The sequence below is a fragment of the Triticum urartu genome, chromosome 2A, assembly GCF_056163025.1.
Source record: "Triticum urartu cultivar PI428250 chromosome 2A, HENAU_Tu73, whole genome shotgun sequence".
In the NCBI taxonomy this organism is placed as follows: Eukaryota; Viridiplantae; Streptophyta; class Magnoliopsida; order Poales; family Poaceae; genus Triticum; species Triticum urartu.
In genome coordinates, this window is record NC_141874.1 from 46,773,838 (window position 1) to 46,845,556 (window position 71,719).

Below are 71,719 nucleotides of genomic sequence, written 5' to 3' on the forward strand. Positions count from 1 at the left end.
ACTTACACTCTCCCCTCCCCTGCGTCCGCGCCGCTGGCCACTCCGGCCGCGGCGGCCACCGCACGCGCTTTTGCCCGCCGGGCTCTAGCGCTCGCCTTTATGGATCCTCCCCCAGCCCTCGGTTCCCCGGCGCCGACCGAGCTCCTTGACTGAGACGCCTCCTCCGTGGAGGGCGACTGGGGCGGATCTGGATCTGGCTCCGCGCGCTCGCCAGATTCCCCGGCGCGACTTCAAGGTGAGGCCTGTCTCCTCGCAGATCCTCCCGCTCCTGTGTCCGACGATCCGCCCGCTGCGTCCCTAGCTGCTCGCCTCAAATCTATTGTGGTTGCGGCGTCTGATGAAGCTATGTATCTAGGGTAGGGTCATGGATCTGTCCAGCATACCCTCCCCAAAGACATATCTACAAAGAATCAGAAGCAGTCGAAGAGAAAATATCATCCACTCGACCACAGTGGCGGTGCCAGGATCAAAACCTTGTGATGTCAGGTTTTGTACTAGCGAATTTTTGTAGACAAATTAAATAGGAACACAAAGGATTGTAATTCCTTTTTAAAGATAGTTAGTATTTCAAATTTATTATCAGTGTTTCTTTCAATGCATTATTTTTGAGCTGTTTTAATATTTTAATTATAAATGTATTTTTGAAAAAAGTATACATTTGCAAGTACTATCGTCATAGCTTATTATCTTTGACCATGTTCATGTTTTTTTGCTGATACATAGATTTGAGATATATGAAATGGCGTTTGAATTAAAAAAAGACACAATAAAACTGAATGTGAAAAAATGTTCGAACAAGACAACTAGAGTAGATGGGCAAGCGTAGAACATCTGACCTTCGGAGACAATGCTCATGGAATAGATTAAACGAATACAGATGTAACTAGAGGCTCAACATCTTGAGAAAGAAAATACATGATTTATATAAGAGCTGATGATTTTTAGATTTAACTCTTGGCGATTGCGGAGTCGAAAAGAAGCAAGAGACTGGTACAAATGGAGAATAGACTTCGGTACTATTGCATGTCCTCAAGTATCCCACATAAGTGTGTATTTCCTCAAAATTTCATATATTTAGACCAATATCTAATGCTATTTCTATAGTTATTAGGACTTCCATTGCAAATTTGCTTTTTTTTCCAGCCAAAAGTTACCCAACACAGATGACGAGTTGGCCTGTTTAGGCATTTTTAGAAATTGTTTATTCAGCAGCTCGGCTTCGCCACTGCTCGACCATGAAGATGTGCCTACTCGACTGCCTTGAAGACACTCGACCACCTTGAAGACACTCGACCACCTTGAAGATGAGAAGCCCTCCACTCTGTAACGGTCGTGACTTAAACCATAGCTTTATGAACATTTATAACACTTTATTGTAGGCGTTACCAGTAACGCCCCACCTTTACAAACATTGAACCCTATGTAACGGAGGGGAGCTCGGGTCCTGGCGCACTCTATATAAGCCACCCCCTCCTCTGGAACAAGGGTTCGCACTTTTGTAAACTCACACACATATATAATCCAGTCGACCGCCTCAGGACACCGAGACGTAGAGCTGTTACTTCCTCCGAGAAGGGCCTGAACTCGTAAAACTCGTGTGTACAACTACTTCATAGCTAGGATCTTGCCTCCTCATACCTACCCTCCATTCTACTGTCAGTCTTAGATCCACGACAGTTGGCGCCCACCTTGGAGCAGGTGTCTTAGCGACTTGTTGGAGAAGTTGCAATTTTTCCGATCCCCTTCATCATGGTTCCAGGCGGAGGTTTGGTTGAGGGCCGCGAGATCCGTCTCGGCGCGCTCGTGTTTGTCGCCGACGACTCCGCTTGGCTTCAGGAGGCTCCACTCGACGCCGACGCGCTCCCCGCCCGTGGGGCGACGCACTTTCGCGCGTGCGTCTGCGGCGTCCTCCTGCGGCAACCATCGACCCAGTACCAGTCGACTCCATCAGCTTTCCCCCTCCCTGCGGCTCGCCGGAGCAAACGCTCCGGTCGGTCGAGGCTTCAGCGGTGGGTGAGGCATGCAGTGGCCCGCCAGTCGGCCACCCCTCAAGTCGCGGCGATCGAGCCCGACGAAACTCTCTACGGCCTGTTCGATCTGTCGACTGGTTCCGTAGAGACCGCATCCGAGTGCGACAGCAGCAACCCAGCGGCTGAAGTTCTGATGGTCAATGGCCCACGCAACCCTCCTGGCTTCAACCGTAAAGACGGAGGTGACGGGGACGGCGATCCATAGCGCGTTCACGAGGAGTACCGCCCCAAACCCCTCTCCTCGCAGCAGAGGGAGGAACTTCGTCACCGGAACATGGATGCATTGCATACTCCTATAGTTGGAGAAACCCCTGAGGCCCAGGCCTTGGAGCAGGCACGCTTGGCCAACCTGGCTGAGCGCACTCGACTGGAGAACCTCCAGCGTGCACTCGACGATCGCGCTCGACGGCGCGCTCCCGAATCCAGTCGACGCTAGCTTTTTCCTCCTCTGACTCAGGTATACCGAACCCCGATCCAGAATCTAGCTGCTGCTGCCCGGATAGCGGACTCGATCCAACCCTCCCAGTCAGAAGCTGGTCGAGGTTTGGTGCAGATCCGAGCCTTGCTCCGGGCGGCGAGAGAGCAGAATACAGTTGTATCTCAGTCGCGGGATAGGATCCACAGCAGATCCGTGATGGCAGACACAGTTCAGTCGGCCCATAGCCCAAGATCGCCTCCGAGGCGTGAGGGACATGGGGATCGACGATATCAGTACAGAAACCGAGAGCAGTATGATCGCCGAGTCGATCGTGATGATCGCCGTCGAGTGCCCACGCCTCCCCCGAGGAGCGGGTCGTACGTGCCTCGGCGGCATGAAGACAGACGCCCTCATAGTGTTGGGCGAGGTATTCCAATTGACCCCAGGCAGCCAGGCTTTGCTGCGAGATCTATTCTCGTGCCGGGCTTGGTCGACAGAAACAGAGCTCACCGAGAGGGCCATGATGGAGGTCCACAAACCAGCAACAGGGTGCATGTCTCTAGTCTAGAGTGCTTCAGCAGAGCTATCAGAGCTGCGGTGATTCCCTCCAACTTCAGGTTGGCGTCTGGAGTTAGTAAGTTCATCGGAGAGTCCAAGCCTGATACTTGGCTTGAAGACTACCGAGTGGCTGTCCAGATCAGTGGCGGCAATGATGAAGTAGCCATGAAACACCTTCCTCTGATGTTGGAGGGCTCAGCTAGAGCATGGCTGAATCAGTTAGCGCATGGCAGCATCTATACTTGGGAAGATCTCGCCCGAGTGTTTGTCAGAACATTCGAGGGCACTTGCAAATGATCGGCATGTTTGACAGAGTTACAGTGTTGCGTTCAGAAGCCGAATGAAACTTTGAGGGATTATATCCAGAGATGGATCACCTTACACCACACGGTAGAAGATGTGTCATATCATCAAGCAATATGTGCCTTTAAGGAAGGCGTCAGGTATAGGGAGTTGAATATGAAATTCGGCCGGACGGGAAATATGACTCTGACTCGGATGATGGAAATTGCCACCAAGTATGCCAATGGTGAAGAAGAAGAGCGACTCCGGAGCGGCAAGCACAAAGCAGTCGCCCACGAAGTCGGAGGAGGAAACTCTAGTCGAAAACAGAAGCGCAAGGCCGAGCCAGCTGCTCCGGGTGAAGCCTTGGTTGTGGTTCAAGGAAAGTTCAAGGGGAAGCCCAAAGAGCCATGGAACCCCAAGAAAGTAAAAGATCAAGATGGGAATGACATGTTGGATTTGCCGTGCCATATCCACACCAAAAAAGATGAAGAAGGCAACTTCATTTACCCGAAGCACACCACTCGGCAGTGTCGTCTCCTAATCCAGCAGTTCCGAGAGAAACAGCCCAAGGAGAAGGAGAAAGAAACAAACAAGGCCAAGGATGAGGGTGAGGATGATGATGGTTATCCCCACATGAATTCCACTCTGATGATTTTTGCTGATGTTGAGAGCAAAAGTCCATTGAAAGTTATCAACAGGGAAGTGAACATGGTCGCTCCGGCGACACCCAGTCACTTGAAGTGGTCATAGACTGCCATTACATTCGACCAGTCTGATCATCCATCACACATCGCCACCCCTGGGAGGCAAGCACTGGTGGTCGACCCGGTGGTCGAAGGCACTCGACTGACAAAGGTCCTGATGGACGGTGGTAGTGGTCTGAACATTCTGTACGCAGAAACGTTGAAAGGAATGGGCATTCCGATGTCCAGACTCAGTGAAAGCCATATGAGTTTCCATGGGGTCATTCCAGGCAAGAAGGCTGCATCCCTCGGTCAGATTGCACTCGACATGGTTTTCGGTGATTCCAAAAATTACCGCAAAGAAAAGTTGACATTTGAAGTTGTGGATTTCCAGAGTGCTTATCATGCAATTCTGGGCAGGCCAGCTTATGCACGATTTATGGCTCAACCATGTTACGTGTACCTCAAACTGAAGATGCCTGGTCCCAGAGGAGTGATCACTATCTCTGGTAATCGGAAGAAGGCAGAAGAATGCTTTTAGAAGGGCTCAAAGATCGTCGATGCCCAGATGGCAGTGGTAGATATTGCAAGAATACCAGAAAAATGCAGATCCGAGTGACTTGTTGCGAGCCAAGAAGCCAGCCACCGATTCAGCATTCCAGTCGTCTGGTGAAACGAAGTCGATTCACATTCACGCGATAGACCCCAATGCTGCTCCGACTCACATTTCAACCTCACTCGACTCCAAATAGGAAGAAGCGCTCATCCAGTTCCTCCGTGAGAACTGGGACATCTTTGCATGGAAGCATTCTGACATGCCGGGTGTTCCCAGGGCACTGGCTGAGCATCGTTTGAGAGTCGACCCGAAGGTGAAACCAGTTAAAGAGCATCTTCGACGGTCTGCCGTCTAGAAAAGAAAGGCAATCGGTGAAGAGGTGGCTCGGCTTTTGGCAGCTGAGTTTATCCGAGAGATTTATCACTCCGAGTGGTTAGCCAATGTTGTCATGGTCCCAAAGAAAGACGACCCACTTCGTATGTGTATTGATTTCAAGCATATGAATTGGGCCTGCCCGAAAGATCACTTCCCTCTCCCTCGCATCGATCAGATAGTCGATTCAACTGCAGGGTGTGAGCGTTTGTCCTTTTTGGACGCCTATTCTGGGTACCACCAGATCCGTCTGTACGGACCCGACGAAATAAAGACAGCTTTTATCACCCCGTTTGGGTGCTTCTGTTATGTCACAATGCCATTCGGTTTGAAGAACGCCGGAGCCACATTCATGAGGATGATTCATAAGTGCCTGCTCACTCAGATCAATCGGAATGTGGAAGCATACATGGATGACATTGTAGTCAAGTCACGTAAAGGTTCCGACCTACTGACTGACCTTGCTGAAACCTTTGCCAACCTCAGAAGGTATGATATCAAGCTCAATCCATCAAAGTGCACGTTTGGAGTTCCAGGCGGAAAGTTACTCGGTTTTCTTGTTTCCGAACGAGGAATCGATACTAACCCAGAGAAAGTAGGCGCTATACTCTGAATGAAGCGCCCTGTGCGTGTGCATGATGTTCAGAAGCTTACTGGTTGCTTGGCCGCCCGAAGTCGATTCATTTCTCGCCTCGGTGAAAAGGTGCTGCCTCTTTACCGACTGATGAAGAAATCAGACAAGTTCAAATGGACCCCAGAAGCTGATGCAGCGTTTGCAGAGCTAAAAACCCTCCTTTCCACCCAGCCGGTGCTTGCTGCTCCAATCAGCAGAGAGCCTCTACTGCTTTATATAGCAGCCACTGGACAAGTCGTCGGTACAGTACTTACGGTCGAGCGGGAAAAAGAAGGAAAAGCTTATAAGGTTCAACGCCCAGTTTATTATATTTCTGAAGTCCTGACCCCGTCAAAGCAGAGATATCCTCATCATCAAAAGCTCATCTATGGGATTTACATGACCACAAAGAAGGTTGCACACTATTTCTCGGACCACTCTGTTATAGTCGTCAGCGACGCTCCATTGTCAGAGATTCTGCACAACAGAGATGCAACTGGTCGAGTGGCCAAATGGGGGATTGAACTCCTTCCCTTGGATATCAAGTTTGAGGCAAAGAAAGCCATCAAGTCCCAAGCAATAGCAGATTTCCTCGCCGAGTGGATCGAACAGCAACTGCCGACTCAAGTTCACTCTGAGCACTGGACCATGTTCTTTGACGGATCCAAGATGCTGAACGGTTCTGGTGCTGGAGTAGTTCTGGTATCCCCCGAGGAGACAAGCTCAGATATGTCCTCCGGATTCACTTTAATTCCTCCAACAATGAAGCAGAATATGAAGCACTCTTGTATGGGTTGCGCATGGCCATTTCACTCGGCGTCCGTCGCCTCATGGTCTATGGCGACTCAGATTTGGTAGTTAATCAAGTGATGAAGGAGTGGGACGTCAGAAGCCCAGCCATGACTGGTTACTGCAACGCGGTGAGAAAGCTTGAGAAGAAGTTTGAGGGGTTAGAACTCCACCACATACCCCGACTGAAAAATCAAGCAGCCGACGATTTGGCAAAGATAGGTTCCAAGAGAGAAGCCATTCCCAGCAATGTATTTTTGAAGCATATCCACTCGCCGATAGTTCAGGAAGATCCTTTTACTGAAGAGCCCCCGCAACCTAAGAGCGCCATAGATCCGACTGAAGTCGAGGTCCCAGCCGTGGTCGACCTGATCATGGAGGTTCTGGCCATTACTCCCGACTGGACGGTGCCCTACATTGCGTACATCCTCAGGAAAGAACTCCCGGATGATGAAGAAGAGGCTCGACAGATCGTCCGTCGATCCAAGGCTTTTACTGTGATAAGAGGGCAGTTGTTCAGGGAAAGTGTGACTGGAGTCGGTCAGAAATGCATAACACCAGAAGAAGGTCGAATGATCCTCAATGACATCCACTCGGGGACCTGTGGTTAGCATGCGTCCTCTCGGGCCATCGTGGCTAAAGCATACCGAGCTGGATTCTATTGGCCACGAACAAATGAAATGGCGAAAGATATAGTCGACAGATGTGAAGGCTGCCAGTTTTACTCCGACATGTCTCACAAGCCGGCGTCAGCCCTGAAGACCATCCCCCTTATCTGGCCCTTTGCTGTTTGGGGTCTAGATATGGTTGGACCACTGAGAACTGGCAGGAGCGGCTTCACTCATGTGCTCGTTGCAGTCGACAAGTTTACCAAATGGATCGAAGCTAAACCTATCAAGAACCTTGATGCAAGCACCGCTATCAGTTTTGTCAGAGAATATAATTGACATTCAGATATGGAGTCCCACACAGCATCATCACGGACAACGGGTCGAACTTCGATTCTGATGAGTTCAGAGCTTTCTGCGCCTCTCAGGGCACTCGAGTCGACTATGCTTCGGTCGCTCACCCGTAGTCGAACGGACAAGCAGAAAGATCCAATGTCCTAATTCTCAAAGGACTGAAACCCCGACTGATGCGTGATCTCAAACACGCAGCAGGCGCTTGGGTTGATGAACTTCTGTCAGTTTTGTGGGGCTTGAGGACAACCCCTAATCAGTCGACCGGACGAACCCCTTTTTTCTTGGTTTACGGGGCCGAAGTTGTTCTGCCAAGTGACCTGCTCCACAACGCACCCCGAGTCGAGCTCTTCTCTGAAGAGGAAGCAGAACAGGCCCGACAAGATTCAGTCGATCTCTTGGAAGAGGAAAGAGAGATGGCCTTGATCCGGTCGACCATCTATCAGCAAGACTTGCGTTGATTCCACGCCAGAAATGTGAGGGGTCGAGCCTTTCAAGAAGGAGACCTAGTTCTTCGAGTGGATCAACAGAAACCATACAAGCTTGCCCCGACTTGGGAGGGCCCCTTCATCATCACCAAAGTTCTCCACAACGGAGCATACCATCTTTACAGTATTGAGCATCAGAAAGACGAGCCACGGGCTTGGAACGCGGAGCTGCTCCGCCCCTTTTATACTTAAGCACTCGTTCGAATAAAATGTAATAAGAAACACCTTTGTAAAAATTTTATTAAAGATAAGAGCTTATGGTCCTATCATTCGATTGTTGTGTTCTTATTTACTTCTGAAATCCCCCAGTGGGTGGCTTAGTCGCGAATCCGTTTCGCCTAAGTTTGAAAGAAAATCCTACCGAGTGGAGAGCAACCCTCCCACTCGGGGGCTTAGATGCAGTCCAACACTCGCCTAAGTTCTCCCACTAGGAGACTTAGCTGCAGTCCAGTACTCGCCTAAGTTTGAAAAAATCCTACCGAGTGGAGAGCAACCCTCCCACTCGGGGGCTTAGCTGCAGTCCAGCACTCGCCTAAGTTCTCCCACTAGGAGACTTAGCTGCAGTCCAGTACTCGCCTAAGTTTGAAAAACTCCTACCGAGTGGAGAGCAACCCTCCCACTCGGGGGCTTAGCTGCAGTCCAGCACTCGCCTAAGTTCTCCCACTAGGAGACTTAGCTGCAGTCCAGTACTCGCCTAAGTTTGAAGAAATCCTACCGAGTGGAGAGCAACCCTCCCACTCGGGGGCTTAGCTGCAGTCCAGCACTCGCCTAGGTTCTCCCACTAGGAGACTTAGCTGCAGTCCAGTACTCGCCTAAGTTTGAAAAAATCCTACCGAGTGGAGAGTAACCCTCCCACTCGGGGGCTTAGCTGCAGTCCAGCACTCGCCTAAGTTCTCCCACTAGGAGACTTAGCTGCAGGCCAGTACTCGCCTAAGCTTGAAAAAATCCTACCGAGTGGAGAGCAACCCTCCCACTCGGGGGCTTAGCTGTAGTCGAGCACTCGCCTAGGTTCTCCCACTAGGATTGCCTAAGTTTGAAACATATCCCTATCCGCAAGGATGACGAGGTGCATGTCGACTGCAACCTTCTCCTTCGGAGTTGTGGCACAAATACAATATCCACTCCATCCCCATCCGCAAGGATGGCGAGGTGCAGGTCGACTGCAACCTTCTCCTTCGAAGCTGCGGCACAAGTACAACGTCCGCTCCATCCCTATCCGCAAGGACGACGAGGTGCAGGTCGACTGCAACCTTCTCCTTCGGAGCTGCGGCACAAGCACAACGTCCGCTCCATCCCTATCCGCAAGGACGACGAGGTGCAGGTCGACTGCAACCTTCTCCTTCGGAGCTACGGCACAAATACAATGTCCGCTCCGTCCCCATCCGCAAGGATGATGAGGTGCAGGTCGACTGCAACCTTCTCCTTCGGAGCTACGACGCAAATACAACGTCTGCTCCATCCCTATCCGCAAGGATGACGAGGTGCAGGTCGACTGCAACCTTCTCTCAATGTCCGGTCCATCCCTATCCGCAAGGACGACGAGGTGCATGTCGACTGCAACCTTCTCCTTCGGAGCTACGGCACAAATACATCGTTCGCTCCATCCCCATCCGCAAGGATGACGAGGTGCAGGTCGACTGCAACCTTCTCCTTCGGAGCTACGACACAAATACAACGTCCGCTCCATCCCCATCCGCAAGGATGATGAGGTACAGGTCAACTGCAACCTTCTCCTTTGGAGCTACGACGCGAATACAACGTCCTCTCCATCCCTATCCACGAGGACGACGAAGCGCGGGTTGACTGGAGCTGCCCCCTCAGAGCTGCGTCTCCAGCACAAAGACTATTCCAAGCAGTGAGCAAAGTCCATTCGAAGACAAACATCCTCTACATCATCATTCGGAATCCTACCGTGAAAATTCACTCGACAAAAACCAAGAATGGACCAAGGCGACTGAGAAAGGAGTCGATGTCCTCACCTCAACTCATTGTTCCGGAATGAGATATACTCGTAGCACAAAGAATGGGTCGGAAGTGTTCCCAACTCTTTCCCCACTCAAACCCTGATCCATTCGGGGGCTAATGATGAAGCTATGTACCTAGGGTAGGGTCATGGATCTGTCCAGCATACCCGCCCCAAAGACATCTCTACAAAGAATCAGAATCAGTCGAAGAGAAAACATCATCCACTCGACCATGAAGATGTGCCTACTCGACTGCCTTGAAGACACTCGACCACCTTGAAGATGAGAAGCCCTCCACTCTGTAACGGTCGTGAATTAAACCATAGCTTTATGGGCATTTATAACACTTTATTGTAGGCGTTACCAGTAACGCCCCACCTTTACGAACATTGAACCCTATGTAACGGAGGGGAGCTGGGGTCCTGGCGCACTCTATATAATCCACCCCCCCTCCTCTGGGACAAGGGTTCGCACTTTTGTAAACTCACACACACATATAATCCAGTCGACCACCTCAGGGCACCGAGACGTAGGGCTGTTACTTCCTCCGAGAAGGGCCTGAACTCGTAAAACTCGTGTGTACAACTACTCCATAGCTAGGATCTTGCCTCCTCAACCTACCCTCCATTCTACTATCAGTCTTAGATCCACGTCAGCGTCCCCCCTCCCCGGGGCTGTCATTGATGGCGGGCTACCCCACGTTCCCTCCCCTCCCCCGTCGGTCACTGGGCTGCGCTCCATCATCGTCGCCCCAACCGCAGCCCAGCCGGATATCCCACCCGTCATGAATGAGGGATGGATGGTGGCGAGATCCTGGAAGCAAAAGCAGCGACTGCGGAAAGCCGCCCTCGATCCGGCGGGCAATAGTGATGTCCGTCGCCGCTCCATTATTCAAGCTGCCGCCCGGCAGGCCTTCTTAAGGTGCTTCAAGGGCCTGTGTCTTCGTTGCCTCAGCCCTTTACACCGCCGCAAAGATTGCCATGGGACAACACATTGCCTCACCTGCAGACTCCCCGACCACCAATCCCGTCAGTGCCCCCAAAACAATCTGAAGCCGGTGATGCCTAGCGCGGCTGCTCACTCCGGCCCGGCCCCGCCGCCAGGCAGGGCGCCCGTCCATGACCGGCTCGTCTTCCCCCCGTCGACCGAGGCCCCAGTGCTACCTCCCCCTCCACTGTTGTCCCTGCCACAACAGCTCATGGCGGCCACTTTCGTCCCTGCTTCCCCGCCGCGCCATTAGCGCCACAGTCACCGTGTGGTCGTCCGCACGCGGGCCATGGAGCACCAGCGCTTCATTCTCAAGAACCACGCTGTGCTGCTCACGGCCACAGACAACTTCCACGCCATCAACCCGATGATGGTGGGTTGCACCCTCGAAGCGCAGCTGCGCATCAGTCCGCATCTGCTGCGGATCACGCGCCACCACCCAGAAGATTTCCTCATCCACTTCGAGGACCCGGCCCACCGCGATGCCGCGCTGTGCTACAACAACATCAATGTCGAGGGCGTCTCCTTCCTTGCCAAGCTTGGATGCTGCATGCCCGTGTCGTCATCGAGCACCTCCCCCTCGACATGTGGACCCTGGAGGGGGCCAAAGAGGTTCTAGGCAAGTTCTGCATCATCGACCGGCTCGACAGCCACACCTTCGAGCGCCGGGACACGTGCACGTTCGCCTGCTGGGTGTGGGTGCGGAACCTCATGGACATCCCCACCCGCCACTGCATGTCAAGCTTCGAGGAGGGGGCTGGCCGCATGATGGAGATGCTGGGCTACTCGCCGCCGCTCAGGGCCAACCGCGCCGTCCCGCCGCCTCCTGAGGGGGAGCGCAGTTCCCTGCTCTTCCACATCGACCGCGTCGAGGATTGGACACCTCACGAGCCGCGGTCTCCTGAGTCGTACCAGAGCGGCCTGCCATCCTCAGGTTCCGATGACGACGATCGCCGCCCCATGCCGGAGATCGCCACGCTCGACTGGAAGTTCAACGTCGTGGACAACCGCGAGCACCACCCGTCGCCTGCGCCGGCACCAGACCCTGCCTCGGCTCCGCGTCACCAGCAATGGGGTAGGTTGGAGCCACGTGTGGCCTCCACAGGCTGCCGTGGCATGCCGACTCCAACCCGCCATGGTGACCACGACGGGGAGGGTGGCTCGGGCCGTTGCTCTTGGAAGGATGCCTTGCTGGGTTTCGGGTGCTCCAGCAGGGATGCCCCGACTGCCCGCTCGCCCAGCGCCGAATGTCACCGCAGCCGCACACCGGGGCCGCGTCACAGGCGGCGCCACGTCGATGCTCAAGCCAAGATGCCGGAGCCGCTCCTCGCCCCGCCGCGCCCCCTGCTGCCCCCGGCGCCTGCACCAGTTGCGGTGCCCCCCCAGCCAGCTCCTCCAGTGCCGATTCCTTCCCCCCCCCCCCCGCCAGCCCCTCCAGCGCCGTTTGCCACACCGCCTGCACCCGTCGATGAGCCTGAAGACCCGGTGGCCCGCTTCTTTTCCAACAGGCGCGACGCCATCACCCCTCCCCGCTGGACTGACAGTATGGTTTTCGAGGTGAACGCCACAATTGAAGCCGCTCTGGCATAGCCGCTGTCCTTCTCCCCCAAGCCTACGGTAAAGCTCGCAAAGCAGATGATAGATGATCAGCGGTTTCCTTCCATCCTCAGCCGCACTCGCACCCCTCTGCGCAGCCGTCCAAGCCCCACCCCGAAGACGACCAAGATCGCCACTCCGATGATAGTCGAGCCAGTGAACCTTCCCCTGGTCACTGCTCAAATGGATGGCCTCGAGATTGGGCAATGCAGCACCCAGGAAGATCAAGCTAAGCAGGCGGTCGCCCGTGCCCTCTTCTCCAACGTCCCACAACCCATCATAGCCCCTCCAGCTGTGCCACCACTGGATGCAGGGAAGCCAAAGAAGCAGATGCTCCCCTCCAGAAGAAGTGCTCGCCAGGCAGGAGCAAAGAATGACGTCCCGGTGGCAAACCGCGCTTCCCTGAGGATCGTCCAAGGCCTTGGCATCTTTGCACCGGGCGACAAGATGACGGCATCCGCGGCGAAGAAGCTCGTGCAGCGTTTCAAGGAGCCACTCTCCCAGGAGGACATCCGTGGCCTCGAGCTCCTCACCCGCCTCGACGATGCAGCTCTATGTGTAGCAGCAGGACTTGGTGGCCCGGCCACAGTCGCCGAATGAGTGCTCCATGTTAGCAAAACCTCATGTAAACCAGCAGAGGCCGGTGATGCGCCGGTTAGAGTTAGGACTGTTTTTCTTTTTCCACTCGGCAGGGTTAGTGGTAGTCGCAGCAATCTGGCAACGCGGAGCAAGGGCTATTGGTGGCGCTCGCGTTCGCCGCTGCCTGCTAGTTGAGCTGGTGTGTCTGTCCCTTCAGCGACAGGATGGTGGTACGAGCTGTAGATCGACGACGGCAGTAGAGCGCTACTGGTGGTGGCCGCCGTTGATGTTGCTTGCTAGTTTGGCATGTGTACCCTGTTGTTTTACTTCTCTAGTGATGTTTCTCTGCTGGCAATCTAGTATCCCCCATGAGTAGCACAACCTGCACTATCATATCCTGGAACGTTAGAGGTCTGAATTTTCCTGCTAAACGTCACGCTATCCATGAAAGCTTAGCTGCTTGGAAACCATCCATTGTCTGTCTCCAAGAGACGAAAATTAGTAACTGGACTGATACCCTATCTAAGGAAATTGGAGGTGTGACTCTAGACCAAGTATGTCACCTGCCGGCCAACGGTTCTAGAGGAGGCATCAGCATTTTCTGGAATAGCACTTTGGTGCATCTTAGCAACTGCATCGCCTCCCAGTTCTCCCTGACGGCTACTTTCAATTCCCTGACGGAGGATAAGGAATTCTGCCTCACGTCTGTCTACGGCCCAACCGATGACAACCTCAAAGAGGCCTTCCTTGATGAGCTATGCTCTGCTGCGCCTGTCTTCAGCCGCCCCTGGCTCGCCATTGGAGACTTTAACCTCATCTATGAAGCTAGGGATAAAAACAACCTAAATCTAAACCGACGTCTCATGGGAAAGTTCAGAGCTGCGCTCAACAGAGCTGAGTTGTTTGAGATTAGAAGGAAGAACAGAAGTTATACCTGGAGTAATGACCAGCAGACTCCCACCCTTGTTGCCCTTGATCGTGTGTTCTGCAACACGGCGTGGGATGCCCTTTTCCCTCAACACCTGCTGCACGCTGCCTCTACATCTGTTTCTGACCATTGTCCCCTGGTCCTGGCAAATGCATGCGCCCCTCCTGACAGAGCGAGGTTTCGCTTCGAGAATTTTTGGTCAAAATTTCCGGGGTTCCATGAGGCTGTCTCTGATGCTTGGACGAGGCCCGTGCTGGCAAGTTGCAAGATCCGCTCCCTGCACGTCAAGCTGAAGCGCACGGCCAGCGCCTTGAGGACGTGGAGCAAAGGGCTGTTTAGCGATGCAAAACTCCAATTTCACATGGCACAAGAGATTATCCTGCACCTTGACACCGCTCAGGAAAACAGGACCCTATCTGATGCAAAATGGGAGCTGCGTAAGAAGCTGAAGCTGCGTTTGTTGGGCTTAGCTGCAATAGAATGGGCGAGAAAGAAACAGAGCTCCCGCATCAATTGGCTTAGGGCGAGGGACGCCAGCACTGCTTTCTTCCACGCCAAGATCAACGCAAGATGGAGAAAAACTTCATCCTATCTCTTAAGAAAGGGAACTGCAGAGTAACGGACCATAAGGAAAAGGAGAAGGTGATCAACGATCGCTTCTAGGGCATCATGGGTCAGAAGCTCGCACGCGCCTGTACAATCAACTGGGACGCGATAAATTTGCCGCAGATTGACAATGAGGGAATGGATCTCCCTTTCTCCAAGGAGGAGGTCTGGGAAGCAATCAAGCAAACACCGACGGATCGCGCCCCGGGTCCGGATGGGTTCTCGGGGATGTTCTACCAAAGCTGCTGGGCTACTATCAAGCAGGACCTCCTTGATGCTCTAAATCAGTTCTACCATATGAACTATTCAAACTTAGGAACCCTGAACTCTGCAAACGTAGTGCTCCTGGCCAAGCTTGCCGAGGCCGCCGAAATTGGGCAGTTCAGACCAATCAATTTGGTGCACTCTTTTGCAAAGCTCATTGCAAAGATCATGTCCATTAGACTTGCACCTAGAATAGCAAACATCACATCTCCTGCACAAAGTGCCTTCTTAAAGAGTAGGTGTATCCATGACAGCTACCTCTTTGTTAGAAACGCCGCCCGCAGTTTCCATAGAAAAAAGAAGCAGATGCTGCTGTTTAAACTGGACATAGCCAAGGCGTTTGACTCGATCTCGTGGGAATACCTACTGGAGCTGCTGCAAAATCTAGGTTTCCCGCTCAAGTGGTGCAACTGGATCTCCGCTCTATTAGCCTCGTCGACCTCTGTCGTCCTCCTCAATGGATCCCCATGCCCAATAATTCAACACTTTCGGGGCCTGCGGCAGGGGGACCCCATGTCCCCGTTTTTGTTCATCTTGGCGATCGACACACTCCACCGTGTTCTCGAGGCTGCGCAAACCTCTGGTTTTCTTACACGCCTTCCTGGTAGATGTGCTAAATTGAGACTAAGCCTGTATGCTGACGATGCCATTCTCTTCTCCAACCCCACACGCGAGGATGTTGCCTGCCTTCTGGAGATCATGCACCTTTCTGGACAGGCCACCCGGACTGCAGATGAACCCTGAGAAGTCAACTGTTGCCCCCATCCAATGCCAAGAAATCGACCTCGACCATGTCCTGGAGGCCTTCGCTGGAGCAAGAGTTGCCTTCCCGATCACATACCTTGGTCTTCCAATCACCTTAGGTAGGCTCAAAAAGGTGCAACTGCAATTTTTCTACGACAGAATTAGGGCAAAGTTGGCTAGCTGGAAGGGCAGACTGATGAACGTAGCCGGCAGGCGCGCGCTCGTGCGCTCGGTGCTCACAGCTATGCCTATCTTTGTGCTCACCGCAATCCAGGTAAACGCAAGCTTCCTCAAGGACATAGATAAAATTTGCAGAAAGTTCCTATGGGCACAAGAAGAAAACCTTACGGGTGGCAAGAGCAAGGTCAGTTGGCGCCAAGTCTGCTCTCCAGTGGAGCTGGGCGGTCTTGGGATCCATGACCTCCAGAAATTTGCTAGAGCGCTTCGTCTTCGTTGGCTTTGGTTGTCCTGGGCCGAACCTTGGGTTGGCTCGGTCATACCATGAGATGAGCGGGACCGAGCCCTTTTTGCTGCTGCCACAAATGTCAGGATCGGCGACGGCAAAACTGCTCTGTTCTGGGACTCAACATGGATAGGGCCACTCCCTCTGCGAGAAATTGCCCCAGCGTTGTACAAGCGATCTAGAGCAAAGGACCGATCCGTTAGGGAGGCGCTGCACGGACACAGATGGATCCAAGACATAAGAAAACCACCGTTCACCGACGTTTTCCTTCAGCAATTCCGCTGCCTCTGGCGATTAGTCCGACATGCAGAGGCAAGCCTCATCACCGGCGCTGTGGACTCGCTCACCTGGAAAACAACTACATCTGGAATCTACTCCGCTACGGCTGCTTACAAGCTGCAATTTGCTGGCAGGGTGGCCTCTCCTTTCAAAGACATGTTCTGGCGGGCATGGGCTCCCCCCCCCCCCCCCCCGCTGCAACTTTTTCATTTGGTTGCTCATGTTAGATAGGCTATGGTGTGCTGATCGTCTACAGCGTCGAGGCTGGCCAAACAACTATTTTTTCCTCTGTGTCTGCGGAACTTGGAGACCTCGCTGCACATCCTCTGGGAATGCCCACATGCCAAGATGATCTGGCAAAAGGCTGCGGACTAGTCTGGATGCAGATCACTCGACCCTACTGGATTGCAAAACCCTGAAAGCTCAAAGGAGATGTGGATTTCTATCATCAACAAGACGACGACTGCACAAAAGAAAGGCATCAAATCAATGATGATCCTGGTGTCATGGAGGATATGGCTGGAGCGAAACAACAGAATCTTCAACAACAAAATCTCAATGGTGGAAACCACAATGAGGGAGATTCGAGGAGATTTGGAATTGTGGAGACTGGGGGTGCATCCTGCCTGCTGTCGCCCTTCGGGGACCCAGGCTGAGAGATTTTCGCCTGTGCTGTCCTCTTTTCTTCTCCTTTTAATTTTCTCTTCCTTTTCATCCTTATGACCGTCTTGGTCTATGTACATATTGCTCCCTACCTATCATAATGAAAAAGCCCAGCATTGCTGGTCTCCCTTCAAAAAACATTCTGAACCGGGAAAAATCTCCATTGCGAACCTTCTTGCCGCAGAAGCCGATGTGGCACGAAGAGATCTTGTGCGCACCGTGGAGGGTCACGAGCGACTCCGCGGGCACGACACCCCTGTACTCGAACTCCCTCAGCTCCGAAGCGTCGACGATCACACTGACCAAGGTGTGGCAGCACCGTATAGCGAGCCTACGGAGGTCTCTGCCGCGCTCCGGGACGATCTAGTCTGGTTTTTTTTGTGAGGGCTCCACAAATGTTTTTTGATGCTAAAACTTTGCATGAACGTTAAATGTCTGATCAGACTTCATCCCTCAAAGTTTCAGATTTTTTTGACTTTTTTTTCATATCGTTTTGAATTTACTGTTCATGAGGGTGCCCCTGCACCCGGGAGCTGAAAGTCTGGTCTCTTCGCTAAGGGAAAGGTGTGACAGCTCCCGGGTGCAGGGACACCCTCATGAACAGTAACTTCAAAACAATATGAAAAAAATCGAAAAAATCTGAAATTTTGGGGGATCAAATATGATCAAACATTTGATGTTCTTGCAAATTTTCAGCCAGAAATAACACTCGAGGAGCCCTCATCGAAAAAAACAAAATTACTGCTCAAAAGTACACATAACTTTGAACACTGATTTTGTTTTTTTTTGTGAGGGCTCCACAAATGTTTTTTGATGCTAAAACTTTGCATGAACGTTAAATGTCTGATCAGACTTCATCCCTCAAAGTTTCAGATTTTTTTGACTTTTTTTATATTGTTTTGAATTTACTGTTCATGAGGGTGCCCCTACACCTGGGAGCTGAAAGTCCAGTCTCGCTAAGCTAAACCATCAGCCACCGAATTTGCTTGCGAGAAACAATGTGTATAGATAAATTTGATGGGAAACGCTAGCCCTCACCTGGCTTATAACTCTCCTAAAACGATACTACCTACCTGAAATTTCCTCAGCCCTTTTCTTTTTTGGGCGACGCCACAGGAGTAGATGCGCCACACGAATCGTGACTTTGCGACGCGTGACAATCCGTGGGGCAAGTCTCCAACAGTTCTTACTTTGTGTTTTCTACACGGCACATCCTTGAAGGCCCCGCTTTGGGGCATATATCGTGAGAGATCGATCAGTGGGTCTTCGTCTGGCTTCTGCTCTAGGGCCATTTGTTTTCGAAAAAAAAACTAAAATAAACCTTGAATTTGTAATAAGAGTCTAAATTAAACCTTGACCTTCAATTCACTAAAATTGGCACCCTGTACTTTCAAATCCCGGTTGTTTTATGCTAAATGCTCGTTTGGCGCACCAGGAAAAGGATGACCCTGAGCGGGATCATACACTACTCTCACTGACTATAGGAGCCCATGTGTCATATTCATCCCCCTCTTACTCTCGTTGTCTCTTTCCTCCACGAGATCCAGCCCTGTTGTGGTCGCTGACTGCTCCTCTTCTTCATGTTCCTTTTTGGGGAGTACACAAACAAATGTTCCTACGACAGATTTAGCTCGAGAAGGAGCACATCGGTGACACCCATGGGGTAGGGAAATACATAGAGGAGCATCTTGGGAGCGACCACTACACGGGAAGGGTTGAATCTGGTAGAGCAGAGGGAGTAGGAGATGAGGCTCAGGGCAGGGGTTGTTCGATCTTCAGGAGTGAGATGGAAAACGGGGTCGGGGCCTTGGATTTGTGCGTCTGGTATGTAAATAGTAGGGGTAGAGTTGTGGGAGACGCCGTCGAGCCTTTGGTGGCGGCTGCACGTCCAAAAAAAAATTCTTGTGCTCCGCCTCTGGTCTAGCGGCTCGCTAGTGGATATGGTCAAGGTTGCGTGGTGTGTTTCTCAAAAAAAAAAAAGGTTGCGTGGTATGGTCAAGGTTGGCCGGTTCTCACCGGTGATGGCCTTGGGGAGTTTGCTTTTCTTTGCAAGGTTGGTGCTTCTTTTTTTCTCTTATCATTGTTCTAGTCTATGGGTATGGCATGCTTGTATGAGTGGGTTATGTACTGTCAATGATAGTATGAATACAAGCATGTTTTTTTCTCAAAAAAGAGAGGAAAAGGAGTATAATATGTGGGGCTATGCAGTTAGTGAGAGTAGTGTGTGATGATCCCGCTCGGGGTCATCTTTTTCCGGTGCGCCAAATGGACCTTTAGCACAAATCAGCTGGGATGGACAGGGATTTGCAAGTATAAGGTGCCAATTTCAAAGATTTGAATGTCAGGGTTTAATTTAGACAGTGATTATGAATTCAAAGTTTATTTTAGACTTTTCTCTTTGTTTTTCTTGTTATTTTATCCTACTTCTTTTGAGGGGAAATCGTTGTCACTTTATTCAAAATTCATAACTCCGTCAGTAGCGGTCTCCGAGTTGACACACTCGGGAGATACATGGAGCCAAGTTTTACATAGAGATCTAATACAACCTTCCCTAGCTAAGACATGTGCGACTTTATTTGCCAAACATCGCACCCAAGCAACCCTAAACTCCTGAAAAGATTTTAGTAAATCTTTGTCCTCCTCAACTAGTTGCGCATAGTTGAGAAATCCTTTTGCACATTTTTGATCTTACTCACCGCCCCCTGAGAATCTCTTCCAAGGATCACCTTCTGGACTTGTAGTTCTTGAGCCAGGATTAGAGCGCTCCGACACGCCAACAGCTCGGCCACCTCTGCATAGTGGGTGGGGGGGGGGGGGATGTTTATAAATAAAACACCATGAGAACCACGCAGCATAACCTTACAAGAAAACCGTCTCTGCTGACTTGTTCACCACCCATTCTTTGTTTTCGTTCTTCAATCTCATCTGCAACTCACGTGGTCCCCTTGGAAAGACAACATATAGTCGCTCAAGAACGATTGCATTAGAAAGCAGCAGCTTGGCCATACACCTCTGTGCCTCGTGGCCCTGGTAGTGCACCAGGTTGATCTCCCTCAATCAATCACGCAAGCACGGGATCAAAACATCCGGAACCGTAAGTTCATCCCTGATCTCATAAGGGTGCATGAACAGCGACAAAATCTGAATGATTGGAACCCGCTCCAGTATCCTAGTCACCGCCTCGACGCTGGTTGGATGAACGAAAAGGTGCCATGGCAAACGGGTGTTTGGACACCCTGTTATCTAGTGCGTCCAGTTTTTTAAAGATTCATGCTGGGACTAGACAACAGCAGGTCATTTACGTCTGCATGTTAATTAAACAGTTGTTTTACAGACCAGAACAGTGTCCGTCAGTAGGTCGACGTGACAGCACCGTGATAGGCTAGATGGCTAGAAGCCCTAGATGCAGCTGTGTCAGAGGAATCTGAAATCAACAGTGCATATGCGGCTTACTTTTTGGGTTTTGCAAATCACAGGAGAGTTGCAGGCGGTGGTGCAGATCTCAAAAAGTACTGAAACTGACGTGAACGGCTTCGATAATGGGGTGTCGGGACACCCGGGACTTGAAAATCCAATCTCTTGGATGAAGGCATCCTGTCAGCTCAAGGTTCGTGAGGCTCGGAAACAAGGTGAATCCCATGTCTGAACCGAGATGTGTAGACACTATATGTAAATGCCTCGTGCCCGTGAACTGCTCGAGGAACATTCTGATCAACCTGGGCGAATCTCCGCCGTAAACCCTATTGCCGCAGAAGCCGAGGATGTGGCATGAGGAGATGTTGTGGGCGCCCTGCAGGCTTAGGAATGCCTCCGCCGGCACGGCACCCCTGTATTCGAACTCCCTCAGCTCCGACGCGTCGACGGTCACCTTTACGAGATTGTGGCAGCACCGTAGGGAGAGTCTACGGAGGTGCTTGTCGAGGACGGTGATGGTGTAACTACCGCCAAGATAGGGCGTTGTGTACCCGCACCTCTCCGGCGTGAGGTCGACGAGGCGCGGGCAGCAGGAGATGAGCCGCTGGATGCTTGCGCCGCAGTCCCGGCCGTTGATGCTGCTCAGGAGCAACGTCTCGAGGAGAGGCAGGCGGGTGACCTCCGGCGGATCCAGAGCGCAGCCGCCGAGGCAGAGCGTCCGTAGGGCGACGCAGGAGAGAAGAGCCTTGCCGGCAGCATGAACGGATCCGCATCGTAGGGGCTGTGCGCGGTGCAGCCGTGGTCCGCCCTGTCGCGGGCGCCAACCTGATGCTCGCCGATGACGGTGATCTGGAGGCGGAGGTCGAGGTGGAGCTCCGGCGGGGTCCGGCGCAGCAGGTGGGTGAGCCACTGGCTCACCATGGCCTTGTCCCAGTTGTCGTAGCAGCCGAACTGGACGCGGAAGGCACGCGGCGCCGCGTTGCGATCGCCGGCGCAGAGAAGCGCCGCGTTGATGTTGTCGAGGAGCGGCCCGTTCTTGCTCCGGCGCTCCACGGAGTCCACGAAGAAGGTGTAGTCGTCCTCGCTTGGGCCATAGCGGGCGACGTGCTCCACGAAGGAGATGGCGTGGACGTGGGCGAACTTGTGGCGCCAGCTCCTGGCGAGCGCGGCTGCGCGGGCGGCCTCCTTGGTGGGGTTTGTTGGTAGCATATATATCTCGCGGGTCTTGTGGGTTTGTAGATCGATCTCGTGAGAATCTACGTACAAGTATGGTTCCTTTTGTTAAAAAAAGTGCGGTTCCTTATGATCCTAGGTCGGTTCCGATTAATTTGGTATATGGCCGACCACTCGCATCTTCAATAGCTACCCATAATTTTTCTTCTTCCACGTAATCAGTCTACGGACATGGATATAGAAGGATGCCATCCAACGATAACATATATATGTCCGTCAATAAATTCAAATTCAATGTAACGCTGATACACACAACGCGACGGATCATATCCGCGCCGAATCACAATCCTGATCATAACCAAAAAAAGGCAAAAAAATTTAGAGAAGGAGGAGGACCCCCAACCTCTGCATCTGGATGATGCATGTAGCCACTTTATTAATTATTCACATAAGACATTACAAAGTGATACAACAGTAAGACTAAAGCCATCGTCTAGGCAACATCTGTCGCTACTCCTATCCAGTTGATAAAGGGATGCTGATAGTTTAGGTCTAATACCAAACAGACCTCGCAGCCAAATCTACTCCCTCCGTTCCATAATATAAGAACGTTTTTGGTACTATACTAGTGTCAAAAACGTTTTTATATTATGGGACGGAGGGAGTAACATTTAAGACCTGAGGTCTCAACCAGGACGCTAGCCGGGTATGAGGCACCCACCAGTCCGGCGCACTTCTCAACCAGGACGCCTGCCGGGTATGAGGCCGCCGCGGCCACCTGCCACCAATCCATCTTCAGTGTTGTACTGCTGCATCCACCTTGCCCGGCCTCTCTGCCATCGACACCACCATGACGCCAGACAACGTCACCCTCCTGCGCGAGTCCCTCAACACACATCGGACGCCGAGTCTCCACTGCGCCACGCCGCCGAGATACGCCACCATTAATGTGTAGGATGAAGCACTGCTCCACCAAATAATCCGTTCACTGGTCCCTCAAGTCCGTGCACACCTCCAAGAGTGACGCCACAAGAGGAAAACGACACAATAATGCCGCCGTCATCCGATCTACTGATTTAGGGTTTTCCCCGAAGGTAGCAAATAGTGGCCTGGAACGTCTCAACGGCGATGCCTTCAACAAGGAAACGACACCGAATAGTGCCGTCATCGCCGGCCTCGGCAGCAGCCGTGAGCAGGTCTTCACCCAGATCTATTTCAATGGCCTCCATCAAGTTTCTTGTGCACGGATCGTCCAACACCGCGGCCGCCGCATCGCCCATCGTGAGTCCACAGCCGCCGACACATCCTCCGCCGTCCCGGGGCCGCCGCCTCGGGATCCAGCCCTCGCTGGCCGCCGAGTCCTGCCCCCGCGTGCGATGCGCATCGAACCGGGACGCCGCCGGCCGCGACCAGGCCCCGACCAGATCTGGGAAGAGGAATCAACCTCCACCGCAGCATCTAGCCACGCACCAGAGCATCCAAGCACCGCCAGCCCCCGGCCAGCGCCTGCCACGGAGCCCCGCACCCCTAGGTCGCCGCGCCCGCAAGTCCAGATCGAAGCTCCCGCGGCCCTCCTCCGGCCGCTAGATGCTCCCAAGACGAGAGGGAAGAAGAGACCTAGGGGAAACGCCCCACCACTGCCATCACTGAAACCCGCCCGAGCTTTGCCGGCGGCGCGACGAGGGAGGAGAAGGGGAGGGCGGTGGGTGTCGCTGGGAGTCGCCCCCCGTGTCGGCAGAGGAGGGCGACGTGGGGGTCAGAACCAGACCACCAAAAAGAGGCAAATATGCTTAGTAAATCCCTTTCGATCTATGTTTTTCACGTTTGTTCTGTTTTATGGGAGTAAATTATCATAATGTTTTGTTGTGTATCATTTTTTTTTTGCATTTGATTCAAAATTGGATTCGCTGTGTGTTTTCTCAACCTGCAAATATATATACACACTTAAATAATGACAGATATAGTTTCTGACCGCTCCATCGAAAACAGCTTAACTTCAACTAAATCGATCTGCAAATATATATATATATACAGTTTCATAATGACAGATATAGTGTCTGACCTCGATGATATTCATTGCTTACAGGAGGCATCATGTGTTGCATCAGTACAATGATCTTCGTCCATTTGCTACGTACACACCAAATAAATTAACACAAATGTCAAGCCACATTGCATAAACCAACGTTTATTCAGGTACACACAAACTGGCGTGCATCTCTTGCACCTTTTTATTATCTGGTTCATCTACAGTACAACTCAGTACTACTACCTCTCAACAATCAAGTCACAGGTGATCTGCATCTGCTTTACATTATTTTTTGAAGCTCTGGCTGCTATTTCTTCTCATGTAAAATTTCTTGACCGCGGAGGATGTTGACTTTGCACTAGCTTCAGCCGGATCGCCATTTTCTCGCTCGCGCATTGCCGGGTCAGTCGCCGGATTCGTGCTTCCCCTCCTCAGTGACGAAAGGGTCCTTGCAAGGTCGCTCTCCTTGTCCACTTCTTGGGTTGCCATACCATGCTTCTCCATCTCATTATCCTCAGGGGCGTCTTCCTTTGACATGTTCTCTCCAGTTTCAGTATCCAATTCCTTTTTCGGCTCCTTGTCTGAAGCAATTTCGATATGTGTTGTCTCCTTGTCTGAACTCTTTGCGCAATCTGAAGTTGTTTCATTCGTCTGCTTTGGTATTTTCCGCGGCCTGCCCCTTGGACGCTTGGTAGTCTCTGAACTAGTTGGTTCTTTGCCTTGATTGTTAGTCTCTGAACTAATTGGTTCTTTGCCTTGCTTGGTAGTCTTTGAACTAATTGGTTCTTTACCTTGTTTGGTAGTCTCTGAACTAATTGGTTCTTTGCCTTGCTTCGTAGTCTTTGAACTAATTGGTTCTTTGCCTTGCTTGGTAGTCTCTGAACTAATTGGTTCTTTGCCTTGCTTGGTAGTCTCTGAACTAATTGGTTCTTTGCCTTTAGCTTGTACGGCATTGACCCTCTTTTCTTTTGTGTCAGACCGAGGATTCATGCTAGCGGAGGTGCCACCATGAGCTGCAACATGGTAAGGTAAAATCATTAGGCGCAATAAAGAGGAAACACACAACGCGTCATATTGAGCTATAATCAAAGTAATGTATAAAGTGCATATTGGTTCGAAAGTTTGCTTGTATCGACCGCTGTCAGGTTTGACATATATACTTTGGTTGTCCAAATTTAAGATTCAGTAACTGTACAACAAAGGTTCATAAATTAGGTAACTATTATACAGACTGAGGCCAAACAGAACATGAAGCAGAGGAACTGCTGTAGAACATTCTCCAGATACTATATCAAAAGATTGTAAACATTGTAGCCTGTGTACTTCCAATGTCTTCTCTACAACAATTTAAACCAAAACATCTCTCACAAGATTCTAATATTAAACAACAGAATTTGATATGCAGAGTTTAACTTTCATTCCTGGGACATGGACATGATGTGCAGATTTTGACCAACGTGCAGATCTTTTTCAATTTCATTCAAATGTTTCCAGCATTTATAGTAGCAAGTAGAACGCCAAATGGGAGAGAGTACAAAATGTCAATACCCTTGCCGGGAGCTACCAAATAACCACCAGGATTTTCAGTTCAAGCGGACCAGTTTCGTGTGTAGGTGTTGGGCGGGGCCTCTACTCAGACAGCGACCAGCACCTCCTGATCTAGGTCAGTGACATGGACTGGGCCCTATGGGTTGAAGTGGAGATGGGTCAGGCCCAATACCGGTTCAAGACTTCCCCTCAAGATGGGTGGTAGATATCTATCAACCACTCTTGCTCTGCTAAAATAAATAAATAAAAATCAACCCCTCTTGCCATATGCCAAGATATAATCCTCTGCTACTAGTAGCTTTGTCAAGCAAACTGCAACCTGCTGCCCAGAACTGACATGAGTAAGGCTGATGATCCCATCATCAAGTTTCTCTTTAGTGAAGAAGCAATAAATTTTCACATGGTTTGTCCTATCACGTTAAACTGGGTTATTGCCAACGCTTTATAGCTAACTGGTTGTCACACAACACTCTCAAGGGTCACTTCCTCAGAAGTTTCAACTCGCTCGATAGGTTCTTCACCCATAGCATCTCACTAAACCCTTGAGATAAAGCTCTATACTAAGCTTCCGTTGTTGATCTAACACAACTGTCTGTTTCCTGCTTCTCCATGACACCAAATTTCCTCCCAAAAACACATAATAGCCGTTGATCTTCTATCATCTTCACAACTGACCCAATTAGAGTCACTATAGCCAGGCCCCATACCTTTTTAACACCTCCCAAGCACAAATTCAACTCCCTGACACATCTCATGTACTCTATGAATATATTACCTGGGCATGTTCCTTGACTCCTGAAATCTCCATTGTGCATGGCATGCAAGAGTACTATAAAAATATATCTACTCTAATAACATTATGAAATATAAAATTACCAGTACAATATTCTTGTTGTATTCTGCATATTAGTATTAATAGATAAGGAGTTTGAGCGTTTGACTGAACTACCAGAGATAAAGTCCAGTTATACTACAATCCTCGCTTGCTGATTTCATCCCCCATAGCATATCAACAACATATTAATGTCAGAAATAAGCAGGGGCATATAGTAGGCTAGTGTCATAAAAAGTTAATTAACATTCAATACAACAAAGATCAGACCAAACATTTCATATGCAGTAACTTGAGGACTACTCAATAAGAAAATAAGTATGTAACCAGTAACAAAAAGTAGTAATCAAACTATCAAAATAGAGTTCAACAAAAAGTAGTATAACTGTGCCTTATATAGCTATCAAAATATCACCTGACCAGTAACAGTAGGAACTATACTCTGAGAACACCATGTAACCAGTAACTGCAGGAACTTACAGCGATTCGACGTCTGGTCATCAGGTAATTTCTTTTCGAAGACCAACGATTGCACAGATTTTTGTTTTTTCTTCCCTGGTACTTTCAATCGCTTCAGCATTTTTCGAGGCTGGTAGTTAAGAAAACATCTGTCAAGTATAACTCAAAGAAGATCTGAACACTTCTAAATTACGATGAAGGTGCATGTACATCCAATAGCAATGACACAGGATCATTTTAGTAGAAACAAGCCTCAGTATGGTCAATATAATTTTTGGACCTTGTATAGTCAATATTATTAATTACAGGTATATAAAAATAGACGTGTCAGTCAAAGCAGTAAAACCTTCCTATCATGGATGACATATATTAGCTGCGAACTTTCCCCCGTTTTTAGGGGTTTCCTGCATAATGCTAAATATAATGGCTCATAGGCCTAGTAATGGATAAAAATTCTATTCATAACAATTACCAGATCTGCACACCCATCGAAAGAGTAAATGTCTGTGACACTTCTTCTTGGAAGATAGGCATGTCTACTTATTTCTCCCGTCTGAAGGTAGCTTATTACAGATTTCAGTGTTCGGAATAGAAGATGACTGACAGGATCAGTATAGTACTGCACAATCAAATAATCAATGATTAAATAACAAAATGAAATCAATTCCATCAATGAATTTTAAAGGAATAGGAAGATGGTCTGTTGTAATGTACCGGGTCTTTTCTAATTCCATCGTTGCACTTTCTAAATACCAATTCTTTCACCCATCCTTTCGGTAGCCCGTCTGGATTGAATTCCACCTGTGCAAGTATCTGCAAATAGGTCCAAAGCTTAGTTCTGAAAATAGTTACAACTTTTTATAGATATTGTGTTGTTCAAATAGGAGAACAGTTCCAGCAATAGTCATACATTATCTTCAGAGATGGTGTCACACAGCCCCTTCACATCACATTCAGAAATCTTCCCTTCATTCACATAGCGCAATACATCTTCTTTTGAGAAGAATCGCATTCCAGTAGGCAGATGAACGTAAAACTACAAAAGACATCCAGTCATGGTAAAAATGATGGCTACTCTCTTGAGGCACTGCTACAAAATATGACTACCAAATTAACATTGTTTATTTATTACGTTCACCCACTCTCTAGCTCTACCCAATGGAATTAAAATATTTTATCTCTATACAGGCAATGTATTCTATTAAACAAGAAAAAAAAATACATAGAGCCATTCTAGAAGCAAGCACGGAACAGTAGTAACTTAGAAATAATACATTGTTCTTTTCAGATACACCTGAACAAGTCTGTCATACTTTTTTGATCTCTTATGTGTGTAGCTGCACTAACCTCCCAGCACATATGGACAAATCTGAGTTGCCAGTTTTTTCGAGAAAACGACAAGCCAAAAACTAGCATATGCCAAATGTATGTGTAAGCAAGTTGAAATCAACCTTGTACATTTTGTCCTGCATCGTCCCAGCTCTGACCTCAACCACCCAACCGTCCGGAAGCCATGAATGCATTTTCTGTATGCAACATTCAAGGAATCACATCTCAAACGTAATCAACACATGATGACATTGAAAAATCTCACTCACATGAAGCTCGTTGTCCTCAGCGCATGCCTCCGACTCCAATATGCGCTCGTCCATCTCTGAGAACAAATAATCTAGTGCCTCCATCTCCGTCGAGAATGTGTACTCTGACACTGGCGAAGTGTAATACTGCAATAAAACAACGAGAAAGCGACAAACATTTATTTGTGACCTCTATTGTCTTCTGCTTCTTGTTCTCTTTCTCTTTAGGCGCATGTATGTCTGCGAGGAGCTGCTTTTTGCACTCAGTTGCTTCGTTTTTGCTCTTGGCATGTACTTGGCTAATTCATAAGGAATTTCTTTTTCTTTTTTAATAACTCTGTTTAGTCCAGTGTACCATTTTAAAGAAAATTTTCAACTGCATTTTGGTAGGGGAGTCCCCTCTAGTTTACACAAGATAGGTACCGCATCTCAGCCCAACATCAACATGGTCACAATAATAGACTCGGCATAGAAGCATGATAATAGATTCGGAATCACACAAATAAAGTTCGGCATACAAACAGAGTAGGGGAGTACCCGGTAGATCGAGCCGCCATCACCATGGCGAACATTTATGATCCAACCATCGGGGAGCCAGAACGGTGCCTCCTTCAAGGCCTCTGCATTTTCATCAAATTCAACCTCCTCTGGTCCCTCTGCCTCCACAATCTCCTTCCCCTGTTTCTTCAGCTCGTCTTCCTCCATTCGATTCTTCGCTTCATCGTCATCCAAGGCCGCCACTGGTGGCTCCGGGTCTTCCTTCTCTCTGTGGGAGAAGCAGCAAATAGTGGCATGGATGCTAAATTAGACAGAGTTGCTGACAAATGAGTACCACAAAACATGAAACACAGTTTAACAGAACAAATATAATTTTGTTGATATAATAATTAACAAACCATATGAAAGCAATCTTGTCAAATAGACTAAGCAATCTACTCCAATTAGCTAGGAATCGCAAGCCCATATAGACCATGGCACCAACGTCATGAATTTCAGCACATGACGAACTCACAGTTCATGCAGGACAGAGTAAGCAGGGGCGAACCTGGCGCGAACGGACCGGCGGGAGGGAGAAGCCCCGCGCCTTCTCCGCGAAGGAGGGGAGGAGGAGGGGCCGCCGGCGTCGGGCGGAGGGGCGACGGGGGCCGGGGCGGGCGGCGCCTCGTCGTCCGGCCGCTGGCGGCGCGCACGTGCCCGCGCGGAGCGGCGAGGGCCCGAGCCGGAGGCCGCGGCGCCGGAGGGGGTGGCCATTGGCGGCAGGGCTCGCTCGCCGTCGCCGGCCACCGGCCCGCGGCGCGAGGGACGGCGAGGTGGGAGGGATCGGCTGGTGGCCGGCAGCGCGCTGGGGAGAGCAGAGTGTTCCGCAAGTGGAGGCTGGGGGCAGGGAGCAGGTGTCTAGGTGGGCGTGGCGTGTGGGCCCCTCGATGACTGATCGGGCCCGCCACCTGGCCTTGCCGTTACCGCGGCAGGAAACGTGACGTGACAGATGGACGGGGTCTGCGCGCAAGGGGTGGCACGTGAGGCGCATGCGGCCGGCCACGGAAAGCAAGCGGTTTTTGCAAGGGTACACTTTATGGCCCTAGAGGGACTGTTTTATAAAATTTCTTTTTGGGCGGTTTCCTGTAAATTTTCTTGGTGTGTCGTCTCTTGGATTGCTTCAAAGAGAAGCCCTGTGCAATGTAACTTCTTGTGTTATGTGAGTATAAATGAGACCTTTCTTTTAAAAAAGAGAACCCCGATGAGTACCCAATGTGAGATCGAAGAGGATCCACACCATCTCGAAATGGGTCCCCCCAAGCTCCATCAAAGACGTATAACGCCTAGCTGAGAGGATGGATGCCCTGATTTCCCGCTCCGCCAAGAAATTACTTCATTTCTTTAAGACCCTCTAGAGCGTCAACAAATCTAAATAAATAGACGGATGAGACCCGATATGCCTTGAACACGCTCAAAAAATGCTTGTTGAGCCCCACGCTTCTCATTAGCCCAAAGCCCGATGAAACTTGTGATATGGGGTGAACTATAAGGGTGTGGCCTGATCATGAATTGGAGGTAAGCTCGAGGATGAACACGAAGAAATGGGGGAAACACAAGGGAATCAAGAACCACAAGGAGAACAAAAGAGGAAATCCACAAGCCAACATACATATATCGTAAACAAAGGTCAACACAAGAGGTCTCATGGGTCCAACACTTTGATGGGGAATAGATGACAAAAGTAGGATAGTTTGATCTCCAAATCCTAAGAGATTGTGGTTTTGTATTCCAAAAGGAGTCTTCACCAGTAGGTGGCCTTTCAGGGAGTTTGATGAGTGCATTTTGTGTGACATTTTGCTTATCATTTTTTTAATATTATTCATAGGATTTTCAACACTTTACCGCCTTTTTTGCTTGATTTTGCGATGATACTCAAAGAAGCGAGTGGTTTTGAGTACCAAATGCAAAACAAATATTTTGATGTGGAAATATGTTGATTGGACGTCATCACAACCTTTTGAGGGTTAAAAGGGAATCCTAGTATTTACATGAGTTGAACGCCGATAAGATATACGATCTTTGCTATATGATTATGTTAATGTTTTTCATGATACCGTGCGAACGTCGACTGCACAATATTTAGCCCATTGGGACTTGAAGGATATTGTTATCTTTGTGATGCAGGCTTAGAGATACAACAACGATATCTCTCCTTAGAGGATAAATGGTAAGTGAATAAAAGTAACATGTGTGTTTTATTTTACGTCCACATAGGGCTGCCCTTAATCACTGTTTGTTGTACTCCATAGATAGGTATTGGAGGGACGGTGATATACGAAGTTGTTGCAGTATGCACGTATCTTATTATTGGCTCCACCCGCACAATTCACATATAACATGGATTATATATAGGAATTGTTTTGACATGATTAAATATAATAAATACTATTGGTGAATTCAAACAACCTGAGAACGCCTTTAGCCTGCTGCAGTTTTCATCTTTTCCATTACTCTCTTCTTCTTAGTCGTTATTCTTGCGCACTTCAATTCTTGCTTTCTTTTTTTTCTGCAAAAAAACTTTCAATATATTTATCTTCAATCATGGCAGTACAACATACACCATAAATAAATAAATTAAATCTAGATTCTAGACCACCTAGCAACGACTATAAGCACTAAAGCGAGCCGAAGGCGCACCGCCGTCATCGCCCCTCCCTAACGGGAGTCGGGCAGAACTTTTGTAGTAGACAGTCGGGAAATCAGCTTGCTAAGGCCCCACAGGACCAGCACATACCAGAACAACAACTGCCGCCTTGAAGAGTAGTGTAGATCGAAAGAATCCAACCTAAAGAGACACGCACATAGACGAAGTATGACTAGAACACCGACAATACTAGACTCACCACTGGGACGGGAACTAGGCGGGGATAACCTTATTTCATTTTCAGGAAGCCGCCGTCGTTTTTTCTTCCTGAGCAAGACACAAACCCTAAGATAACTCAAACCAATATTTAAAAACGGAGCCCTCTTGCCGGCAAGGGCCAAGATCCACCGCGGCGCCATGACTCTAAGGCCACCGGAGATGAGACGGATCGGCGGCGGCGCGGACGGGAGGTAGAGGAACCCTAGTATTTTTTGGGGCATGAGGCGGCTGCGTGAGGGCTTTCTTTAATTCTTGCTTTCACACACACACACACACACACACACATGCACATGCACACGTGCACACGCACACGCACACGCACATGCACACGCACACATATGATTGGAATATTTTCACCTTGGCATCGCTTTTGCTTGAGATCTAAAATAACTTACAGGTGGATTACGATAGACCTCTATAAGGGGCAAAAGACTCTTTCCTCATCTCTACATGGGTTCTACACTGTTACTTCAAAACAAGTACAACTATACCCTATGCACTCTTTAAGACATAAAGCTATTTTTCTGGCATGGGGAGTAAGCATCTTTGGTTTTTGTTTCAAGTTTTGGTTTATTATATACTCTGTACTAAAATTTTGCAGGTTCTACGTAACCACTAAGCTTGAAATATGTATCAACTCACTGCATTGAAGCTCTCGGGACCACCTATACAGGAAATTTTCACATCCTTAAGCCTGAGACCAATGGAGTAACTTATGAAATTAATCTGAGTCTAGTGCCTATGTTGCAGGCAATTTACAAATGGTGGTATAAAAGATCTGTATCAACATATATGTAGCCATTTGATAAGATATGCGAGACATTTAAATTAAAATGGCTTTACTTATGATGAGATGAAACTCGAGCTTTTTTGGTCAGACATTTTGGCCACCAAAGCAAAAAAAACTTGGCTATTAACTCATACCAGATACCACATGTACTTTTCACACTTGGAAAAAATATCTACTGTATTTTGGACCCACTTTTATCCAGAAAAGAGATCTTATGGAGCGGGGCGCATTATCTGTTATTTGAAACAAAAGCCATCTGATAGTATTATTAAAGTCTATCGAAGGTAGTATACTCTACTTGATAATTGTCCTCATCATAATTTTACCACCATGGTTGGTATTCCTTTTTTTTATGGAGGTTTAGATGATAAGTGTAAGGTAGATGTAGACTTTGCATCTAGAGGAGGTTTTATGCAGTATGCTATTGCATAGGCTTGGGGATTACAAGATAGAATCCATGTTAATCATGAGACCTAGGAATTAGATAAAGGAGGTGATGGAGCGGCAAAACTTGATTATAAGTGTATTAAATCCTTCTCGAAAGCAGAAAAGATGAAGAACTGAGCGGATATTTTCATCTTGACTCTCACATTGTTTTACAGATTATCAAAATTTATACTGAGCAATATTTCTAGTTACCGGAAGAAAGTTGTATTGTGAGTGTCTCAATGGTACTGCGTTTCTCAAAAGAAAATTGCATGACAATAGTTAAGTCACATGTGAGTAGTCGATGGGTTAACTTAATTTGACGCCCATGATGTGTTGGATCTGACCCACAGAGTCTTTGTTTTAGAATGACTTTGGTGCGTCTTTGTTAATCAATCTTGAGATATTTTTTGAAATGCCAAAAAATCCAACAAAAATTCTATGCGTTCTTTGTCGCATCCAAATGGTACATACAAATTTGTAGGCAAAAGATTAAACACTTTGGCCTATGCAAAAATAAGTAAATAAAAACACCAAGTGTTACCCAAAATGTTATCCTAAATTTGTTTTTTTCACCGGCGAAGCACCTCTGCTTCGTTTCGTATGAAAATTTTCAAGAATTCTCGCGACACTAACACAAATAACTACAAAAAATTCAGAATTTTTTGAAAACATCTACTATATTTTTTGTATTTACTATTCACGCTGGAGCGCGTGCTCTCGGGAGCCAAAACGCTTTTCTTGTTTAATTTAGGACTATTTAAAATTCCAATTGAGTTCTTACTTAGTGAATATTGTTTGCAAGATCCAGCAAAATGCGGGCACTTATATTAGTCCTTAATCTAGCTGGCTGCCAAGTTTGGGTGACCTACGTAGTCACCTCCTCTCCAAAAACATTAGGGTTTCTCTACCTCTCGCCGGTGCCGCAGTCGGTCCGCCTCGTCTCCCGTGGCCTTAGGGAGTGCGATGGATCCCGACCCTTGCTGTGGGAGGGCGCTGTTTTTAGATGTGTCTTCGAGATTTGTTAGGGTTTGTGTCTACTCAGGAAGGCGAAATGGTGGCGGCTACCTGAAGAAGGAATAAGATTCTCCCCACATACCCCCAGTTTTGGTGGTGCATCTTGCATCATCTGTGAGCATGTGAAGGTGTGTCTCTGACGGATCTGTCTTTGACGGATTTGGTCGGATCTGTTTATTGTTTATCTATGTTCATGTGTTTTTAGATTGGATCCTATCGCTCCACGTTACTCTTCATCGACGTTGGTTGTTGTTCTGTTACGTTGGTCCTATAGGGTCTTACCACGACGACTTTATGACTGTCTATTATAACAACTTTTGTCCGGCTCCGGTGAGGAAGGGGCGATGACAACGACGCGTCTTTGGCTTGCTTCAGTGCTTGTTATCGTCGCTAGATGGTCTATGGGTCTGGATGCAATTTTATTCTAATGTTTATTGTACTGTTATGATTAAAGATGAATACATAGATTGCTTTCGGAAAGGAAAAACAAGAAGAAAAACAAATGGTCCTCTTGCCTTTGGGACGTGTCAATCCCTGATTTTATTTCTCGTCTGCATGTAAATGAATAGACGATTTATATTACAAATAAAGTCGTATTGTTGTAAAAAAAAAGGTGAAAGGAAGGGCGTATTCTCTCTCTATAACATCTATAGGTCACAATACCAATTAATCGGAACCGACCTAGGATCAAGGAACCGTAAACCCCACGAGATTGATCGCTCGATCCGATCATAAGTTCGTTATACGGCCGCCGAAAGTGCGATCGACGTACTTACGCGCAGGATGTCTTTCCCGCAGCGCCGCCGCGGCAGCAAAGACCGGCTGAGCGACCTCCCGGACGGCGTCCTCGGCCACATCCTCTCGTTCCTCCCCACCAAGGAGGCCGCCCGCGCTCGCCAGAAGCTGGCGCCACAAGTTCGCGCACGTAGACGCCATCTCCTTCGGCGAGTATGACACCCACTACCGCAGCCTCAACGACGACTACACCTTCCACCTGGAGTCCGTGGAGCAGCGAAGCAGGAACGGGGAATTGCTCGACAACATCAATGCGGCACTCCTCTGCCGCCGCCGCTGCTCCGGCGACCGCAATGTCGCGCCGCGCGTCTTCCGCGTCCACTTCGGTTGCTACAACTACTGGGACGAGCCCATGGTGAGCCAATGGCTGTCCCACCTGCTTCGCCGGAGCGGGCCGGAGCTCCACCTCGACCTTCGTTTCCAGCTCACCGTCATGGGCGAGCACCACGTTGGCGAGTCGGAACAGCAGGGCGGAGGCGCCGGCGCCGGCAGCGAGGTGGACGACCGCTGCCCCGTGCGCTACAGCTGCCACGAAGCGTACGCTGATCCGTTCACGCTACCAGCACGTCTCTTCTCCTGCGCATCCCTACGGACTCTTTGCTTCGGCAGCTGCGATCTGGATCCACCAGAGATCGTACGCCTGCCTCTTCTCGAGACGTTGGTCCTCAGCAGAATCACCGAATGTGGCCGTGGGTACGGAATCCAGCGACTCATCTCCTGCTGCCCGCGCCTCCTAGACCTGACGCTGGAGATGTGCGGGACTTCCCCGATCACCGTCCTCGACAAGCGCCTTCGTAGGCTCGCTCTACGGTGCTGCCACTACCTTCTCAGCATAACCATCGACGCGTCGGGGTTGAGGGAGTTCCAGTACAGGGGTGTGGTGCCCGCAGAGTCACTAGTGACCCTCCACGGCGTGTGCAACATCTTTTCGTGCCACATCGACTTCTGCGGCAAGAAGGTTCGAGATTTGCTCCGGTTCAGAATGTTCCTCGAACAGTTCACGGGCACAAAGCATTTACATCTGGTGTCTATGCATCTTGGTTCAGACATAGAGGGTGAATCCTTCACGGGATTCCCCTCGTTTCCAAACCTCGGGAAGCTTGAGCTGACAGGATACCTTCATCGAGGCAGCGTCGAGGCGGTGACTAGGATACTCGAGCAGGCTCCACGCATTGAAATTTTATCTCTCTTCATGAAGCCAAGTAAAGACAACGTATGGGTGCACCCTCGCGAGCTCAGCGATGAACTTGTAGTACCGGATGTGTCGATCACGTGATTGCGGAAGTGGCTGAGGGAGATCAACCTTGTGCACTACCAGGGCCACGAGGCACAGAGGTGTATGGCCAAGCTGCTGCTCTGCAATGCGCGGGTACTTGAACGAGTGTGTGTTGTCTTTCCGAGGGGGCCGTGAGAGTTGCAGAGGAGACTGAAGAAAGAAATCGGAGAAATGGTGGTGCATAGGTTAGCGGAGACGATTTTCTTGTAAGGTAGCGTCGCATGAATAATTCTGATGCTATTTTAGTTCTAGCAAAATTAGCCTCTCATATTTGTTTGTTCTCGTAAGATGAATTGCTATATTAATAACACCCGTGATGCAACATGTTGAATTTTTCTCCTTTCCACGTTTGGTGCAGTCTTGGTTTGGTTTGGTACTACTACTACTACATGGTTTGAATGTTTTAAAACAGACCTGCTTGTTGAAAACATATATATGCTTCTCCGACGGCACCTGAAAAAGTTTGATGTAGCTTGTCACAAAATAATACGGGAAGCGCTGAAACATGAGTGTTGGGTTAAATGGCATATCGTTCTTCTTCTCTTGGCGGACACTAGGCGTCACCGGGATGATCCCGCGCCTGGGATCAGTTGGGTCGCCGGCCACTCTCGTCCAGCCGCCCATCTTATAAGCTGTTGGATGCACCCAAGGCAGCTTGTTCAATTCATTTTGTTCGCGGGTGCTGGTTACAGGCGTTGCTTGCACACGTCCATCTCCACGCGCCGGTTAATATCATGTGCAGCGACTCCACAACTCCACAGACCCTAGCTGAGCTATGCTCTTCAAGTATCAGCAAGTCATCCATTGCCTCAAAAGAAAAAAGTAAGTCATCGACACGGGCGGCGGAGTGGCTGCTGCATACGAGGGTAGAGTGGTAGACGTGCTGCAAAGACATTACGACGATGTCGTGAGGGATGGTCCAGCTGTTGCGGGTCTCGTTTGAGGGCAGCTCCGAAGCTACGGCGTGCTGCGACGAAGGCCCGGCCGCTTCAAAGATGTTGCGACGACGTGCTTCGACAACCCATGGTGGGTGCTTCGACAGCCACGGCGATGCTACGACGGCAACCCGGCTGCTTCAATGATGTTGCGATGGCATGCTTCGGCGGCCGCGACGGTTTCTTCGACAACTGCGGCCATGCTATGACGGCAACCCGGTTGCTTCGATGATGTTGCGCAGCATGCTTCGACGGTCACGACGAGTGCTTCGACAACCATGATGATGCTACGACTGCAACTCGGCTGCTTCGATGATGTTGTGATGGCATGCTTGGACGGTCGCGACGGCTTCTTTGACAGCTGCGGACTGCGGTGATGCTATGATGGCAACCCACCTGCTTGGGTGATGTTTAGCGGCATGCTTCGGCTGCCACGATGGGTGCTTCGACAACCACGACGATGCTACGACTGCAACTCGGCTGATTCAATGATGTTGCGATGGCATGCTTCAACGGCCGCGACGGCTTCTTCGACAACCGCGGCCATGCTACGACGACAATCCGGTTGCTTCGATGATGTTGCGAGGCATGCTTCGACGGTCACGGCGAGTACTTCGACAACCATGACGATGCTACGACAGCAATCCCGCTGCTTCGATGATGTTTGCGATGGCATGCTTCAACAACCGCACCGATGTTGTGATGAACCGCGATGGTGGCATGCTTGGAACGGTTGCGGCAAGGCGGCAACGGTGTGCTTCGATGACTGCGGCAATGCTCTGACGAAGGCCCAATTGCTTCGGCAATACTGCAACGGCATGCTTCCCGATCATGGCAGTGCTATGACGATGGCACACCTGTTTCAACGATTCTATGGCGACAGACGGGCTGCTCCGATGCTGCTGCGATGGTATATATGCTTCGACGACCACAACAGTGGTGGAGGCTTCAAGGACGCTACCGTAAGCATTGCTATATCCAAACAATCATGACTCCATGTACTTGCTAGAATGCTAGTATCAAATCCAACAAACACCCACACTCAACGTCAAGAATGTGGTGTTCTCGAATCCTCCTTGTGGTTAAGTACTAGTAGGAATGAAGTGTAAGTAAAAAACAACAAGAAATTGTCAAACAGTCACAGCCCACTCAGTTTTAGGCGTCACGATAGGTTTGCTTTCTAGTGGGGAACAGAGGGATGCTCTGCACCACAGGATGTGTGCGATCGCACGGCGCTGGACACAGCTGATAAAGCCATGAATCATCCGAATATTTTTAATCATTTTCCTTACTCTATCAATAATCTCAATCTCCAACTTAACTGGGTCAATTGACTTAATAATAATGAAAAAAGCCTAACTCGTGTAAAGGCCCAGTCCGGCCGTTAAGAAAAAGGTAAAGCCCACGCAAATGTATCAAAAGAAGGTAAAACCCACACGCAAACCCACACACCCTCTCCCTGCATGCACACGAAACGCGACATTTTAGCACAAATCTTGACGTGATAACCAAACAAGAACAAATTGTATTTTGTGCATTTTATAAAAAATGAAAACACAAAAACAAGAAAAAAAATTGTCGTTTAATAAAAACGAAAAAAGCAAGAACCATACCGTTAGCAATAAAAAGTTTAAAAAAGTAATAAAACAAAATTTAAATAATTTAATAAAAAATGAAAACACAAATTCAAAAAACAAATTAATGTCGGAAAAAACGCAGATACAAACATTTAAAAAGTACTTACTAGTAGAAAATGAAGAGCGAATCAATCTGTGGTTGGATGGCTAGGAGGACAGTGGTAGTCTCAGCCCACCAGGGCAAAGTACTAGACTTGACATGGGTGCTATCATTATTCTTGGATTTATTGCAGGCTTCCGGCAATATTTGTTCAGCAGGAGAAGACGTTCCCGTCGACTGTGAGGCGTTTATGGGGACTTCGTAACATCTCAAGATGTTATGCCGGCTTAATCTACCGAAGGTGCTCATATGGGTAGGATGTGCATGCCCACGTTCATAAATATGAGTATATGCTCGTGTATATGAGCTACTTAGATTGTACCTTGTTACAAAAGGTAGAAAGTGGAAGGGAACCAACTGCCTCCCGTGTTGCTCGGCTGGGGCGACACCAGAGGCCACCCCAACCCTAAACACTCGAACTCCCATCCGTGTCTCTCCTGGCCGCCGCCGCTGGCGACTGGCGCCGGCGGTGGCGGGCCCCCTGCCTAAGGTAGCGAGCCTAGTGGTGGTGTTCTCCCCCTGGGATCAGATCCGTTCGTGCTTTTGCATAGGCACGACTTGCTGTGTGTCCTCGTCCTGCCTTAGGATCTCTGCTACCGTGGAGTTGACGGCTGCTTCTAGTGGCGCGGGCCAGCTAGGTCGAGCGAGGATTCGTCCAGATCCAGCAGGCGGCAGCGTGTGCCCATCAGATCCTGGGCGTTCCAGCCTACTTTGTGTGGTGGCGTCGATCAGCCAGTTCGGCGTGCTTGGCGCATGGCGTTGCTGCCGGCTGCGGCGTCACTTGCTGGCCGACGGGACAGTGCAGCGGCCAGGCTGGCTGCAACGCCCTGCCTCTTGGCCGCCGGACAAATTTTCGTGGCTCAGATCCGTCCGTGCCAAAACTCGGTCGAGGATCTTGGAAGGGCTCTCTCCAATGAGGTGGCAGTCAATGGTGGTTTGCTCTGCCGATGGTGTTGGTCCGTGGTGACCACTCCGATCTTCGGTGGCGGCCTCACTACGGATTGTGGTGGTCACTGAAAGATCTTTGTGAGGGTTTCTCTCTAGATCCGGTGGTTGTCTTCAGCGGTGAGATGCAATCTATGGACATCGATTTGACGCAAAGGATATGGTTGTGCAGCGACATCAGATGGTTTGTAACCCATCGCATGTAACTGCTGAGATTGTGGAAAAATGATGGCGGCAACACATGATTGACTTCGATGATGGTGCTTTTTGAGTACCTAGCCTCGAGTTCCGGGGTGAAAGCCTAGGTCATACCTGAGTTGGTTATACCTGGCAATGAAGATGTATTTGCGTCGTTACCTTGTTGGAGGCATTGCTCGGATATGCTCGGGCTGGTTCTTCGGGGTGAAAACCTAGAATCTGATCGTTGATGATTGGATCCGGTGACAAAAGCGCTTGAGTGACGCTCCCTTCCTGAAGGCGTTGCTGTTGAAGAACATCATTGTCCTTGTGGTGTCATGATAGTTGGTGCGGATGTAGTCATTGCTATAGATTGTCCATCGTGGATTTGATCCCTTTGGGTTTTTTTCTTTCTTTTTTCTCGCTTAGCCATAGGTTTGGTCTTATATGACTTTGCTATTGGCCCGCGTATTTTAGTGTGTGTTGTGGTGTTGGCTGTGTGCATTTTAGTTATGCAGAGGCCGGGTGTGTACTCATTGTGTTGGTATCCTCTTGATGCTTCATTTTTGAGTTAATAAAATTCACCCTTTGTCGGGAAAAAAAGGTAGAAAGTAAAGAGACCGGAAAAACAAAATAAAAGAGAAAAACAAATAATAAACCAAAAAGCCTAACTGTCAAAGAAAAAGATACAAGACACACACACACAAAAAAACATACCCACGATCCTACAATCTATCGATCTAACGGCTAGCCTCGTCGAGTGAGATTTAGCAAGCCCCCCCCCAAAAAAGGTAAGCACCGGTGTTTTGTGATTTGTGGCAAACTAGGAAAGAGCAGGAATCGTTGTTTGTGTCGGACTAGAAACATAACCGACTCAGGAACAGGAACAAGGGGTCGTAGTACATATATTCCCACAAGAGGTGAGAATCAACGGCCCTGCAACGCGATGGCTGCGCCGACGAATCACCGGTGTGGCAAAGACCGCCTGAGCGACCTCCCGGAGGGCGTCCTCGGCAGCATCCTCTCGTACCTCCCGATAAAAGAGGCTGGCCGTGCCGCCGTGCTCGGCAGGCGCTGGCGCCACGCGTTCGCCGGCCTTGACACCATGTCCTTCGTGCAGCACGAGGTCCACGACGACAACGACCACAGTTTCGCCTGGGAAGCCGTGGAGAAGCGCAGCCAGAACGGCTCCTTCATCGACGAGGTCAACGCCGCGCTCCTCAGCCGCCGGCGCTGCGGCGCTGGCACGGCGCCGCGCACCTTCCGCGTCAACTTCGGCTGCTATGACTGGTGGGACGGGGCCATGCTGAACCGGTGGCTCTACTACGTGCTCAACCGGAGCTCGCCCGAGCTCCACCTCGACCTGCGCCTCCAGCACACCGAGCTCCGAGAACACCACGTCAAGGAACCCTACAACGGCGAAGGCGACGGCGACTGCTACGAACCCGACGCCGACGTCCCGGCCGATGACAGGTGTCCCTCGAGCCACTCCTACCAATCCTACGGCCCATCTACGTACACGCTTCCACCAAGGCTCTTCTCGTGCGTAGCCGTACGGACGCTCCGCCTCGGCGCCTGCACGTTGGAGCCGCCGAAGCTCATCGAGCTACCGTTCCTTGAGACGTTACACCTAAGCACCATCGGGAGCACCGGCGACAACATCCAACGCCTCATCTCCGGTTGCCCGCGCCTCGTTGATCTCACCCTGGAGAGGTGCGGCCACACAAACAAATATTACAGAGACCCTCTTCCTGACAAAAATTTCACCATCACCGTCCTCGAGAAGAGCCTCCGAAGACTCTCCCTACGGTGCTGCCACAACCTGGTCCGAGTCAGCATCGACGCCTCGGAGCTGATGACGTTCGAGTACAGGGGCGCCGTGCCGCCAGAGTCGCTCCTGGCCCTGCATGGCACACACAAGATCTCTTCGTGCACCATCGGCTTCTGCGATAGGAAAGTTTACAAGGGGCAGTTGCCCCTCTTCAGAGAGTTCCTCCAGCGGTTTACGAGCACAAGACATCTGCATCTGATGTCTACAAATCTCGGCTCAGGCATCGGCAATGAGGTTTTCTCGGGATTTCCCTACTTTCCAAGTCTCGTGCGGCTTGGGCTGACGGGATACCTTGGAGGACGCAGCATCAAGGCGGTGACTAGGTTACTCCAAGTTGCTCCGAGCATTGAGATTCTGTCTCTATTCATGAAACCGAGTCATGAGGGGAGATTCCGTGACGAGCTCAGCAATGAGCCAGGTGCAAGTCTTGGAAGCACGGCTCTGGATGTTTCGATCACGTGCTTGCAGAATCGGGTGAAGCGGATCAACCTAGTGCACTACCAGGGCGACGAGGCACACAGATATGTAGCCAAGTTGTTGCTTTGTAATGCGATGGTTCTTGAACAAGTGTGTGTTGTCTTTCCAAGGGGAGCGCATGAGTTGCAGAGTAGACTAAAGAAGGAAATTGAAGGATGGGTGGCGAATAAATCAGCAAAGACGATTTTCTTGTAAAGATAGGTGTTAAACCAAAGCCGGTGTAAATTTTTGGCCAGGACTTAGCTTGTGTATCCTCAATTCGATTTGGTGGCTGCTGTAATTAATTTTTTGTTTTTTAAAAACCATAATCACAAGGAAGTATATTTTTTTTGAATTGTTTACCATATGTGTCACGTGGTCATAATCACAACGAAGATATTGAAGTGGCAAGACAAGTAAGGGTACTTCAATGTTGAAGGGCACACAACCATAGAAAAATGGCAAAAAGGAGAGCTTTTTTTGCGTAGGTAGAAGAGTTTTATTCCAAAGGTATAGGGTTACAATCACTAGGCAGGAGGTCCCCAACACACGGTGGACCTCGACCCAGCCATACAGCAGTAGTGCTCTCTGTACGACTATACACTAGTGCAGAACCGGGCTTTAGTCCCGGTTCGTAAAGGCCTTTAGGCCCGGCACTAAAGGGTGGGCACTAAAGCCCCCCCCCCCCTTAGTACCAGTTCGGCATGAACCGACGCTAAAGTGCCACCATGTGGCACGAGCCAGGCCACGTGTGCAGTAGATCATTAGTATCGGTTGGTAACATCAACCGGTACTAAATGTTTATGGGTTTTGGTTTTATTTTTATTTTTTCTTTAAATTTGTGTTATCAATTTAATTTAGGATTGTTTTACGTTATAATGAGTTGTTAAATCATTAAGTGAAAGTACCGCAGATTAGTTTCGACCGGATGCATGTGGATCCTAGCTAGCTGAGTAATCAAGTATATGCCATATATCCATATTACTTGATCACCTAAGTGATCAAGTAATATGGATATGGCATATATCACTTAGCTAGGATCCATCCAGTTCAAACTAATTTGCGGTTTCTTTCATAAAGGATATATATATATATAATAACTCATCATCATCATCACCATCATCACATATTAATATATAAACTCTTGCATCATATCATCACCAACAACAGTATACTAGCTAGCTAAAAATCATCGTAGTCGTCATTACCACTATTTAATCATCATAGTCATTACCGCTATCTAATCATCACCAACACTAGCTTAAAGAAGAAACATTCACTTGTACCAGAAGCAAAGATATCATCGAGTTCAACATGGTCATGATATTATAAGCGTTCATAACAAGCAAATCACTCTTTGAGATTAAGTTCAGGACGAAGAATACGGACATGAGAGGACAAGTACTAAGAGCATGAACTAGCTAAATCACTCCTGCTGCTCCCTCTCAGGTAAAATAGCATAGAACATGTATAGCTCTCCTGATTCATCATACTGGAGCATGCAGATGAATCTGTCTCCTAATCGTGGGATGCGCTTCTCCTTACTGCCCCCTAGTACTTCTTTGGAATCGTTAACAATTTTGCTCCAATCTTTCACTATTAAGCATTCATCGCTTTCAGAAATCCTGAATGCACTCATGTGCAATGTAGGATATCTTGGTCGTAAGCTAACCATTGACATGCGACCTTTAGTCTCGATCCACTGAGGCACAACTGTCATCGGGAGTCCCTGTTGAAGAACATCGTATAGTAATTAATATACTTAACAATGAAAATTTAGCTTCAAAAATAATGTATGCAAAAGATGCACTAAGGACAAATAGTAAAAATCTTATCATCTTTCCATTATAGATGTGACCGTAGTTCAATACGATCACTATTGGTCGCACGTTTTGAGTACTAACATTTCTAAGTGCAGGAAGAAAATTTGTCTTGACAGTATGAAGATCCTCAAGCCATGAAACATAATGACTTATCTCCTCGCAGTTTAGTTCAGCCCCGGGACAGTACTAGGTCCTGTCTACCAAGCGCCGGACATGTTTGCTTGAACCGAAATAAGCTGACAATAGAAATTAGTTGTCAACTATTTTTGAATAAACAATATCAAAGACATAAACATGGTTGAGAAAAACTCACATAATGGTAGAACTGGAGGCGTCTGCACATCGACCCAGATGTCTCTATTACCTTCAATATTATCTTCCGGACGAATATCAAAGGTGATAACCATATCAGGCTCAAATGCACAAGCCTTGCATAGTGCTTGCTAAGTTTTGCATTCAAAATGGGTGTATGTGTCTGCATTGTATAATTTGATGTTGAAAGTATACCCATGCCCGGTCTTCAAGTAAACTCTCTTTATCTCCATATTATCCATAGCACTGAAACCTATCTTATCCAAGACAAAAATTCTTGCATGACAGGGGATGCGCTAGTAGAATAGTGAAAATTTAAAATTATAAGTTGAAGCAAATGAAGCATAAGTCATGCTTTATTACGAAAAAATACTTGCCGTTGTGACTTACTGTATCCACTTCGAATGTCTCATCCAGCTTGATGCTGAAGCGCCTATCATCAACAAGGAAATTTCTGTCGCACAGGCCGCGTTGGTCTTCACAGTGTTCGCACATAATAAATTTTTTTTCATCGTCAGACGACATTTCCTATGTTCATTGTAACGCCCGGGTAATTAGGCTACAGTAAACTCTCTTAATGATGCCATGTCATCTGTGATTACTGTTGCTAAACTTTCCTTAGTTCAAACTAATTCAAAAATCAATTCAGAAAAATGGCAAACAACAAAAGTTTTTGAAAGTTGAAACAAAAATGTTCGGTCAGTGCCAAATATTGCACTGGTAATTATGGTGAAGTAAACACATTTTTAGAAAATGCCTATATACTTTAAAATGAAATAAAACAGAAAAGAAAATAAATAAAAGAAAGAAATTACAAAAAACAAAAAAGGGAAGCCCCCATGGACCAGGCGGCCTAGCTCACAGGCCAGCCGGCCCACCTGGCCCATAGCCATCAGCCGGCCCAACCCCCCTGCCTCGTCTCCCTTCTCTGTTCCCCCGACCCGGGTCGAAATAGGGGCGCATCCCCGCCGCACCCTCTCGTCGGTGACGAGGCAAGGATAAGGCCGCCACGCCCCGCCTCCTCGATCCCGCCTCCCACTCGCCCCCACTCTCGCCTCGGTTCCAGCGTCCCCCCCTCAGATCCACCTCACTCTCCCCCTTGTTCCCCACCACGGCCGAACGCCGCCATGGACTCGCCGCCGTAGAAGACGTGGCCGCCGTCGTTTGTTTGTTGCCCCGGCAAGTCCTGCAGCTCCGCATGGTCCTCTACTTCCACTACGTCGCTGGATCAAGCCCCGGACCCCCTCGCGCCGCCACATTCTTCTTCTTCTCCGGCTCGGCCACTGCGTCGCCCTCGCCTTCGATCTACGCCGCCGGTCCTCCCCGAGCCCTCTGCCCAGACCCCACGCTCCCCCGGTGAGCCTCCGCGCCGGATGCGCCCTCCCCTGCCTTCTCTGAACACCGGTAGCGCCCGTTCCACGCTCACCAGAACGCGTCACCACCTGGCCTCATCGCCGGCGTGGCCACGGTGACCATTTGGTCCCGTGCGTGCCACCGTTCCGCTTCTCACGTCAAGTAGACGCCGTAGACGCCTCACGCTGCTCGTTTAGCGCACCGCAACTTCAAACCCGACGGCGACCGAACTCCGCCGTCCGCCTTGCTGCTCGCCACCGTCATCTTTGCCCATCTTTGGTCGTGCTAGTGCCATCGCTGGATGCGCCGGCTCGTGCACGTTCGAACGCGGCCATCCGCGTCCAAAATGATGGCCTATGGCCATTTTCCAGCGGATTCCGAGCTTTGGCCGCCGCTCAGCTCGACGCGGCGACAGCTCCGGCGACCTCGGGACGAACCGCCCACGCCACTAGATGCGCCTCTTCGCGCTCGTTCGAACGAACCCATGCGCGCACTGATCCGTGCCCTATGCGCAAATTCCAGCGAACTCCGGCGGGTCTGCGTCGTGCCTTTGGTCGCCGACGGCGAGAGCCGGCCCTGCTGACCTGGCGCCGCAGGTCCCACCACCTGGGCCACTGACTGGTGGGCCCAGGGCTCCCTATTGACCAGATGACTGGGTCAACTGCTGACTGGGCCGCCCCTGTCTCACTAACCTATGGGCCCCACCTTAACCAACGAATAAAAATAAATAGGTAATTTGCTAATTAATTAAATTAATTAATTAAACACTAATCTCTCACTGACTACGGGCCCCACCTGCTAATTAACCCAAATTAGTTAGACTAAACCCACTGTTAGTGGCCCAGACAATGACATGTGGGTCCCATTGGACCCACCTGTCTGGTTTGACTGGTCAACCGACCAGTTGACCTGCTGACATCACTCTGATGTCATGCCTGCATCATCATTCACTGTTTTGGATAATGTTAGAATTAAATAACTAATTAAAATCAGAAAATGATTTAAATCTTTAGAAAATCATATCTTTTAATCCGTAACTCGGATGAAAAAACTTTGTACATGAAAGTTGCTCAGAACGACGAGACGAATCTGGATACGCAGCCCGTTCGTCCGCCACACATCCCTAGCATAGCAAACACGCAACTTTCCCCCTTCGGTTCATCTGTCCGAAAACGCAAAACACCGGGAATACTTTCTCGGATGTTTCCCCCCTTCACCGGTACCACCTCGTACCGCGTTAGGGCACTCCTAGCATCGTGCTTTGTCATGTCATGCATCGTCATGCATTCGTTTGCATTATGTTTATTGTTTCTTCCCCCTCTTCTCTCGCTAGACATCGAGACCGATGCCGCTGCTACCCAGTACGACTACGGTGTTGACGACCCCTCTCTCTTGCCAGAGCAACCAGGCAAGCCCCCCCTTTGATCACCAGATATCGCCTACTCTTCTCTCTACTGCTTGCATTAGAGTAGTGTAGCATGTTACTGCTTTCCGTTAATCCTATTCTGATGCATAGCCTGTCATTGTTGCTCCAGTTGTTGATACCTTACCTGCAATCCTAAATGCTTAGTATAGGATGCTAGTTTACCATCAGCGGCCCTACATTCTTGTCTGTCTGCCATGCTATACTATCGGGCCGTGATCACTTGGGAGGTGGTCATGGGTATATACTTATACATAATATATGATACTTGTGGTGATTAAAGTCGGGTCGGCTCGTAGGAGTACCCGCGAGTGATTCCGATGTTGGGGGCTGAAGGGGCAGGTGGCTCCATCCCGGTAGAGGTGGACCTGAGTTCCCAAAGGCCCTTGACTGTTACTTTGTGGCGGAGCGACAGGGCAGGTTGAGACCACCTAGGAGAGAGGTGGGCCTGGCCCTGGTCGGCGTCCATGGTTATATCAAAATAACACGCTTAACGAGATCTTGGTATTTGATCCGAGTCTGGCTACTGGCCTATACGCACTAACCATCTACGCGGGGACAATTATGGGCACTCGACGTCGTGGTATTAGCCGAAGCCTTCGTGACGTCAGCGACTGAGCGGCGCGCGCCGGGTCGGACCGCGTAACGCAACTTCCTTTGTAATGGAGGTTGCTAGGTCTGCTCTCCGGCCGCGTACGCAACGTGCAGGCGTGCAATGGGCGATGGGCCCAGACTCCTGCGCCATAGGATTTAGACCGGCATGCTAACCTCTCTATTGTGTCTAGGTAGGGCTGCGACGTGTTGATCTTCCGAGGCTGGGCATGACCCAGAAAAGTGTGTCCGGCCAAATGGGATCGAGCGTGTTGGGTTATGTGGTGCACCCCTGCAGGGAAGTTGATCTATTCGAATAGCCGTGTCCCTCGGTAAAAGGACGACCCGGAGTTGTACCTTGACCTTATGACAACTAGAACCGGATACTTAATAAAACACACCCTTCCAAGTGCCAGATACAACCGGTGGTCGCTCTCTCACGGGGCGACGAGGGGAGGATCATCGGTTAGGATTATGCTATGCGATGCTACTTGGTGAACTTACCATCTACTATCTTCTTCTGCTGCAAGATGGAGGTGGCTAGAAGCGTAGTCTTCGATAGGACTAGCTAGCCCCCTCTTATTCCGGCTTTCTGCAGTTCAGTCCACATATGATACCCTTATTCCATTTGATACCAATGCATACATATGTAGTGTAGCTCCTTGCTTGCGAGTACTTTGGATGAGTACTCACGGTTGCTTTGCTCCCTCTTTTCCCCCTTTCTATAATCGATTGCTGCGACCAGACGTTGGAGCCCAGGAGCCAAACGCCACCGTCGACGACGACTACTACTACTCGGGAGGTTCCTACTACTACGTGCAGCCCGCTGACAACGACCAGGAGTAGTTTAGGAGGATCCCAGGCAGGAGGCCTGTGCCTCTTTCGATCTGTATCCCAGTTTGTGCTAGCCTTCTTCAGGCAAACTTGTTTAACTTATGTCTGTACTCAGATATTGGTGCTTCCGCTGACTCGTCTATGATCGAGCTCTTGTATTCGAGCCGTCGAGGCCCCTGGCTTGTAATATGATGCTTGTATGACTTATTTTATTTGTAGAGTTGTGTTGTGATATCTTCCCGTGAGTCCCTGATCTTGATCGTACATGTTTGCGTGTATGATTAGTGTATGGTCGGATCGGGGGCGTCACAAGTTGGTATCAGAGCCGACTGCCTGTAGGAATCCCCCTTCCACACTCCTTGGCCGAAGTTGAGTCTAGACATTACAAAAACTTTTACTAACATGGTTGTGTGCCTTACGGGCCCACGTCGCCATCTGGGTGGTATTAGGATCTTTTACTCCTCGATCCTTACTCTGGGACTCTGAACTCTCTTCTACTTGGGTTAAACGATTTTACTAACTTTAACATTAGGATCCCATGACCACGTTCACCCCAAAGTTGGATAAGCCCTAGCTATTCATTAGAGTAGTATATTGAACATTATCCACATTGTCATTTGACTCCTATGGAAACATCTTTGTTTTCAGATGGAACCCACGAGGCAGGTCGTGCGCCACACGATGCCTCAGGATCACCTGCTGTGTTGGTTGAGATGATGACCTATCTGGGTTATCGCTGGCACCCTGAGTACACCGTCTATGAGGAGTATCAGGACTTCAACCAGGAGCAGTACCGTGCCATCGTCCACCTCTACTCTCGGGAGTATGACTCCACTACCATGCTACACACTGCTCATGGTGTTGGAGTGACTATCGATATGGCGGTCCACGATGCTGCTTATGCTGCTCTGACATGTCTTCGTGGAGAGTATCAGGAGTTGGACACCTCCCCCTTCAGGCACATTGCTATCGCATTCGATGTTGGTGCAGAGGGATACTACACTGCTGCCTACTCCACTGTCACCCGAGAGCCCTTCTACCATCAGAACCTAGTTCTGCATGCTGATGGGCTGGATAGAGCTAACCGAGCTCTTCGCCACGAGTTGTACACCACTCGTCAGCACCTTTACTGTGCTCTGACGATGTTGCACCCCTTTGTCGGATCCAGAGAGCTGCCGCGTTCTGCGATCTACCCAGCCAGGACCGTGATGCCCCAGGGCGTCGATTGGCCAGATGTGGGAGGCTACTCTCCCACACTTGGTCCTCTTCTGCCACTTGAGCGTCGGGTTCTGCATCAGAGTACCCGCGGACCCCAGGTTGCCGACGTGGAGTTCCCGATGCCACACTACCAGCTTTCAGGCTACAGCTACCTCCGCAGTACCGCGTGGGACTGATGTAGACTTGCTTGTTAGTGTTAGATGCATTCGCCGCGAGCCTGCATGCCGCCTATGATGTCTTAGTCTATGTACTGAACTCTGTGTACCGAACTCTATGCATGATCTCTTTTGCAAGATATGCCGACTACTATGTAGTATCTATCGTGCTGCTTTCGTTGTGCATGTTTCATCATGAATGATTCTTGTCTTTGCAAATTTCTCAATGCGGAACTACCCCTGTTATATATTAGCAGGATGGTTAGACCAGGTGGTCGTGGTCGTGGTGGCAACGCCCCACCACCGCCTGAGTACATGGCTGGGATGATGCAACAGTTCGAGCTGAATCGTCAATTCATGGAGAATATTATGGCTCAGTTTCCTCGCCCCAATATGAACCAGCAGCCAACCCAAGTGACTCTGCAGGATTTCATGCGCCTCAACCCAACCGTGTACCGCATCTCAACTCAGCCTCTGGATGCTGATGACTGGCTCCGTGACATCACCTATGAGATGGAGTCTGCTGATGTAGCCCCTGCCAGCTACGTCACCTTTGCTTCTTTCTTCCTGAAAGGACCCGCAGCTCAACGGTGGGACAGCCACAGACGTACTCTGCCAGCTGGAACAATCATCACCTGGCCAGACTTCCAAGCTGCCTTCCGTGCTCGCTTCATTCCTCAGGGAGTCATGGACCGGAAGAAGCATGAGTTCCGCAACCTCACCCAAGGAAACAAAAATGTGGAAGCTTATCAGTGGGAGTTTCTGGATCTGTCCCGCTATGCTGAAGAAGACATTGCAACTGATGCGCGCAGACATGAGAAGTTCCATGATGGCCTTCAAGCTGACATCAAGCTCGCACTTCTAGTGCATGACTTTGTTGATTTCGCCACCCTGGTGAACAAGGCCATCAATGTCGAAACTGGTCTGCAGGAATACCAGAGCTCTCACAGGCGCAACCGTGACACGGGCTCATCTTCGGGCCCGTCTTCGCAGAAGCGTAAGATATGGATTCCCAACAGCATGTACCAGCCAACTGCACCTGCCCCAAGGCAGTCCTATGCTACACCTCGTCTGCCTGCTCCTCCAACTAGGCAGCCAAGGCTTCCAGCTCCACCACCCCAAGCTCCTGTTCCCACTCCCAATAATGGTATGTGCTACAAGTGTGGCCAACCTGGTCACCTTGCCAGGAACTGCTATCAGAAGACCAGAATCAACTGGCCCTTCCCATAGCTGGCCGTGGAAGCAACCAGCCTCGCAACAACAATGCCAAGTCTTATGGTCGTGTTCATGCCAACCACGTTGATCTCAATAAAGTTCTAGACCAGCCTGCTACCGTGATGGGTACACTCCTCGTAAATTCAGTACCTGCATCTGTTTTATTCGATTCAGGAGCATCGCATTCATTCATGTCAGAAGATTTTGCATACAAGCATGCCGTTAAATGTGAGGAGATGAACACTTCGGTATTGGTAAAAACCCCTGTGGAACAATGTCAAACCTCACTGGTTGGCATCGACGTCCCCGTGGAAATCGAAGGGCTGGAATTCTATGCCTCTCCCATTATCCTGAAGTCGTCTAACATCGACCTCATTCTGGGAATGGATTGGTTGAAAGCGCATACCGCTTCTATAGTTTGCGCCACTAAGGTCGTCCATTTGCTACACCCTTCTGATGAAATAATAGCTTACCAAGCTCATCTAGTTCAGAATGCCGAGGCACGGCTTTATGCCTTGAATGCGTTGAACGCTGCACCACTCGAGGGCATTGAAAACATTCCCGTCGTTCGTGAATTCCAAGACGTCTTCCCAGAAGAACTTCCAGGGATTCCCCCTGCTAGAGCTGTCGAATTCATCATCGACTTGAAACCCGGCACCACCCCTATAGCCAAACGACCCTATAATATGCCGCCGCATGAACTCATTGAGCTTAAGGAGGAAATCGACAAATCTCTTGTCAAAGGTTTCATACGCCCAAGTTGCTCTCCTTGGGGAGCACCTTCTCTCTTTGTTAAGAAGAAGGATGGGACAAACCGATTAGTCCAAGACTACTGTCCTATAAACCAAGCTACCATTCAGAATAAATATCCTCTTCCTCGGATCAATGATCTTTATGATCAACTGGCTGGTTCTTCAGTGTTCTCCAAACTCAACTTGAGGTTAGGTTACCACCAGATCCGTGTTCGTGAAGAGGACATCCCAAAAACCGCCTTCGTGACTCGGTATGGATCATACGAGTACACCGTCATGTCATTTGGCTTAACGAATGGTCCAGCCACCTTCTCTCGTCTGATGAACTATATATTCATGGATTACCTCGACAAGTTCGTCATGGTTTATCTGGATGATATCCTTGTATTTTCCAAGAACGAGGAAGAACATGCCGAACATCTTCGTCTTGTGCTGGAAAAGCTTCGAGAGCATCAACTGTATGCTAAGTATTCCAAGTGTGAATTCTGGCTCCCCGAAGTAACCTATCTTGGGCATGTCATCTCCAAGGATGGTATTGCCGTCAACCCTGAACGAGTTCAGGCTATTCTCGGTGTCGATGGCATCACATGTGCATGCTGCAAGGGCCGTCACCTCCTTCATCTATTGATCCATCCTTAGATCGGATACTGATGCATTGACCTTGCCAGGCCTCTCTGCCATCGATGCCAGCACGACACCAGACAACGTCGTCCTCCTGCGCGAGTCCATCACCACCCATCGGACGCTGAGTCTCCGCCGCACCACGCCGCCAAGATCCACCGCCATCGACGTGTAGGATGAAGCACCGCTCCACCACCTACCGACGCCCAACCACCAAGCCGTCCACATTTCCGTCTAGCCGATGGATGTCTCCAAAGATGATGCCCCCATGCTACCTCTTGAGCATGTGTTGGTTTTCCCTTGAAGAGGAAAGGGTGACACAGCAAAGTAGCGTAAGTATTTCCCTCAGTTTTTGAGAACCAAGCTATCAATCCAGTAGGAGATAACACGCAAGTCACCTAGTACCTGCACAAACAATCAAGAACCTTGCAACCAACGCGATAAAGGGGATGTCAATCCCTTCACAGTCACTCGCAAAAGTGAGATCTGATAAAGATAATAAGATAAATATTTTTGTTATTTTTGTTGTATAGATTGGAAAGTAAAGATTGCAAAATAGTAAAGGAGATGCGAAAATAAAAGAGATGCAATATAATAAGAAAGAGACCCCGGGGCCATAGGTTTCACTAGTGGCTTCTCTCATGATAGCATGTATTACGGTGGGTGCACAAATTACTGACGAGCAATTGATAGAAGAGCGCATAGTTATGAGAATATCTAGGCAATGATCATGAATATAGGCATCACGTCCGTGTTAAGTAGACCGAAACGATTTTGCATCTACTGATATTACTCCACACATCGACCGCTATCCAGCATGCATCTAGAGTATTAAGTTCATAAGAACAGAGTAATGCATTAAGCAAGATGGCATGATGTAGAGGGATAAACTCAAGCAATATGATATAAACCTTACCACTCTGGTTGCTCTCCCAACAACCATTGTACTATGCACCTTTATTTCATTAAATGAAAATGACACACAGTAGGGTTTTAGCCTACTGTTTTATGGTTAAAAAAATATTTGACATGCAAGCTCAACAACATGCTCAACTAAGCAGCAAAAATTTGCAATAAATAAAGCACTAGAACAAAAACTAATTGTACCATTGGAGGAGACACATACCGAAGAACAATCCCCCAAAGCAGTTTTGTGAGTGGAGCTTTGAGCAAGGAGATCGAAAATGGCATCAAGATGAGCTAGAACACGGGTTTGAGCTGGTGGATGATTTTTTCTGGAGGAAGACGAAGTGTGTGGGTGCAAGAATAAGTGGAGGGGACCCACGTAGGGTCCACGAGGTAGGGGGCGTGCCCAAGGGGGTAGGGCGCGCCCTCCACCCTCGTCGGCACACGGTGGGTCCCCCTGATGTGTTCTCGGTGCCAATAATTCTTAAATATTTTAGAAAAAATCATATTAAATTTTCAGGGCATTTGGAGAACTTTTATTTTCGGGGTATTTTTATTGCAAGGATAATTCAGAAAACAGACAGAAAATACTATTTTTACTTTATTTAATATAAATAATAGAAAGTGAAAAGAGGGTAGAGAAGGTTGTGCTTTCTAACTTCATCCATCTCATGCTCATCAAAAGGAATCCACTAACAAGGTTGATCAAGTCTTGTTAACGAACTCATTTCGATTCGCATGAAACCGAAGAATTTTCGAATAACACTAGGTTACCTCAACGGGGATATGCACGTCCCCAACAATAAGAATATCATATTTCTTCTTGACAGTAGGAAGGGGAAATTCAAAACCGCCAATAGTAATTGTTGGAATTTTCCCAATAGAATTGATACTGTGGACTTGAGGTTGTTTCCTCGGAAAGTGTACCGTATGCTCATTACCATTAACATGAAAAGTGACATTGCCTTTGTTGCAATCAATAACAGCCCCTGTAGTATTCAGAAAGGGTCTACCAAGGATAATAGAAATACTATTGTCCTCGGGAATATCAATAATAACAAAGTCCGTAAAAATAGTAACGTTTGCAACCACAACAGGCACATCCTCACAAATACCGACAAGTATAGCAGTTGATTTATCAACCATTTGCAAAGATATTTCAGTAGGTGTTAACTTATTCAAATCAAGTCTATGATATAAAGAGAGAGGCATAACACTAACACCGGCTCCAAGATCACATAAAGGAGTTTTAACATAGTTTCTTTTAATGGAGCATGGTATAGTTGGTACTCCTGGATCTCCAAGTTTCTTTGGTATTCCACCCATAAAAGTGTAATTAGCAAGCATGGTGGAAATTTCAGCTTCCGGTATCTTTCTTTTATTAGTAACAATATCCTTCATGTACTTAGCATAAGGGTTTATTTTAAGCATATCGGTCAAACGCATAGGCAAAAAGATAAGTCTAATCATTTCAGCAAAGCGCTCAAAATCCTCATCATCCTTTTTCTTGGATGGTTTAGGAGGAAAAGGCATGATTTTCTAAACCCATGGTTCTCTTTCTTTACCATGCTTCCTAGAAACAAAGTCTCTCTTATCATAATGTTGATTCTTTGATTGTGGGTTATGAAGATCAACAGCAGGTTCAATCTCAACATCATTATCATTGCTAGGTTGAGCATCAACATGAACATCATCATTAACAATATCACTAGGTTCATGTTCATTACCAGATTGTGTTTCAGCATCAGAAATAGAAATATCATTGGGATTCTCAGGTGTGTCAACAACAGGTTCACTCGAAGCATGCAAAGTCCTATCATTTTTCTTTTTCTTCTTCTTAGAAGAACTAGGTGCATCAACATTAGTTCTCTGAGAATCTTGCTCAATTCTCTTATGGTGGCCCTCAGGATACAAAGGTTCCTAAGTCATTTTACCCCCTCTAGTCATAACTCTAACAACATTATCATTTTCCTTATTATTTAATTCATTGAGAAAATCATTTTGAGCTTTAAGTACTTTTTCTACTTGAGTGGTAACCATAGAAGCATGTTTACTAATAAGTTTAAGTTCACCTTTAACTCTAGACATATAATCACTCAAGTGTTCAATCATATAAGCATTACGTTTCAATTGTCTACCAACATAACCATTGAAGTTTTCTTGTTTAACAATAAAATTATCAAACTCATCTAGGCATTGGCTAGCAGACTTATTACGAGGAATATCACCTTCATCAAATATATAGAGAGAATTTACCTTTAATACCTGTGTCGGGTTATCAAGACCATGTATTTCTACAATAGGTGGTAAATTCTTAACATCTTCAGCTTTAATACATTTTTCTTTCATAGATTTCTTTGCCTCTTACATATCTTCAGGACTGAGAAATAGAATACCCCTTTTCTTCGGAGTTGGCTTAGGAGTTGATTCAGGAAGTGTCCAATCATCTTCATTACTCAACATATTATTCAATAGCAATTCAGCTTGATCAAAAGTTCTTTCCCTGAAAACACAACCAGCACAACTATCCAGGTGGTCTCTGGAAGCATCGGTTAGTCCATTATAAAAGATATCACGTATTTAATTTTTCTTGAGAGGATGATCAGGCAAAGCATTAAGTAATTGGAGAAGCCTCCCCCAAGCTTGTGGGAGACTCTCTTCTTCAATTTGCACAAAATTATATATTTCCCTTAAGGTAGATTGTTTCTTACGAGTGGGGAAATATTTAGCAGAGAAGTAATAAATCATATCCTAGGGACTACGCACACAACCAGGATCAAGAGAATTAAACCATGTTTTAGCATCACCCTTTAATGAGAATGGAAACAACTTAAGGATAAAGTAATATCGAGTTTTCTCATCATGAGTAAACAGGGTGGCTATATCATTTAATTTAGTAAGATGTGCCACAACAGTTTCAGATTCATAGCCATAAAAAGGATCAGATTCAACTAGAGTAATTAACTCAGGATCAATAGAGAAATCATAATCCTTATCGGAAATACAGATAGGTGAAGTAGCAAAAGCAGGGTCATATTTCATTCTAGCATTCAAGGATTTTTCTTTAAGCTTAGCTAACAATTTCTTAAGATCAGATCTATCATTGCAAGCTAAAAAGTCTCTAGCAGTTTCTTCATCCATAACATAGCCCTCAGGCACAACATGCAATTCATATCTAGGGGGAGAATCTTCATCATCACTTTCATCAATATTATCAGTTTTGATAATTTCATTCTCTCTAACCCTAGCAAGTTGTTCATCAAGAAATTCACATAGTGGCACAATATTATCAAGCATAGAAGTAGTTTCATCATAAGTATCATGCAAAGCAGAAGTGGCATCATCAATAACATGCGACATCTTAGAATGAATAGCAGGAGTAGGTGTCGCAAGTTTACTCAAAACAGAAGGTGCATCAAGTGCAGAGCTAGATGGCAGCTCCTTACCTCCCCTCGTAGTTGAGGGGAAAATCTTGGTTCTTTTATCTTTCAAGTTCTTCATAGTGATCAGCAGATATAAATCCCAAGTGACTCAAAGAATAGAGCTATGCTCCCCCACAATGGTGCCAGAAAATAGTCTTGATAACCCACAATTATAGGGAATCGCAACAATTTTCGAGGGTAGAGTATTCAACCCATATTTATTGATTCGACACAGGGGGAGCCAAAGAATATTCTCAAGTATTAGCAGCTGAGTTGTCAATTCAACCACACCTGGAAAACTTAATAACTGCAGCAAAGTATTTAGCAGCAAAGCAATATGATAGTAGCGGTAACGGTGGCAAAGGTAATAGTATTGGTTTTGTAGTGATTGTAACAGTAGCAACGGAAAAGTAAATAAGCAAAGATCAATATGTGAAACGCTCGTAGGCAATGGATCAGTGATGGATAATTATGTCGGATGCGATTCCTCATGCAACAGTTATAACATCGGGTGACACAGAACTACCTCTAATTCATCAATGTAATGTAGTCATACGTGCTTATGGAAAAGAACTTGCATGCCATCTTTTGTCCTACCCTCCCATGGCAGCGAGGTCCTATTGGAAACTAAGGAATATTAATGCCTCCTTTTAATAGAGTATCAGAACAAAGCATTAACACTTAGTGAATACATGAACTCCTCAAACTACGGTCATCACATGTAAGTATCCCGATTATTGTCACCTCGGGGTTAACGGATCATAACACATAATAGGTGACTATAGACTTGCAAGATAGGATCAAGAACTCACATATATTCATGAAAACATAATAGGTTCAGATCTGAAATCATGGCACTCGGGCCCTAGTGACAAGCATTAAGCATAGCAAAGTCATAGCAACATCAATCTCAGAACATAATGGATACTAGGGATCAAACCCTAACAAAACTAACTCGATTACATGATAAATCTCATCCAACCCATCAACGCCCAGCAGGCCTACGATGGAATTACTCACGAACGGCGGTGATCATCATGAAATTGGTGATGGAGGAAGGTTGATGATGGCGATGGCGACGGATTCCCCTCTCCGGAGCCCCGAACGGACTCCAGATCAGCCCGCCCGAGAGAGATTAGGGCTTGGCCGTGGCTCCGTATCGTGAAACGCGATGAATCCTTCTTTTTGATTTTTTTCTCCCCGAACGTGAATATATAGAGTTGGAGTTGAGGTCGGTGGAGCACCAGGGGGCCCACGAGGCAGGGGGCGCGCCCAGGGAGGTAGGCACACCCCCCACCCTCGTGGACAGGGTGTGGGCCCCCTGGCCTTGATTCTTTCGCCAGTATTTTTTATATATTCTAAAAATATTCTCCATTGATTTTCAGGTCATTCCGAGAACTTCTATTTCTGCACAAAAATAACACCAGGGCAATTCTGCTGCAAACAGCGTCAGTCCGGGTTAGTTCCATTCAAATCATGCAAGTTATATTCGAAAACAAGGGCAAAAGTGTTTGGAAAAGTACTCCCTCCGTTCCGAATTACTTGTCACAGGTATGGATGTATCTAGATGTATTTTAGTTCTAGATACATCCATTTCTCCGACGAGTAATTTGGAACGGAGGGAGTAGATACATTGGAGATGTATCACTCGCCGCGCCCGTGCCCGTGCCCGTGCCCCCCTCCTCAGCGGCATGGGATGCTGCCATCGACCGCTACCTCTCAGCGGCGCCAGTTGCCGTCCTCCCGCGCCCCGCCCGTCGATCGCGCGACGACATGATGTTTGATTTACAAGTGAAGAACATTTTGTGCTGCCTTGAAGACTTCAACTACGGCGTCCCAGAAGACGACAATGACAATGACAGCATGGCATGCCGCCTCCACCGCTGCCAGAAATAGTTTTTTGGGGTTTAATACTGTATCTCGAATTCTCGATCATGTGAATATAAATTCCCAGTGTGACTGAATGAAATATGTGGTTTGAACAAACTTGCATTTTTCTCTCTTAATGTATAGACTTATCAAATGATTTTCATTTAAAAAACATCAATGGTTTTTAAATATAAAACACTCATCACAAACGTTTTAGTTAGAACACCCAAGGGAAAATGTGTCGAGCAGGATTTCTGCATCCCTTCAACGCAAGCAGTTCTTTTAGCTGACCCGTGTGCAACCATGTACAAACAATTTGGTAAGATTTGCATGTCTGTCATTTTGGGTATGTTGTCATTTCTCAAACTGGAAAGATTGACATTTGTTTATCTAGTAACATTGCCATTTGTCAACCTTGTAACACTGCGATTTGTCAAAATATGCAGCTACAACTCACTAGCACTATCTAATTTTTGCAACTAAAATCACTAGCACAGTTCATATGGACACCATTAGCAGGCGTGAGTTCATGGACGCATATGCAAATGTACCATTGATTACATACAACAAGTCATCAACCGACAACGACAACGAGGATACACGTTGGATTATAGATCATTTCCAACAAAACATTCTAGTAAAGTTTTTCTCACACAACAAATAACAAAGCGATAAAATGAACTTCAGCTCAACCACTCGTCGGCGTTGGAAACGCTTGCTTTGAACCAGAAGTGAATCTCTGGGAAGGGCCAGCTACTATCAATCTCGAGATCAACGCAGGACTGATCATCCAGGCTGAAGCGGCCTATTTCAATACCCATATTGGGATGGTAGGGAAGCATAGTAATGTCCGAGGTATAGATATAGTTGCTTCTCATAAATGGTAGTAACGTTGTGTCAACAGCAGCTGGATCTCCTTCCACCATCATTGGATAGTTTTGTCCAAGGAAGAGCGAGTTTCCTCCAAGACTTTCAATACTGAACCAGGGAGAAGGTGTTGGCGCTAGTACACCAGTATCCATCCCGAATACCCTGCAACAGATGTTGGAATAAGTCCGGAGAGTGTGACCATACGAGACAACACCCGCTTCCTTAGTAACATCAGCAGTGCCCCGTATACAGACAAGAAGAGGTAATCCATCGGAATAAGTTGCCAGGCACCACTAAGTATATGGGTCCTGCTCGTCCTCATGCTCGTGAATAAAATTTTCAAGTATAGGTGGTGGAATGTTCACAGGACCTTGGAAACACAAGAAGGTTAATTAGTAAAGGGAAACTAGCTAAACCGCATGCATGTGGATGAAACAATTATAATTACGGTGGAAGACAAACGTACCGAAATCATGAGGATTCCATGCAAAACAGTGCCACGAGTGGTGGCAGCAAACACAAGACCCTCGTATTGAATTGCATCACAGTACTCATTCGTGTATAGAAACTGATTTTTGAGCAATACCCATCGAGTCGAACCATGAAGGACGGCAACAATCTTGTCGAAGAGAGCGACAACATAAGCATTCCTATAACCCCAAGAGCGTTTGGGAACTCGACAAATTGCTATCTTCCATAGACGACAGTCAGCATAATCGTATTTGAACTCACGTAGAATACCGGTGTACTCAACCTCTGGGCAGTCGTCTGAGATTTTTCGAAGTGGAACCCGGTGACGGGTGTACACATTCACAAGTTCCCACTCACAGTTGTACCCAATATAAACAACCCAATCTTCATTTGCGCCTGCCCAATCCTTGTCCTCAAGCGATGGCATCTTAACGTCATATGTATCTTTTTCAAGCGGCATCAACTTACACAAGGTGAGGCTTCCCTCGTCCCCGCACCAGTCCGCAGGGTCACGGCGAAGAAGATAGGGGAGATCAAACCATACCTGAACCCTTGGGTTCCTTGTAATGATGTTATTAGTTGAGTCGAGAATGGTCTTGGACGAACCTGCCATGCTAGCCGAGGTGATGACGTCGCACCGATCAATGAGTTCCTCCACCGCGTCATCATTCAGATCTGCGAAAGAATAACGGGGCCGTTTTCGGCTTGTTCCCTCGATGGAGAAGATGATCAAACAATGGCAGAAGGAATGGTGAAGGAAAATGGAGGAGGGATGAAGAGCTAGCATGCGACAGCAGATCCAAATCGAGAGGGAAAGGCGAAGAGTTGATGGACGGTTGCCACGGTACACGAAGAGGCGCCTGGGGAGCGAATGGTTGCCATAGAGGTCACACACTAACGACAACGACCGAGTGAACCACATGCAATCCCATCGCACAACACACATGTCTTGTTAAGTTGAACCGTTTCTGTTCTCTTGTGTCAATGCAAACAGTTCATCCGAGTGAACCGCATGCCGTATATCGCACACACCTTGATCTGGCTGACCATTTCTTTTGTGTTGCCTAATCACAAACAGTTCATCCGAGTGAACCGTATGCTGTATATCGCACACACCTTCATCTGGCTGCCCGTTTCTTTTGTGTTTCCTAATCACAAACAGTTCATCCAAGTGAACCGCATGCTGTGTATCGCACATGCCTTCATCTGGCTGCCCATTTCTTTTGTTCCTCCTCATCGCAAACAGTAAATTGAACTGAACTGTATGCCCTTCATTGCACACGCAACTAAAATCTGAACCGTGTTTGATGCATCCTCCATCGCAAACGTTTTCACCTTTTTGACAGTTTTCATACACCACCGTTTGCGATTATTGCATCGCACACAGTTTCTCAAAGGGTCTTTGATCAAAGTGTCGCGTTAGCAACATCCTGTAGTAGTGCTAGTTCATCTCTTGTATTCAATCTTTGTATCAAAACCTCAGATTGGTACCTATGGGTTGCTAGTAGTGTTGATTACATCTTGTAGTTGATGCTAGGTGATTTATTTGGTGGAAGATTAAATGTACAGATTCATTATGCTATTCAATACCCCTATGATCTTGAACGTGATTTGTGAGTAGTTGCTTTTGTTCTTGAGGACATGGGAGAAGTCTTGTCATAAGTAATCATGTGAATTTGGTATTCGTTCGATATTTTGATGATATGTATGTTGTTGTTTCCCTTAGTGGTGTTATGTGAACGTCGAGTACATGACACTTCACCATCTTTGGGCCCAATGGAATGCATTGTGGGGTAATTATTAGATGATGGGTTGCTAGGGTGACAGAAGCTTAAACCCTAGTTTATGTGCTATTCTGTAAGGGGGTGATTTGGATCCATATGTTTTATGCTATGGTTAGATTTATCTTAATTCTTCTTTCATAGTTGCGGATGCTTGCAAGAGGGGGTAATCATAAGTGTGAGGCTTGTTCAAGTAAGAATAGCATCCAAGGACGAGTCCACCCACACATCAAATTATCAAAGTAGCGAACGCGAATCAAACAAACATGATGAAAGTGACTAGATGAAATTCCCGTGTGTCCTCAAGATCGCTTTGCTTATTATAAGAGACCATTCCGGCCTGCCCTTTGCTACAAAAAGGATTGGGCTACCTTGCTACACTTTTGTTATCGTTACTACTTATTGCTCGTTACAAATTATCTTTCTACCAAACTATATATTACTGACTATTTCAGTGCTTGTAGAGAATACCTTGTTGAAAACTGCTTATCATTTCCTTCTGCTCCTCATTGGGTTCGACACTCTTACTTATCAAAAGGAATACGATTGGTCCCCTATACTCGTGGGTCATCACTATGCTCCAGGGAATACAATTCCTACTGCAGTCTCTAAACCCTTGCAAGCATCTGAGTGTATAGCTAAACCTGGGGCTGTACCTATAATGTTGTGCAACTACTGCATAAACCAGACCCAACTTTCCTTGGAGTTTGCCTCAAACACACCAAATGCAACTAGGAATAGCCAATTGTGTCCATCAACTGTAGAAGCTACTACTAGCTGTCCTCTCCATCTTCCATTCAAAGTAGTTGCATCGACAACCAAATAGGGCCTGCAACCATCCAGAAACCCCTAGCATCTAGCCTTGAAACAAACAAAAGCCCTCCTAAAGCACTCCTTCTCAAATGACTTCCCTCTTATTTTGTATGAAATTGTATGCTTGTCAATCTCTACAACACTCCTTAGACTAGCCATCTCCACTTTAGCATTGTAAGTGTAAAGCAACTGAAAACTCTGATTCCATGGACCATTTATCATGTCAAGAGCCATTTCCCTACCATAAAAAATCATCATGTCAGCTATATCAATTTTGTACTTCTTAAAAAGATTCCCATGGAGTGTTGTTGGACCAAGTGTTGGTGTTTCTCTTAGTCAATCCAAGATTGCATTTGCTACCCACCTAGTCTTTGCTAGCTTTGTTTTGGTGTTTCCCCCTCCCCCTCCAGGTGGACAAGTGTGCTGGTGTGGGTTTTGTTTTATCTAAAACAAAATAAATTACAATTAAGAAACATTACACAATGATCTGAAAATAGAACACATCAATACACTAAAATCCACAATGAGGTTTAATACCTGAATTAATTTGCTCTTTCACATACGCGATGCATGCAGCCTCCACCTACACCTATCATATGGGCAATGAACGGTGAACCTTGCTGGCTCACTCCTATAAATCACATAATTATTTTCAATGAGAATGCAATATGTAGTCGCTGCATTATGATAGTCCACCATCAATTCGAATATGGTTCCTGGAGTAAGCTAAGGATCTTCCCTGATCCACTCAATTGTTGGCACGCCATCACCATCGTATTCATCTAAAACTAAGTTGTCATGTTCTCATCCCTCTCTTCATCGTCAGTTTCATCAGATCTAGCATGACTGCTGGGCTCGTCTAGATATTCTCATCTTCCATTGACTGTTGATGGACTGTATCTACTCGTTCAGGGCACATCATCTCATCCTCATCATCAAGTCGAGGCACTTCCTCGTCAAGCTCTGCATCTACTTCTATAGCAGCTGCAGAAGGGATAGGAGAAGCGGCAATACTAGCGGCAACAGACATGTTGTGGCTTTCAGAACCACTAGGTTTACTTGGTCTCAACCAGCAAGGAGTTCTAGGGCACTCGCAATTATCAAAGACAGATGATGTATGGACACTCTTCCCCTTGTCTCGTTCTTTGCGTGGCTGAAGCACCTCGATATGGATTTTACTGAAATTTCTATCAGCATTCAAACGAAATAACAATTCCAAATGCTCATGCAAGTTAGTGGGAGAAATCTTTGCTTGCTACTGTTGAAATATTTCAGTTCAACAACATTGGTAGAGCTATAGTCATACACGGAACGGAGTGAATCATGAAAATCTTTCAATGATATGCTGCTTTCTACCACCTTCGGGTAGAAAAATCCAGAGATCATATGCGGTTCAGTACCATGCAACACACTAGTTTCCATTCTAACCGCCAGCTAAAAAGCAAGCACGAGACCAATCTTATTTGATCAAAATAAAGGGCGGAAAATTAAGCAACCAAAATTGGTACGATTCAAGTGAGTAGTGGTCAAATACTGCCTGCTACCTCTTGAGCACTGCGTTGGTTTTCCCCGAAGAGGAAGGGATGATGCAGCAAAGTAGCATAAGTATTTCCCTCAGTTTTTGAGAACCAAGGTATCAATCGAGTAGGAGACTACGCGCGAGTCCCTCGCACCTGCACAAAACAAATAAATCATCGCAACCAACGCGATAAGGGGTTGTCAATCCCTACACGGCACTTACGAGAGTGAGATCTGATAGATATGATAAGATAATATTTTTGGTATTTTTGTGATAAAGATGCTAAGTAAAATAAAAGAAAAGTAAAAAGCAAAGGAAATAACTAAGTATTGGAAGATTAATATGATGAAGATAGACCCGGGGGCCATAGGTTTCACTAGTGGCTTCTCTCGAGAGCATAAGTATTCTATGGTGGGTGAACAAATTACTGTTGAGCAATTGACAGAATTGAGCATAGTTATGAGAATATCTAGGTATGATCCTGTATATAGGCATCATGTCCGAGACAAGTAGACCGACTCCTGCCTGCATCTACTACTATTACTCCACTCATCGACCGCTATCCAACATGCATCTAGAGTATTAAGTTAATGAGAACAGAGTAACGCCTTAAGCAAGATGACATGATGTAGAGGGATAAACTCATGCAATATGATGAAAACCCCATCTTGTTATCCTCGATGGCAACAATACAATATGTGCCTTGCTGCCCCTACTGTCACTGGGAAAGGACACCGCAAGATTGAACCCAAAGCTAAGCACTTCTCCCATTGCAAGAAAGATCAATCTAGTAGGCCAAACCAAACTGATAATTCGAAGAGACTTGCAAAGATAACCAATCATACATAAAAGAATTCAGAGAAGATTCAAATATTTTTCATAGATAGACTTGATCATAAACCCACAATTCATCGATCTCAACAAACACACCGCAAAAAGAAGATTACATCGAATAGATCTCCACAAGAGAGGGGGAGAACATTGTATTGAGATCCAAAAAGAGAGAATAAGCCATCTAGCTACTAACTATGGACCCGCAGGTCTGAGGTGAACTATTCACACTTCATCGGAGGGGCTATGGTGTTGATGTAGAAGCCCTCCGTGATCGATGCCCCCTCCGACGGAGCTCCGGAACAGGCCCCAAGATGGGATCTCGTGGATACAGAAAGTTGCGGCAGTGGAATTAGGGTTTTGGCTTCGTATCTGATTATTTGGTGGTACGTAGGTATATATAGGAGGAAGGAGTACGTCGGTGGAGGAACAGGGGCCCACGAGGGTGGAGGGCGCGCCTGGGGGGGGGGGGTAGGCGCGCCCCCTACCTCGTGGCCTCCTCTTTTGTATCTTGATGTAGGGTCCAAGTCTCCTGGGTCTTGTTCGTTGAGAAAATCATGTTCCCGAAGGTTTGATTCCGTTTGGACTCCGTTTGATATTCCTTTTCTTCGAAACCCTAAAACAGGCAAAAAATAGCAATTCTGGGCTGGGCCTCCGGTTAATAGATTAGTCCCAAAAATAATATGAAAGTGGATAATAAATCCCAATAATGTCCAAAACAGTAGATAATATAGCATGGAGCAATCAAAAATTATAGATATGTTGGATACGTATCAAGCATCCCCAAGCTTAATTCCTGCTCGTTCTCGAGTAGGTAAATGATAAAACCAGAACTTTTGATGCGGAGTTCTACTTGGCATAATTTTAATATAATTCTTCTTAATTGTGGTACGAATATTCAGATCCGAAAGATTCAAGACAAAAGTTCATATTGACATAGGAATAATAATACTTCAAGCATACTAACAAAGCAATTATGTCTTCTCAAAATAACATGGCCAAAGAAAGTTCATCCCTACAAAATCATATAGTTTAGTCATGCTTCATTTTCGTCACACAAGAATGCTCTCATCATGCACAACCCCGATGACAAGCCAAGCAATTGTTTCATACTTTAGTAATCTCAAATCTATAAACTTTCATGCAATATATGAGCGCGAGCCATGGACATAGCACTATGGGTGGAATAGAATATAATGATGGGGGTTATGTGGAGAAGACAAAAAGGAGAAAGTCTCACATCAACGAGGCTAATCAATGGGCTATGGAGACGCCCACCGATTGATGTTAATGCAAGGAGTAGGGATTGCCATGCAACGGATGCACTAGAGCTATAAATGTATGAAAGCTCAACAAAAGAAACTAAGTGGGTGTGCATCCAACTTGCTTGCTCACGAAGACCTAGGGCACTTGAGGAGGCCCATTGTTGGAAAATACAATCCAAGTTCTATAATGAAAATTCCCACTAGTATATGAAAGTGACAAAACAAGAGACTCTCTATCATGAAGATTACGATGCTACTTTAAAGCACAAGTGTGGCAAAGGATAGTAACATTGTCCCTTCTCTCTTTTTCTCTCATTTTTTATTTGGCCTTTCTCTCTGTTGGAAATATGCCCTAGAGGCAATAATAAAATGGTTATTATTGTATTTCCTTGTTCATGATAATTGTCTATTGTTCATGCTAAAATTGTATTAACTGGAAACCGTAATACATGTGTGAATACATAGACCGCAACATGTCCCTAGTAAGCCTCTAGTTGACTAGCTCGTTGATCAATAGATGGTTATGGTTTCCTGACCATGGACATTGGATGTCGTTGATAACGGGTGTCAGTGTCAAAACCGGCGGATCTCGGGTAGGGGGTCCCGAACTGTGCGTCTAGGCCGGATGGTAACAGGAGGCAAGGCACACGAAGTTTTACCCAGGTTCGGGCCCTCTTGATGGAGGTAAAACCCTACGTCCTGCTTGATTAATATTGATGATATGGGTAGTACAAGGGTAGATCTACCACGAGATCGGAGAGGCTAAACCCTAGAAGCTAGCCTATGGTATGATTGTTGTTCTGTATGTTGTCCTAGGGACTAAAACCCTCCGGTTTATATAGACACCGGAGAGGGTTAGGGTTACACAAAGTCGGTTACAATGGTAGGAGATCTACATATCCGTATCGCCAAGCTTGCCTTCCACGCCAAGGAAAGTCCCTTCCGGACACGGGACAAAGTCTTCAATCTTGTATCTTCATAGTCCAGGAGTCTGGCTGAAGGTATAGTCCGGCCGTTCGGACACCCCCTAATCCAGGACTCCCTCAGTAGCCCCTGAACCAGGCTTCAATGACGACGAGTCCGGCGCGCAGATTGTCTTCGGCATTGCAAGGCGGGTTCCTCCTCCAAGTACTTCATAGAAGATTTTGAACACAAAGATAGTGTCCATCTCTGCAAAATAAGTTTCCACATATTGCCATAGAGAGAATAATATTTACACAAATCTAATCTGCTGACGTATTCCGTAGCATGACAACACCACGACCAAGCCTTTATTCAAATCATTTTATTATCCCACCTCAGCGTGTCATGCGAGGCGGTTTCCTTGGCACGTCTTGTTAAAGCAGAGATCGTGTCCCCTTATTCCAGGATTCTCATCAATACGGGCGTGGGTAACCCAACTGCGCCATTGATTACGGCGCTTGGAGATAAGTGAGTTTTACCAGGCTGGTGGGGACATGTAGTTGCGTCCACCCATATAAGGGGATAAGGATCCACCTTTTCACCTACGCCTTCTTCCTCCTTTGCCTATCCATTTACGCGCACTCGAGCTCCAGCGCCCAAGTCCGCACTCCCCACCTCAAACTTCTCCAGCCATGTCCGGAGCGGGAGGCAAGTGGATGGTCTCCTCCATCATGGAGGGGCACATCAAAAAACTGAGGAAGGCCGGATACTTGTCTGACGACATCGCGTACGGGCTTCCCGAAGTGGGGCAGCTTCTCCCCACCCCAAGGCCCCATGAGAGGGTAGTGTTCCTTCCCCACTTCCTCCACGGACTGGGCTTTCCTATCCACCCATACGTCCGGGGACTCATGTTCTACTACGGCCTGGATTTCCATGATCTGGCCCCGAACTTCATCCTCAACATCTCGGTGTTTATCATCGTGTGCGAGGCTTTCCTCCGCATCCGCCCCCATTTCGGCCTATGGCTCAAGACTTTCAATGTCAAGCCGAAGGTGGTGCGTGGCAACCAGGCGGAGTGCGAAGGCGCCATGCTGGGCAAGATGCCCAACGTCTTATGGCTTGAGGGCTCCTTTGTGGAGACCCTGAAGAGGTGGCAATCGGGGTGGTTTTACATCACCGAGCCGCGCGACCCTGAGTGGGTCGTAGCCCCCGAGTTCCGGTCCGAACCGCCAACGCGGCTCACATCCTGGAAAGAGACGGGCCTGTCATGGGGCAGCAAAGAAGAGGTGACTGGACTGCAAACATGCATCCAAACCCTAGTGAACAAGCAGCTCAAGCTTGTCAACGTAGTCCAGGTTATGCTCATCCGTCGGATCCTCCCGTGTCAACAACGGGCCTTCAATCTGTGGGAGTTCAACCCGGCGCAGCACCGAACCCTGAGCAGGCTCTTCGACACGACGTATGAAGATGCCTGGAAGGTGCTTTTCAAGGGCGCCGAGGCTCCCGCATCCTCTACCGAGGATCGCAGATTAAGCGCGCAGCGTCACGCTAGCGCGGTAAGTTGTTTGTACCTTTTACAGGGTATTAGTTTTCATAGTTTAACTTTATGCGGTATCTAAGCTCCCTTACCGTTTACAGGATTGGCAGGCGAAGTCCGGACAGATCGACTGTCCGGCTCGTTTGCCCGAAGACCCAGCCGATGCCCGCTTGGCGAAGCTGCTGGTTCCGGCACCCTATGTGGTGCCGGAGAAGAAGGCCACGAAGAAGGCCACGGGGACTCGAACAAGTGCCCGGCGCCAGGAGGTGTCGGGTTCATCATCCGATGGCTCCAAGGCGCATACCTCCGTGAAGACGAGGAGGAGGAAGAAGAGACCTCTCCCCCTCCAGCGGGGGGAGAGAAGAAAAGGAAGGCCACCCTTACTGGGGAGGCCGAAGGGTCCAAGAAGGGGAAAACCATTCCTCCGGAGTACTCCACCAACGCCGACGACGACGGAGAGGAGTGGCTGCTTAGGGCCAAGCCCCTGGCGAAATCGTAAGTATCCGGATAACAGAGTAATTCATAGTATTCCTTTATTGCACAGCTTTCCCTTATGTCGAATATGATTATGCAGCCCACCCAAAGACCGGCTCGACGCGTCGTCGAGCGGTTCACTGGACTCGTCGGATGTGAATTCGCTTCCGAGGGCTACCTCCCCCCGCCCTACAGACGACGCTGGAGTGTTGTCCCAACAGGTTCCAAGCCAGGAGGAGGTGGTCCTGGAGGCGCCGCAAGGCGACCTCCCGGACTCCAGGAGTAAAGGGGATAAAACCACCCAGGGCTCCAAGTCCGGCTCTAGGCTGGACACCGCTCCGGAACCTTCAAAGGTTCCAGTGTCCGGCAGGCGACCTCCTTCCAAGAGGAGCAAGCCCACCGTGCCGGTGACCCCCGTCCAACCGGAGGTGCCGGACAATCTATTAGAGGTGCTCAAAGGCGCCTCCATCGACGAGGAGCACCGCACCATTATGAGTGCGGTGGTCCAGAAGGTTCAGTCCGCCAAGAGCGGACTGACTGAAGCTTGTGCTAGCCTTTTAACAGGCTTTGAGGTAAGTAAAGAATGTGTAAATAATGTTACCGCATAGACCGTAGCCCCTGATGCTCTGTTTGGCGTTCGGGAAGAAAATCCGAATAGAGGATCAAATAAAATTCGCAGGAGTCTAACAAAAAGGAGTCAATATGCATATGCAGGCTTCTCTGCTGGCATCCACCGCACTGACTGCGAAAGTGTACACGCTAAAGTAGAACCTCGAGCAGTCCGAGCAAGAGCTCGGGCGTGCCAAGAAGCAGCTCGAGGACAAGGAAGGTAAGAAATAGCTTGTTTAAATATATATAAAAAAGGTGCAATTGCAAAAAATGACAGGATTGTCGTGGCTATTGTAGGGGCCACGTCTGAGGTGGTGACCCTTAAGCAAGCGTTGTCCGAGGCCGAGAAGAGGGTGGCCACAGAGCGCACTGAGCAGGAGAAGTATGAGACCCAGGTTGGCAAGGTGCGGCAAGAGCTCCAGGCTGTCATGAAAAAACATGAGAGTTTGGAGCTTGACTCAAAGACGCGAGCATCCGAGCTCGCGGTGGCTATTGAAAATGCCAAGTCTGCCAAGGCCGAATCCCAGAAGTCCCTCCAGGAGTTGGATGCGGTGAAAAAGATAGCGACGGGTAAGGCATTCTTTATGCAAAGCAAACACATAAACGTGAGTTACTTGTTACTTACCCGAATTAGGAGCTCTCCAGGAGCATTCGCAGATCTTCCCCGTAGCGTGTTCGATGCCGCCGCATTCTATCGAGCCGAGGAGGGCAGCTCGACACAGAAGGTGTTCTGGTCTCAGTATGCTGAGGCCGGACACCCCGTGCCCCTGAGCGACCAGCTGAAGCAACTGGTCAAGCTCCACAAGGCGGGCGAACAGGCCATGAAGGGCCTCATAGTTCGACTGTGGCCTGGAGAGGCTCTGTCTGGGAGCTATTTCGGGCTGGTGCGGCGGCTGGTGGGGGCCTGTCCAAGGCTCGAAGTCATCAAGCGCTCCGTCTGCATTGAAGGTGCCCGTAGGGCCCTTGCCCGTGCTAAGGTGCACTGGGGCAAGCTGGATGCTGAGAAGCTTGTGAAGGACGGGCCACCGCCGGGGAAAGAGCATCGCAAGCCTGAGAATTATTATAAGGATGTTCTGAAGGGTGCCCGCCTTATGGCGGATGAATGTTCCAGGGATGTAATTTTTGAGTAAAACTCGCTCGTTTTGTCCTGTGCGCTGAAAACTTGTTCATATGCGCTAAGCAATGCTGTTGGAATTTAAAATATTACCTTCTGTGCGGCTGTTTATCAATTCTGAGAGATGGCGACTCGTCGGCTTCTGCCCCCGTCCCGCTAGTGCTGGGGTGTTCGGGGATAAACCTGAGCGCTCTTTTTCCCATGTTTGGGTCCTTCGAGGGAGGCGCTCAGCACAACGAACAAGGCAATCGGACTATAATGCGTGAACACTCTCACTTAGCCATAGAATTCTATAATTTTAAATTTCGGCAAAGCCCCTGGTATTCGGAAGACCGAGTTCGGGGCGCTATCCACGCCTTGGCCGGACAGAGCCGACTCCTCGCTCTAAGTGACATAAGTCTTTGGGGACTCGAAAAACCTCCCGAACAGCGACCAGCTCTCGCTTCATCATGACAGTCAGTTTTAGCTTTCTCTACTGAGGTGCTCGACCCAGCTCAACTGGGGCACAATCGCAGTAGTTCTCCTAGTGCTACCTTAGCTGACATAGCGGAACGTAAGGCACCAAAACATAGGAGCCGGGCAAACCCAATTATTGACCCAAGATATGATTCGGAGCCGATGCATATAATGCTATAAGTTCGGGGTGCCGCACTTGTTAAAGTGTTCGGACTTCTCACACCATATTGAGGGGTACTAAAGCCCCTGGCGTATTTTGGCCGTAGCAAAGTGTACGGGTGCAACATGTCGTTAAGGAACATATATTTGTAAAAAAAGAGTAATGCAAAAACAGACAAAAGCTATGCATTGTTTATTAAAAAGGGCTGCGATCAAAGCAGAACGATACAAATAATCTGATAAGCAAAAGGTTGGACTATTTAACATGTCCGTTCCAGGGGCAGGCTGCGGAATGGTATGCGAAACAGGTATACTGCTCGTGATAGAGACCACCTGGGAGTTCCGTAACGCGGCATGGCTTGTCTGCTTCCCTGGTTCTTGCATCATTTGTGCGGCAATTGAACTGCTGAACAGGCCTTCCGAAGAATGGAGTCCTGAAAGTAAGAGAAAATTAAAAAATCGGCAGCCCCTGGTGCGGTTGAAGCCGTGTTTCGGGTGTGCCGTGATGGTGCCCCTCCCCCTGTACCCATGGTATTTCTAGAGCGTAGTTATGTACGCGAAGCACTGGTGTCGCATTTTTGCGAGAGCTGGGATTGGGGCCGCATTGCTACGCCTGCTCAGAACGTGCCAGGTGGTCTTGTTGTAGGTTACTCCAGGCGCGCTTGACGGTGTCCGGACGTTTAATGGCCAGACTGGAGAACTGCCTGGAGAGGCTGCTTTGTACTTCCGCTGCAAGGGCCGCCGTGTGCTCCTCCGTTCGAAGGGAGCGTTCGGTGTTTCCA

At 48.1% G+C, this 71,719-nt stretch overlaps 3 protein-coding genes and 2 pseudogenes across 3 annotated transcripts; 3 read left to right on the plus strand and 2 right to left on the minus strand.

Annotated features, from left to right (window-relative positions):
• Positions 1–13,245: 13,245 nt before the first annotated feature.
• LOC147983545 (uncharacterized) lies at positions 13,246–17,598 on the plus strand. Its single transcript, XM_087540764.1, has 6 exons — positions 13,246–14,370; positions 14,535–15,307; positions 15,393–15,693; positions 16,389–16,453; positions 16,548–16,722; positions 17,521–17,598. Exons 1-6 carry the CDS (start codon positions 13,246–13,248, stop codon positions 17,596–17,598), a joined length of 2,517 nt encoding a protein of 838 aa, XP_087396890.1.
• Positions 17,599–19,683: 2,085 nt separating this feature from the next.
• LOC147983546 (FBD-associated F-box protein At5g38590-like) lies at positions 19,684–21,447 on the minus strand (annotated as a pseudogene).
• A 2,006-nt stretch (positions 21,448–23,453) lies between these two features.
• LOC125535427 (uncharacterized) lies at positions 23,454–29,232 on the minus strand. The gene is made up of 9 exons (XM_048698481.2): positions 28,902–29,232; positions 28,394–28,622; positions 27,878–28,003; positions 27,731–27,805; positions 27,190–27,315; positions 26,994–27,092; positions 26,752–26,898; positions 26,301–26,409; positions 23,454–24,453 (listed from the first exon to the last, which is right to left on the minus strand). Exons 1-9 carry the CDS (start codon positions 29,105–29,107, stop codon positions 23,726–23,728), a joined length of 1,845 nt encoding a protein of 614 aa, XP_048554438.2. The 5' UTR covers positions 29,108–29,232; the 3' UTR covers positions 23,454–23,725.
• A 5,040-nt stretch (positions 29,233–34,272) lies between these two features.
• On the plus strand, positions 34,273–35,770 carry LOC147983547 (FBD-associated F-box protein At5g38590-like; annotated as a pseudogene).
• Positions 35,771–40,300: 4,530 nt separating this feature from the next.
• LOC147983548 (F-box/LRR-repeat protein At2g42730-like) lies at positions 40,301–41,857 on the plus strand. Its single transcript, XM_087540765.1, has one exon. The coding sequence runs from the start codon at positions 40,301–40,303 to the stop codon at positions 41,855–41,857; it is 1,557 nt and encodes a 518-aa protein (XP_087396891.1).
• The last annotated feature ends 29,862 nt before the right edge of the window (positions 41,858–71,719 follow it).

Excerpts from the sequence above, each read along its gene's own strand:
- LOC147983545 (XM_087540764.1), top strand. The coding sequence starts at position 13,246 with ATGAGTAGCACAACCTGCACTATCATATCCTGGAACGTTAGAGGTCTG. Across the intron at positions 16,454-16,547 it reads ACAACTATTTTTTCCTCTGT|ATCACTCGACCCTACTGGAT; the intron begins GTCTGCGGAACT and ends GTCTGGATGCAG. Across the intron at positions 16,723-17,520 it reads TCAACAACAAAATCTCAATG|CCAGAAATAACACTCGAGGA; the intron begins GTGGAAACCACA and ends GCAAATTTTCAG.
- LOC125535427 (XM_048698481.2), bottom strand. The coding sequence starts at position 29,107 with ATGGCCACCCCCTCCGGCGCCGCGGCCTCCGGCTCGGGCCCTCGCCGC. Across the intron at positions 28,623-28,901 it reads CGCCGGTCCGTTCGCGCCAG|AGAGAAGGAAGACCCGGAGC; the intron begins GTTCGCCCCTGC and ends CTTCTCCCACAG. Across the intron at positions 26,899-26,993 it reads ATGGAATTAGAAAAGACCCG|TACTATACTGATCCTGTCAG; the intron begins GTACATTACAAC and ends TTGATTGTGCAG.
- LOC147983548 (XM_087540765.1), top strand. The coding sequence starts at position 40,301 with ATGGCTGCGCCGACGAATCACCGGTGTGGCAAAGACCGCCTGAGCGAC.